This window comes from Mya arenaria, chromosome 17 (genome assembly GCF_026914265.1).
Source record: "Mya arenaria isolate MELC-2E11 chromosome 17, ASM2691426v1".
Taxonomy (NCBI): Eukaryota; Metazoa; Mollusca; class Bivalvia; order Myida; family Myidae; genus Mya; species Mya arenaria.
Window position 1 is genome coordinate 39,703,975 of NC_069138.1, and position 72,089 is coordinate 39,776,063.

Below are 72,089 nucleotides of genomic sequence, written 5' to 3' on the forward strand. Positions count from 1 at the left end.
TGAATAAGTTTAAACATCTTTTTATATAAAATTACAATGCTAATAAACAACGCCCCATGAGGTTTTGATGAAATGTTTAAAATATGCGTTTTCTATATCATTTTTTGCACAAATGGATCTTTAAGATATGCAAGAAAACGTATAAATCATGCTTAGTCCGTTCTGAATCCAAATTTCCGACCCTCGGGCCCACTGCTTGTCTGGCAATTCTGGAAGCCTCGCTACCGGCAAACGCGTGTGCCTTCAGGTCGGATTTTACCATCCGGACCGGAAACACATGATGGGTATCATTATTCTTGCACACCATATAGGCATTTTCGGTGTTGGGCGCGCTTAAAAAATCATCTGTCGTCCCAATACCAGATAAGACACGCGCATCAACGCGGCATTCTTACTTCTTTTACTGTAAAAATTACTGAAATTAAAGTATTTAAAAAAAACGATCACATATATATTTGTTTAAGACACTTTATCATAACACAAAACAACTATCTTTAAAACCGCAATTTTAAAGGAATTATTTGTCGTTAAAATTGAACTAAAGTAAGTATGCGTTATTACGTCAGTGGACATCGTCGCTCGCGTTATTTGGTAAAATGTACAAAAATGGAAATATAAAGAAAATAGAAATCTCCGACCCTCGAAACCGCTGCGTTGCCTGTAACCCGGCAAGCCACGTTACCGGCTTATACATGCGCACACGATTTTCCTATCTGGACCGGATATCATCAATCTTGAAAAAACGCTCCAAACTCACCTGACGGACAATTTTTCTCATCGGAGCCGTCTATACAGTCCCGCCTACCATCACACACTTGCGCTGCCTTCAGGCATGTAGGGTTAGGGTTATGGGTATCACACTTTAACCCCCCTAAAAGTATATATAAAATGAAAAGTTCAGTGTACGTACGTTATTTGAGGACCATTACAATGCAGTATGATTTAAAATTCGCCTATTTATTTTGCATACAATGCTTATTGAGGGTAATAATGACTGAGCTATCAGTGATAACACAACCCGCTGGTATGTTCTTCTGACCTCATTGGCCAGGAAAGGTGATATTACACAGAATTCATTTAATTCAAATTCGGTTTTCGCTTGTCCATAAATAATTACATCATCTAAACTTGATAGTATATATATATATGTAATGTTCATCAGAACAAAGAATGCATCTTTCAGACTGTGCCCTGACTTCGGGTTCTTCTTATGCTTGCTGAACGTTACAAATATACATTTATAAATGATTATTACATATATTATTATATATAGTAACACATTTGTTCAGGAATTTCGCGATTATTTGCATGACTCAGCGATTATCAGTTTTGCGGCCCGGGCCGATTATCGATTATCATTTTGCGGCCCGTAGAACGTTCGCACGTGAATTCAATGTTCGCCTTAAAATGAATTTTGGCGACTTTGAAAAAATGTCTTGACTAAATAATCAAAATTTATTGATCTGCTTGAACATATTTATTGTTAAAATCTTAAAGGGAGGCAAACGCGAACGCAGTTTAGGAAGATATGCTAGTGTTTGATAACCAATGTCGACCGTTAGGGCGGCGTTTTTCATTCTGCGTTGACATTTAAAAAACAAAACAAAGGAAGCGGCAAAATTGAATTTACTTGAAAAACAGCAACTGCTCATACATATTAACATCATTAATATGAGATATTGGTTAATTTAAGTACAAACAGTCGTTCTACTTGCTAAGTGTCCATGTTTATTGAATTGAATTCAGTTATTCAGACCATGAACAGAAAGATGTCAGTGATTCGTACAGAAAAAATCGGATAGACGTGTTGTGGAATTTTCAAAGTGATCAATTGAAATTGGAATGGGAACATAAAAGTGACAACAAAATGTTGTTTGCCTGTTTGGCTCACACTCAAAAAAAAAATAATAATAAGTAAATTTAATTTGAGAGTGAGTATTAAAGAGGTTAATACACGGCCTAGCCGTTCAACCGCGTATCCCGTGGCCATTATGAGTCACTCGAGCCAATTGTCACTCAACGGCCCGGCTACGCAGTGTATTAACCTCTAATTATTTAACTATGTTTATAATATTTCGTCTGTCATAATGTATGCAAACTTGAAGTTTTTTTCAACAAGATTTTGTACTTGTGGTTTCTGGCATTGATGTTATTAGTTCTGACATTGAGAATCTGAATTGCAAACAATGTACATTATAACGTAAGTTACTGAATCCCTTCAATTACATGTTTTTTGAAGATTTGAAGAATTACGTTTATGTTTAACTTCATCAACACTGATTATGCTAGTAATGGGCCTTTTAAGAGCAAATTAAACATTGTATTGTTTTTATCATGTTGACTCTGATAACCTTTACCGAGAACACATTTTCTGTATCTTTTTTATGCGCAATCGTCACAGCAGAGTCAATAACAACATTACAGTACAATACTGTATCGTGTAATCTCTCTCAAAAAAATAAAGAAATTAATTACCATGACGTTGGCGCTTCAGCCATTTTTGGGTCCGGTGCCTCGCACTGACTGTGGCGATCGCAACCAAGAGAAGCACTACGGCCTGAAAAGGACAACGAAAAATGCTCACCACTGATGTCTGGAGTTGAAGTCGTAAAATACCCCGTTCATATGACAAACATTTGCCGCTGGGGGTAAATATACCCACAACGGCAAATTTGCACATCGGGAATTTTTGAACGTGTTTATATGGCATCAAAATCTTAAGTATTAAACTTGAGTATTTCAATTAAATTTAATTACTAATTTCAATAGTTTATGTTAGAAAAAAAATCGACCTATTAAGATTTAATACTATTATTTTTCGCTCAAGTAAGTCATCCATCAAGGAGAAAAATAACATACACTATTATATCAGTCCTGTGTCTTCTCATGGAATTGTTGTAAGACTTTACGAAAACGTTCAATTTTAGCTGTTCACATTTTTTTAACTGTTAACCTTAAAAGTTTATTGTATATGCCGAATGAAGAGTGGTAGCGTTTAACTTATTGTATATTGAAAGGTTCAAGCACCTTTTTGGTACTTTTATATGAGCCTAAAATGTGACCAATTAAGTTTGCTCATGAGGGTGATTTTACCACAGTGGGTTTTTGCGTTTATATGCAGACATTTGTTTTTAAATAATTTGGCGCGTTTTTCGATTTCTCTATAAGCTATATGCCGACATCAGCTCAGAACCTAATCTGTTGTTTTCAAATGTTTTAGGCAACAGGGTTTCTCATGAATGTAGATGCACCACCATCCGAATCATTTTAAGTGTTACTTAACATTTCAAACTCCGTCCCAGACCGATTTTATTTTATCACTCCATCAAGTGTAGAAGCCGCGGTGTATAGTTTAAATGAAAACGCAGATAGCAATCTAATGAAAACTCGTGAAAGTCAAACTTGTAAACATAGTACAATGTATGATAAGAACAAATATGAACATGGGTCTAAAAAATGTGAAACAATTTGTTTGATTGCTGCTATGTTTTGTTGTGTATTTTCATATTTCCGCCCGACGTTTTGTCGTATTTTCAAATTTTGGTCCACATTTTGGCATCTTTTCTTATTGCCGTATTTTGTAGTTTCTCTCTACATTTGGCGTATTTACGCCCCGCCGTATGACGTAATTCCGAAGTATAGCATTTGAAAAAAAGCAAAAATTATATCAATCAATATCGGATATAAAGCTACTAGCAAACCATCAGCGCGTCAATTGATCAGGCCCCAATATCACGAAAATACTTAGGTCAAATCTCAAACTCAATATCAACTCATTTTACCATAAAACATCAAAATTTATTGAAAAATAATATGATTTTTCACATTTTAAAACCGCATTTTATTATTGAATATTTTGATTGAAATCGTTGGTCTAGATTTCAAGGGGAAAATATTTTACAGCCAAAAAAGTACTTAGTATATTTTTTGCTTTGGAATTAGTTTTCTTTGAAATATTGTCAAAATCTTTCAATAACATATTCTATGAGAGCATACATTTTCAAAAAGTATAAAAACACAAGATTTTGAATAATACTATGCTTTTATATGGTAAATTGAGTTGAGATTGAGATTGAGACTTAACTTCAGTATTTTCGTGATGTTGGGGCCAATTCTTTTGAACTCATAAACACAATTGATACAATGACATGAACCAAAAAGCGCCATACTACAACAGCGTTAATAAAACATTCTCCTACCTTGGGTTTAACATTCCTTGATTGCATGCATCCCATACAATAAATTCATGTTCTTGGTTTTCAACACTCTTTTACCTACGGGACTTTTCGTCTTGGAAAAGTTACACCAATACATAAGTTTGAATAAGCAGCTGTACGATATGTCTTGATAGAGTTTTGCACATTCCTACCTGAAGGCGAAAACCAAGTTAACTGGAGCGGAAATATGCCATGTGACGGAACAAAACTACGACGGAATATTATTTGATATATTCGCCCCGCCCTATTGCCTATTGTCGTATTTCTTTTACTATTTTCAACCTGCCATATGGTTTGCGGCGTAAGGTCGAATTGGCAGAAATCAGCCACCTAAAAAATAACTCCAACTCTAAAACATAAGATTTATGCTCTATTTTGAATCAATCGTTTGCAGAAATACCTTTGCTTTTAAATTTTTCTTGGCCTGAAAATATTTTATTAAAAATCGGTTTTTCGCATGTACAAACATTATTTTCTCGTATTTGCATCTTGTTTTAAATGTATTCCGCATCAATAGTATGCGACAATGTTTGAAAAGAAAACAAACTTTGAAAAATAAAACTCATAATAATAAAAAATTATCTCACAGTTTTTGTTAACAGCTCCATCAGCTAGTGTACGTGTGCTTGTCAATACTTTATATTGAATTTAACTATGATATATATTAAAACGGAAGTTTTGATGAAAATTTCATCCAGCCTCCGGCAACCCCCAAACATTATAAAATTAAGAAAACTGAGTTCAGAATAAGTTTTGCTAGTCTTTACTCAATAAATAGCAACTTACATTATCGATGATTATGAGCATATATAGGAACATGATTCCCGATTCAAAATAATATGGGGAATCATTTATTTATTTGTAAATCGGCGTCTAAAACAGTTTACTTTTTTCACAAAGCTCCCGGTTTCTCTCAGAGCTGAACGCATGTTATAGAGACCATATCGTCTCATTGACCTCCTTGCGTTTTATTTAGTTTAGTTTTGCTCAAAGACCTCCTAGTGTTAGATATAGCTCCAATGTTCCCACAGACATACTGGCGTCTCGTATAGCTCTATTCTTCTCATAGATCTCCTTGGGTCTTATATAGCTCCATTTCTCTAACAGATCTCCTTGGGTCTCATATAGCTCCATTTCTCTAATAGACCTCCTTGAGTCTCGTATAGCTCCATTTCTCTAATAGACCTCCTTGGGTCTCATATAGCTCCAATTAAATCATAGATCTCCTTTAGTAGGATATAGCGCCATTGTTCTCATAGATCTTCTTGGGTCTCATATAGCTCCATTTCTCTCATAGATCTCCTTGGGTCTCATATAGCTCCATTTCTCTCATAGATCTCCTTTGGTCTCATATAGCTCCATTTCTCTAACAGATCTCCTTGGGTCTCAAATAGCTCCATTTCTCTAATAGACCTCCTTGAGTCTCGTATAGCTCCATTTCTCTAATAGATCTCCTTGGGTCTCATATAGCTCCATTTCTCTCATAGATCTCCTTGGGTCTCATATAGCTCCATTTCTCTCATAGATCTCCTTGGGTCTCATATAGCTCCATTTCTCTAATAGATCTTCTTGGGTCTCATATAGCTCCATTTCTCTCATAGATCTCCTTTGGTGTCGTATAGCTCCATTTCTCTAATAGATCTCCTTGGGTCTCGTATAGCTCCATTTCTCTAATAGATCTCCTTGAGTCTCGTATAGCTCCATTTCTCTAATAGATCTCCTTGGGTCTCATATAGCTCCATTTCTCTCATAGATCTCCTTGGGTCTCATATAGCTCCATTTCTCTAATAGACCTCCTTGAGTCTCGTATAGCTCCATTTCTCTAATAGATCTCCTTGAGTCTCGTATAGCTCCATTTCTCTAATAGATCTCCTTGGGTCTCATATAGCTCCATTTCTCTCATAGATCTCCTTGGGTCTCATATAGCTCCATTTCTCTAATAGACCTCCTTGAGTCTCGTATAGCTCCATTTCTCTAATAGATCTCCTTGAGTCTCGTATAGCTCCATTTCTCTAATAGATCTCCTTGAGTCTCGTATAGCTCCATTTCTCTAATAGATCTTCTTGGGTCTCATATAGCTCCATTTCTCTCATAGATCTCCTTGGGTCTCATATAGCTCCATTTCTCTAACAGATCTCCTTGGGTCTCATATAGCTCCATTTCTCTAATAGACATCCTTGAGTCTCGTATAGCTCCATTTCTCTAATAGGTCTCCTTGGGTCTCATATAGATCCAATTAAATCATAGATCTCCTTTAGTATGATATAGCGCCATTGTTCTCATAGATCTTCTTGGGTCTCATATAGCTCCATTTCTCTCATAGATCTCCTTGGGTCTCATATAGCTCCATTTCTCTCATAGATCTCCTTGGGTCTCATATAGCTCCATTTCTCTAACAGATCTCCTTTGGTCTCATATAGCTCCATTTCTCTCATAGACTTCAATGGATCTCATATAGCTCCATTTCTCTCATAGACCTCATATAGCTCAATTTTTGCCATAGACCTCATTGGGTCTCATATAGCTCCATTTCTCTCATATACCTCATATAGCTCCATTGTTGCCATATACCTCATGGGTTCTCATATAGCTTCATTTCTCTGATATACCTCCTTGTGTCTCATATAGCTCCATTTCACTCATAGACCTCTTTGGGTCTCATATAGCTCCATTTCACTCATAGACCTCTTTGGGTCTCATATAGCTCCATTTCACTCATAGACCTCTTTGGGTCTCATATAGCTCCATTTCTCTCATAGATCTCCTTGGGTCTCATATAGCTCCATTTCTTTCATAGATCTTCTTGGGTCTCATATAGCTCCATTTATCTCATAGACCTCCTTGGGTCTCATATAGCTCCATTTATCTCATAGACCTCATATAGCTCCATTGTTGCCTTAGACCTCATTGGGTTCTCATATAGCTTCATTTCTCTGATATACCTCCTTGTGTCTCATATAGCTCCATTTCACTCATAGACCTCATTGGGTCTCATATAGCTCCATTTCTCTCATATACCTCATGTAGCTCCATTGTTGCCATATATCTCATGGGTTCTCATATAGCTTCATTTCTCTGATATACCTCCTTGTGCCTCATATAGCTCCATTTCACTCATAGACCTCTTTGGGTCTCATATAGCTCCATTTCTCTCATAGATCTCCTTGGGTCTCATATAGCTCCATTTCTCTCATAGATCTCCTTGGGTCTCATATAGCCCCATTTATCTCATAGACCTCATATAGCTCCATTGTTGCCTTAGACCTCATTGGGACTCATATAGCTCCATTTCTCTCAAAGACCTCCTTGGGTCTCATATAGCTCCATTTCTCTCATGGGTCTCATATAGCTTCATTGTTGCCTTAGACCTCCTTGGGTCTCATATAGCTCCATTTCTCTAATAGACCTCCTTGGGTCTCATATAGCTCCATTTCTCTCAAAGATCTCCTTGGGTCTCATATAGCTCCCTTTCTCTCATGGGTCTCATATAGCTCCATTGTTGCCTTAGACCTCCATGGGACTCATATAGCTCCATTTCTCTCAAAGACCTCCTTGGGTCTCATATAGCTCCATTTCTGTCATGGGTCTCATATAGCTCCATTGTTGCCTTAGACCTCCTTGGGTCTCATATAGCTCCATTGTTGCCATAGACCTCCTTGGGTCTCATATAGCTCCATTTCTCTGAATACCTCATTGGGTCTCATATAGCTCCATTTCTCTCATATACCTCATGCAGCTCCATTGTTGCCATAGACCTCATGGGGTCTCATATAGCTCCATTTCTCTCATAGATCTCCTTAGGTCTTATAAAGCTCCATTTCTCTAACAGATCTCCTTGCTCTCATATAGCTCCATTTCTCTCATGGACCTCATTGGGTCTCATATAGCTCCATTTTTCTCATAGATCTCCTTCGGTCTTATAAAGCTCCATTTCACTATATAGATCTCCTTGCGTCTAATATAGCTCCATTTCTCTAATAGACATGACATCCTTGAGTCGGATATAGCTCCAATTCTGTCATAGACCTCCTTGAATCCGATATAGCTCCATTGTTCTCATAGTCCTCCTCGGGTCTCATATAGCTCCATTGTTCTCATAGTCCTCCTCGGGTCTCATATAGCTCCATTGTTCTCATAGTCCTCCTCGGGTCTCATATAGCTCCATTGTTCTCATAGTCCTCCTCGGGTAACATATAGCTCCATTGTTCTCATAGTCCTCCTCGGGTCTCATATAGCTCCATTGTTCTCATAGTCCTCCTCGGGTCTCATATAGCTCCATTGTTCTCATAGTCCTCCTCGGGTCTCATATAGCTCCATTGTTCTCATAGTCCTCCTCGGGTCTCATATAGCTCCATTGTTCTCATAGTCCTCCTCGGGTAACATATAGCTCCATTGTTCTCATAGTCCTCCTCGGGTAACATATAGCTCCATTGTTCTCATAGTCCTCCTCGGGTCTCATATAGCTCCATTGTTCTCATAGTCCTCCTCGGGTCTCATATAGCTCCATTGTTTTCATAGTCCTCCTCGGGTCTCATATAGCTCCATTGTTCTTATAGTCCTCCTCGGGTAACATATAGCTCCATTGTTCTCATAGTCCTCCTCGGGTAACATATAGCTCCATTGTTCTCATAGTCCTCCTCGGGTCTCATATAGCTCCATTGTTCTCATAGTCCTCCTCGGGGCTCCATTGTTCTCATAGTCCTCCTCGGGTAACATATAGCTCCATTGTTCTCACAGTCCTCCTCGGGTAACATATAGCTCCATTGTTCTCATAGTCCTCCTCGGGTAACATATAGCTCCATTGTTCTCATAGTCCTCCTCGGGTCTCATATAGCTCCATTGTTCTCATAGTCCTCCTCGGGTAACATATAGCTCCATTTCTCTCATAGACCTCCTTTGGTCTTAAATTGCTCCATTTCTCTCATAAATATTATGTTGCTCGTATAGCTGCATTTCCTTCATACACGTTACGGCATATTATAAAGCTTTGTTGTTGCATAGCCAACCTATATCTTCATTTTTCTCATAAACCTCATGTTTCACATCGCTCCATTTATCTCATAGACCTCCTTGCTTCAAAAATAACGCTCCATGTTGCTCATTTACCTACTGGCGTCTCTTATAGCTCAATTGGTTTCATACACGACCTAGCGTCTTATAGAGCTCCATTGTCCTTGACTGCCTTCTGGTGTCATCTATACCTCCATTGTTCTCATAGACCTGTTTGCATCTCATATAACTTTATTGTCTCACTAACATCCTGGCATCTCATATGGCTTCATGTTTCTTATAAACCTCCTATCGGCTAATATAGCTCCATTTGTCGCATAAACCTCTCGGCATATCATACAGCTTCAGTTTTCTCATAAACGTCCTGACGTCTGATATTTCTCAATTTGTTTCATAGACCTCGTGGCTTCTCATTAATCCATACCTCTAATTAACAACCAAGTGTCTCTTATAGTTCCATTTGATAGCTCCATTTCTTTCATAGACCCCGTGGCTTCTCATTGACCCATGTTTCTCATTAACAACCAGTAGTCTCTTATAGCTCCATTTGTTCCATAGATTTCGTGGCTTCTCATTGATCCATATCTCTCATCAACAACCACGCGTCTCTTATAGCTCCATTTCTTTCATAGATTTCGTGGCTTCTCATTGATCCATATCTCTCATCAACAACCACGCGTCTCTTATAGCTCCATTTGTTCCATAGACCCCGTGGCTTCTCATTGACCCATATCTCTCATCAACAACCACGCGTCTCTTATAGCTCCATTTGTTCCATAGATTTCGTGGCTTCTCATTGATCCATATCTCTCATCAACAACCACGCGTCTCTTATAGCTCCATTTGTTCCATAGACCTCGTGGCTTCTCATTGACCCATGTCTCTCATCAACAACCACGCGTCTCTGAAAGCTCCATTTGTTCCATAGATTTCGTGGCTTCTCATTGACCCATGTCTCTCATTAACAACCACGCGTCTCTTATAGCTCCATTTGTTCCATAGATCCCGTGGCTTCTCATTGACCCATATCTCTCATCAACAACCACGCGTCTCTGATAGCTCCATTTGTTCCATAGATTTCGTGGCTTCTCATTGACCCATGTCTCTCATCAACAACCACGCGTCTCTTATAGCTCCATATGTTCCATAAATTTCGTGGCTTCTCATTGACCCATGTCTCGCATTAACAACCACGCGTCTCTTATAGCTCCATTTGTTTCATAGATTTCGTGGCTTCTCATTGACCCATGTCTCTCATCAACAACCACGCGTCTCTTATAGCTCCATTTGTTCCATAGACCCCCGTGGCTTCTCATTGACCCATGTCTCTCATCAACAACCACGCGTCTCTTATAGCTCCATTTGTTCCATAGATCTCGTGGCTTCTCATTAACCCATATCTCTCATCAACAACCACGCGTCTCTTATAGCTCCATTTGTTCCATAGACCCCGTGGCTTCTCATTGACCCATGTCTCTCATTAACAACCACGCGTCTCTTATAGCTCCATTTGTTCCATAGACCCCGTGGCTTCTCATTGACCCATGTCTCTCATCAACAACCACGCGTCTCTTATAGCTCCATTTGTTCCATAGACCCCGTGGCTTCTCATTGACCCATGTCTCTCATTAACAACCACGCGTCTCTTATAGCTCCATTTGTTCCATAGACCTCGTGGCTTCTCATTAACCCATATCTCTCATCAACAACCACGCGTCTCTTATAGCTCCATTTGTTCCATAGACCCCGTGGCTTCTCATTGACCCATGTCTCTCATCAACAACCACGCGTCTCTTATAGCTCCATTTGTTCCATAGACCTCGTGGCTTCTCATTAACCCATATCTCTCATCAACAACCACGCGTCTCTTATAGCTCCATTTGTTCCATAGACCCCGTGGCTTCTCATTGACCCATGTCTCTCATCAACAACCACGCGTCTCTTATAGCTCCATTTGTTCCATAGACCTCGTGGCTTCTCATTGACCCATGTCTCTCATCAACAACCACGCGTCTCTTATAGCTCCATTTGTTCCATAGATTTCGTGGCTTCTCATTGACCCATGTCTCTCATTAACAACCACGCGTCTCTTATAGCTCCATTTGTTCCATAGATTTCGTGGCTTCTCATTGACCCATGTCTCTCATCAACAACCACGCGTCTCTTATAGCTCCATTTGTTCCATAGATTTCGTGGCTTCTCATTGACCCATGTCTCTCATTAACAACCACGCGTCTCTTATAGCTCCATTTGTTCCATAGATTTCGTGGCTTCTCATTGACCCATGTCTCTCATCAACAACCACGCGTCTCTTATAGCTCCATTTGTTCCATAGATTTCGTGGCTTCTCATTGACCCATGTCTCTCATCAACAACCACGCGTCTCTTATAGCTCCATTTGTTCCATAGATTTCGTGGCTTCTCATTGACCCATGTCTCTCATCAACAACCACGCGTCTCTTATAGCTCCATTTGTTCCATAGATTTCGTGGCTTCTCATTGACCCATGTCTCTCATCAACAACCACGCGTCTCTTATAGCTCCATTTGTTCCATAGATTTCGTGGCTTCTCATTGACCCATGTCTCTCATCAACAACCACGCGTCTCTTATAGCTCCATTTGTTCCATAGATTTCGTGGCTTCTCATTGACCCATGTCTCTCATCAACAAGTACCATAGATCTCGTGGCTTCCCATTGACCCATATCTCTCATCAACAACCACGCGTCTCTAATAGCTCCATTTGTTCCATAGACCCCGTGGCTTCTCATTGACCCATGTCTCTCATCAACAACCACGCGTCTCTAATAGCTCCATTTGTACCATAGACCTCGTGGCTTCCCATTGACCCATATCTCTCATCAACAACCACGCGTCTCTTGTAGCTCCATTTGTACCATAGACCCCGTGGCTTCTCATTGACCCATGTCTCTCATCAACAACCACGCGTCTCTAATAGCTCCATTTGTACCATAGATCTCGTGGCTTCCCATTGACCCATATCTCTCATCAACAACCACGCGTCTCTAATAGCTCCATTTGTACCATAGATCTCGTGGCTTCCCATTGACCCATATCTCTCATCAACAACCACGCGTCTCTTGTAGCTCCATTTGTACCATAGACCTCGTGGCTTCTCATTGACCCATGTCTCTCATCAACAACCACGCGTCTCTAATAGCTCCATTTGTACCATAGACCTCGTGGCTTCTCATTGACCCATATCTCTCATCAACAACCACGCGTCTCTAATAGCTCCATTTGTACCATAGATCTCGTGGCTTCCCATTGACCCATATCTCTCATCAACAACCACGCGTCTCTAATAGCTCCATTTGTACCATAGACCTCGTGGCTTCTCATTGACCCATGTCTCTCATCAACAACCACGCGTCTCTGATAGCTCCATTTGTACCATAGATCTCGTGGCTTCTCATTGACCCATATCTCTCATCAACAACCACGCGTCTCTTATAGCTCCATTTGTTCCATAGACCTCGTGGCTTCTCATTAACCCATATCTCTCATCAACAACCACGCGTCTCTTATAGCTCCATTTGTTCCATAGATTTCGTGGCTTCTCATTGACCCATGTTTCTCATAAACAATCAAGCGTCTCTTACAGCTCCATTTGTTCCATAGACCTCGTGGCTTCTCATTTACCCATGTTTCTCATCAACAACCACGCGTCTCTTATAGCTCCATTTGTTCCAGAGATTTCGTGGCTTCTCATTGACCCATATCTCTCATCAACAACCACGCGTCTCTTATAGCTCCATTTGTTCCATAGACCTCGTGGCTTCTCATTGACCCATATCTCTCATCAACAACTACGCGTCTCTTATAGCTCCATTTGTTCCAGAGATTTCGTGGCTTCTCATTGACCCATGTTTCTCATCAACAACCACGCGTCTCTTATAGCTCCATTTGTTCCAGAGATTTCGTGGCTTCTCATTGACCCATATCTCTCATCAACAACCACGCGTCTCTTATAGCTCCATTTGTTCCATAGACCTCGTGGCTTCTCATTGACCCATATCTCTCATCAACAACCACGCGTCTCTTATAGCTCCATTTGTTCCAGAGATTTCGTGGCTTCTCATTAACCCATGTCTCTCATCAACAACCACGCGTCTCTTATAGCTCCATTTGTTCCATAGATCTCGTGGCTTCTCATTGACCCATGTTTCTCATTAACAACCAGTCGTCTCTTATAGCTCCATTTGTTCCAGAGATTTCGTGGCTTCTCATTGACCCATGTTTCTCATCAACAACTACGCGTCTCTTATAGCTCCATTTGTTCCAGAGATTTCGTGGCTTCTCATTGACCCATATCTCTCATCAACAACCACGCGTCTCTTATAGCTCCATTTGTTCCATAGACCTCGTGGCTTCTCATTGACCCATATCTCTCATCAACAACCACGCGTCTCTTATAGCTCCATTTGTTCCAGAGATTTCGTGGCTTCTCATTAACCCATGTCTCTCATCAACAACCACGCGTCTCTTATAGCTCCATTTGTTCCATAGATCTCGTGGCTTCTCATTGACCCATGTTTCTCATTAACAACCAGTCGTCTCTTATAGCTCCATTTGTTCCAGAGATTTCGTGGCTTCTCATTGACCCATGTTTCTCATTAACAACCAGTCGTCTCTTATAGCTCCATTTGTTCCATAGATCTCGTGGCTTCTCATTGACCCATGTTTCTCATTAACAACCAGTCGTCTCTAATAGCTCCATTTGTACCATAGATCTCGTGGCTTCCCATTGACCCATATCTCTCATCAACAACCACGCGTCTCTTGTAGCTCCATTTGTACCATAGACCTCGTGGCTTCTCATTGACCCATGTCTCTCATCAACAACCACGCGTCTCTAATAGCTCCATTTGTTCCATAGACCCCGTGGCTTCTCATTGACCCATGTCTCTCATCAACAACCACGCGTCTCTAATAGCTCCATTTGTACCATAGACCTCGTGGCTTCTCATTGACCCATGTCTCTCATCAACAACCACGCGTCTCTAATAGCTCCATTTGTACCATAGACCCCGTGGCTTCTCAGTGACCCATGTCTCTCATCAACAACCACGCGTCTCTAATAGCTCCATTTGTACCATAGACCCCGTGGCTTCTCAGTGACCCATGTCTCTCATTAACAACCACGCGTCTCTTATAGCTCCATTTGTTCCATAGATTTCGTGGCTTCTCATTGACCCATGTCTCTCATCAACAACCACGCGTCTCTAATAGCTCCATTTGTACCATAGACCTCGTGGCTTCCCATTGACCCATGTCTCTCATCAACAACCACGCGTCTCTTGTAGCTCCATTTGTACCATAGACCCCGTGGCTTCTCATTGACCCATGTCTCTCATCTACAACCACGCGTCTCTAATAGCTCCATTTGTACCATAGATCTCGTGGCTTCCCATTGACCCATATCTCTCATCAACAACCACGCGTCTCTAATAGCTCCATTTGTACCATAGATCTCGTGGCTTCCCATTGACCCATATCTCTCATCAACAACCACGCGTCTCTTATAGCTCCATTTGTACCATAGACCTCGTGGCTTCTCATTGACCCATGTCTCTCATCAACAACCACGCGTCTCTAATAGCTCCATTTGTACCATAGACCTCGTGGCTTCCCATTGACCCATATCTCTCATCAACAACCACGCGTCTCTTGTAGCTCCATTTGTACCATAGACCCCGTGGCTTCTCATTGACCCATGTCTCTCATCTACAACCACGCGTCTCTAATAGCTCCATTTGTACCATAGATCTCGTGGCTTCCCATTGACCCATATCTCTCATCAACAACCACGCGTCTCTAATAGCTCCATTTGTACCATAGATCTCGTGGCTTCCCATTGACCCATATCTCTCATCAACAACCACGCGTCTCTTGTAGCTCCATTTGTACCATAGACCTCGTGGCTTCTCATTGACCCATGTCTCTCATCAACAACCACGCGTCTCTAATAGCTCCATTTGTACCATAGACCTCGTGGCTTCTCATTGACCCATATCTCTCATCAACAACCACGCGTCTCTTATAGCTCCATTTGTACCATAGATCTCGTGGCTTCCCATTGACCCATATCTCTCATCAACAACCACGCGTCTCTTATAGCTCCATTTGTACCATAGACCTCGTGGCTTCTCATTGACCCATGTCTCTCATCAACAACCACGCGTCTCTTATAGCTCCATTTGTACCATAGATCTCGTGGCTTCCCATTGACCCATATCTCTCATCAACAACCACGCGTCTCTTATAGCTCCATTTGTACCATAGACCCCGTGGCTTCTCAGTGACCCATGTCTCTCATTAACAACCACGCGTCTCTAATAGCTCCATTTGTACCATAGATTTCGTGGCTTCTCATTGACCCATATCTCTCATCAACAACCACGCGTCTCTTGTAGCTCCATTTGTACCATAGACCTCGTGGCTTCTCATTAACCCATGTCTCTCATCAACAACCACGCGTCTCTGATAGCTCCATTTGTACCATAGATCTCGTGGCTTCTCATTGACCCATATCTCTCATCAACAACCACGCGTCTCTTATAGCTCCATTTGTTCCATAGACCTCGTGGCTTCTCATTAACCCATATCTCTCATCAACAACCACGCGTCTCTTATAGCTCCATTTGTTCCATAGATTTCGTGGCTTCTCATTGACCCATGTTTCTCATTAACAATCACGCGTCTCTTACAGCTCCATTTGTTCCATAGACCTCGTGGCTTCTCATTTACCCATGTTTCTCATCAACAACCACGCGTCTCTTATAGCTCCATTTGTTCCAGAGATTTCGTGGCTTCTCATTGACCCATATCTCTCATCAACAACCACGCGTCTCTTATAGCTCCATTTGTTCCATAGACCTCGTGGCTTCTCATTGACCCATATCTCTCATCAACAACCACGCGTCTCTTATAGCTCCATTTGTTCCATAGATTTCGTGGCTTCTCATTGACCCATGTCTCTCATCAACAACCACGCGTCTCTTATAGCTCCATTTGTTCCATAGATCTCGTGGCTTCTCATTGACCCATGTTTCTCATTAACAACCACGCGTCTCTTATAGCTCCATTTGTTCCAGAGATTTCGTGGCTTCTCATTGACCCATGTTTCTCATTAACAACCAGTCGTCTCTTATAGCTCCATTTGTTCCATAGATCTCGTGGCTTCTCATTGACCCATGTTTCTCATTAACAACCAGTCGTCTCTTATAGCTCCATTTGTTCCATAGATCTCGTGGCTTCTCATTGACCCATGTTTCTCATTAACAACCACGCGTCTCTTATAGCTCCATTTGTTCCATAGATCTCGTGGCTTCTCATTGACCCATGTTTCTCATTAACAACCAGTCGTCTCTTATAGCTCCATTTGTTCCAGAGATTTCGTGGCTTCTCATTGACCCATGTTTTTCATCAACAACCACGCGTCTCTTATAGCTCCATTTGTTCCATAGACCTCGTGGCTTCTCATTGATCCATATCTCCTATCAACAACCACGCGTCTCTTATAGCTCCATTTGTTCCATAGACCTCGTGGTTTCTCATTGACCACTGCCTCTCATTAACAACCACACGTCTCGTATAGCTCCATTTTATTCATAGACCTCGTGGCTTCTCAGTGACCAGTGTCTCCGAAGGTCCCGTTGTGCGTTTTATAGATCTCACAGCGCCTCATAAAGCTACTGGCATTCCAGTCGTCTCATAGAATTCTCGGCTTCTCATAAAAATTATGTCGTCTTATAGAACTTATTAGTTATTTCTTATCACCGCTTATCACCAAACTTGTCCTTAAAAGAGAACGGGGGAACGGCAGTTAACGCTTTTGTTTATTTTGTAATTATTGATTAATGTTGGTACAAGTGTGAAAAAAGCCATACAAACTAGTTATAGCCCACGTTAAAACCTTCATTTTCAGCTTATGAAATGGCAGATAGGCAATAATTAAAAAATGGGCTTAATAATTAAGAATTTCAACTTTCGTGGGTGTTTAAAGGTCCGCCTACTGCCACTTATACTGATACACACTACCTGTATACGATTTTGCGCTGACAATGTGTCAGCCAATGAGCTTGTATTCTAAGTCGGTTAAATTACCTGAACAAGAATGTTAATGAATATGAAAGGCTTGTTCGCTTCACTCACACCGCCAAATCGTAATCAAGATTTTACTTCATGTCATCTAACTATTAGGTAGACTCATTTTCCAGTAAGCTCGGTTTCACTGACCATTCCGGTGCAGAAATCCCATCATTTATCGTTATGCACCAGTCAATTGTAACCACGGCCCCCACAGGTCCGGGGAATAGCGGAACTTTGACTTTCGGTTCAGCCAACCCCGGCTAAAATCCCCGCCCTGCGGGGATGAACTGATGGTTAAATCCCCGCCAAATGCCCATGCACCCAATGGACCTTAGGTTAGGCCCATTCCGCGCTATATTATGCGCGAAGACAAAACCACCGCATTGACCCGGCACTGCGGGGCCACCTGAAAGGTAAAAACACGGCCAATTTCCCCGGCTATCCCCGGTTTACCCCCGGACGGGGGTGGGGCGTGGTTACGATTGACTGGTGCATTATAGCTATTTCGATGCATGTGTGCCATATTTGTGATGGTTGTATTTGTGTATGGGATGTATATACTGGGTTGTTGTTGTTGTTGTTGTTTTACTACTGACTACTTTTTGTGATATTTGAAATTGGACTTGTTATGACTTTTTTGCATTTATTTGAAGCCAAAATACTTCATTGTAAAATTATGTTCAGTATAATGTTTATATATTATCCATCTGAATATAAAACCTTTAAAATTTAAAGTTTAAATTGAGTCCCAGGCACCCAATTGCCACATAATTGTTCATCGGATAATGTGATATTTTAGTGTAATTCAATTTGTGTAAATGTGTTCAGTTCGAACTGGTCGTTATCCTTTAGATATTCTAAATTAGTTTTAATGTAATAAATTAATCGCTTATCAACGTCAAAAACGTTTAAGGCGACGTAACACGCGCAACAAGCGTGTCACTTCAAAGTTTGATGGCTGATTTTGTTTTGAACATATAAAATAAATTTAGTGCAGTTTACCACTCAATATCGGAATGTCTCCACACATATAGCCATGGTTATAGAAGGAGTTTCTTCTTCTTCGTTAATGGCTAACAGTCAAATATGACTAATATGGTCAGCGTGTGTGTGTCGGGGGGGGGGGGGGAAATAGAGTATGAATGTCAAGTCACCCAAGCTACTCAATCCACCCAGGTGAGCTTGACATGTGATAAAAAAAAAAGTGAAAAACCTAAATTAGCCTAAAATGCAACGGATTCATATGCAGACCCAGTATATACATAGTGAAAAGAACAAGAATGATAGTGCTGTTAAAATGATAAAACCTCAGTGCTGTCTAAGGGATGTGTGATCATGTGACCAGTGCTGCAATGGCAGTGCCAACACTGTCTACAAGTACTGGCAGTGAATTTCACTCGACAATAGTGCGAGGAAAGAATAAATGTTTGATGTAGTCTGTTGATGAGTGTGGAATCTCGCCTCGTTTGAATATCGGTCACTTAAAGCTGCACTCTCACAGATTTAACGTTTTTCCAGCTTTTTTTTATTTTTTGTTTTGGAATTTGTCAGCAGTCTTTTATCACTGGTTTGTAGACAATAATTTGCTCGTTCCAAGGCAAAAAATAAAAAAGTTGTCAAAACGTTCAAATTGTGAGTGTGCAGCTTTAATGGGATAAACACATATTGAGAGAGTATTTGAAAATAAGCTCGGTATTCATTAAGTTGTCATTTGTGCGAGAATTATCAACTAGTTAACGAGTTTTCTCAGGATGGTCTCCCATACCACACCCATTAGGTGGCACTATATCGCCTTAATCACTCAAGCGAGTATCAGAGCCAGCCGGTATGTTTGGGCCTAAAAAGTTAAAAAAAAGTTTCACACGGCGATGACCTATATGTGTTTAGAGATGGGAGCCTCCCTTACTTCATATGGTAGGTTGTTCCACCAACACGATCTCATCGATGTATTGAAACCATCAATATCCTGAATTTGGGTTTCTTGAAATATTTGTGTGGATGTTTGCATTCGATCAAACGAGTTATCGAAGGGACTTCAAGATTACGGAATAAGCGTTGCCATGTACGAACTACTGTAGTCAGTCGATTTAATAAATAAATAAATTAGAAACCTTATTGATTGCATTAAATTGCTGGAAATATTCTTATGTCCGGCTGTATGATGCATGCTCCGGTCGGAAGATTTGTCCGGGTGTCCGGCAGTCTGGCAAATTCCAAGCACCTGTATGTATTACATTATAATACATTGTTATTTTCTCTGTGACGTGTGTACCACAATAGGTGTATCTACCTATAGCCTTACGTGTATGTGTGATTATGTGCAAAATGTGTCCTTTACTGTTACACTTTACACAAAATGCTTTTCCTGCTCTTCATATGGGGCGTGTAGTCTGTGGTGAGTTTATGCACGAATTGAACTCCTTGGAGTAATTTTCACGCTATTTGAAATTAAAATAATGTGAACTAAGCAAAACTTAATCTATAGTTGTATGATGGTAAAAAATAAAGTACGTAACATTTGAATAAGCTACATATATAAGCTTCAAACTGCGTCCACACAAATAATGATACGCCTTATGAAACAGTATCTAATTTAAGTATCATAAATCACATAACGAAAATGGTTGCATAAGTAATACAAAGTAAGGTGAATGAGCGAACTTGTTTTCACAAATTAATTGGTGGTATCAAATTTGTTTTTCTCCTTTTAAGGTGAGCGACCGAACGTTCAAACACTCCTTTCAAAATTACTCAATACTTAAATACGTATTTCAACGGTGTTATTTGACTTAAGGCATAAACTTGATCAGTTCGATCACATTCACTCTCCTAGGTCAAAGCAAATTTCAAATACAAAAAAAATTACTACATGTGCGTCTTTGGGCGCTTCGTTCTTCTTGTTCTTCTGTGTCCGAACCTAGATACAATCGCCCTAACGACACGAACAAGGTCCAAGAACATTGTTCTCGGGTCAAAATTCCACACTACCTACAAACCGGGAGGACCGAGAACTACAGGAGAACAAAATGGCGGAAAGTAAAGTTAAGAACGATGCGTGCATGATTTACAGCGAACAACTCTACTACTGGTTCCCGGTGTTAGGGCGTTTTACGCGAGTTACACGTTCCGAATCGACTCGATTCGATCCTGGAAACAAGCGCCCAAAGACGCCCCATGGCATGTCTAGAAAATGTTACAAAATATTGACATGTCTGATGTAACGTGGCCTTCAAATAACCAAGATTAAGAGGATTGAGAAATGAAAAATAGCAGTGGGTTTCAAACATTGAAATGATCAAAATATTGTTTTTGTTTATAACGTGGCCATTATGCAACAGAAATTCCGAAGATGGCTGACTTGTTACGATTGCTAGTTCCACTAAGAAAAAGGAGACTTAATAACACAGTGTTGTGAAGATAATTCGATCACTATATTTCAAGTATATCAGCATATGGGATGATGCGCTAACTTTAATGATGTATATGTATAGTTTGACCTCATAAGGTAAAAGGATGAGAGGCTACTGAGATATGATTTATAATAGCAATAAATATTAGTGAACACTTAACGTTTTTACGTTTACTTGGTAAATAAATATTATCCCGTAGATATTTTATAAGAATTCAAAGTAGGTCAAAGAACATAAAAAAACGCTATGGAAAATAAAATAAAATAGCACGGGTCCTTTCTTTGACGTTTGTTTACGTACAGGCGGGCGAATGATCTCCTGCGAATACTTGTTTTCTGAATGGAACTAACTTATATCTACATTAACATGCCCATTCCACTCCTTATTCCGCGTAAACAAATATATATTAGCTAAATAAATAGACAAATACGTTTTTAAGTGTTGTCCCTGGGACGTAAGTAACAAAATGTTATTACCCTTATTAACATTTTTAACGGCCACAATACCTGCATGCGACTGGTCTTTAAAAGTCCTACAATAAAATAAAACTTTCAATACTTAGATTTAAAAACTAAACCATAACAGATGATAATAACTACAAATTAATGTGTCCTAGATATGTTTACTTTGTAAATGATTTCCATTTGATGAAATACGCAAAACAATTTACATAATCCAAGTGACCCTCATCGGACGCCTAATATGGATTTTTTTCGTGTGTGCACTGTGTTTCCTCTCATTGCCGTCTATCTATTTACCAAGTTAAATTTCAAGCCCGTCAGTAATAACTCATTCTCCAGACAATGGTGTTACGGACAGACGGAAGAACGGACAGACAGGCAAAGCGGCGGCTATATACTCTCCCTTCAGTGCGCATAAAACTATATACCATACAGCAACTATTATTTTAATTCAGTCAGTTTTGTAAATGCGAATTGCTTTTTTAGTGTTCCAATTTCGGAAGTACCAACTAAAGAAAAATGAAAAACGCGGGAAATAGCTGACGAATATCCTAAAAAAAAAAAATACAACTGCATTGTCAGTGTTGAAAAAACACGCCTGTTGCTTGATGTAACAAGAACATCGATACAGTCTTCAGTTTTAATTGTATCTGCATAAAACTGGTACAGTATTTAGATATCCACCAGAGCTTGGTTCCAAAAACATGAAAATAATGATTATGAAAATCATAATGACAAGATATGTTTATTATCGAACATTTTACTCCCCTGAGCATCATGGTGTCATGAATATTTGAGTTATACATTTTTGGACCGAATTGCAAGCTGATTTGTCATGTCACATTGGATGCCCAATTAGGCATTTTGAAGCTTATGACCAATGTTCATTTCAAAGCTTGAGGATAGTAGGTACAGTACCCCAAGAGTTTCTATGTGGTTAGTTTAAGCATTTATCTTTACTGGCACCGCCAAAAACCATTTCTGAAAAAGCAGACAAGCTTCTTGTTTTTGTTTTGTGGCTGAAGCCAAAAAAGGTATGTATATCGGCTTAATTTTCATATATTGAAGTTTCTGTGAAAACAATGTTTGACATTCTGCATATTGGGTCTGACCTGATGACCTCAAAATCAATAAGGGTCATTCAATAGCCATGCCCTACCTGCATTTTAGGTTTGAGGACCATCGGTTCCGGCATTGTCAAGTTTTTACTTGGACAAGTTTCTCAAACTCAAGGTCGCTGTAACCTCGACCTTTGAATGATTACCTTCAAACAAATAGAAATAATCAAATGGTCAAGCCTAGTCTCAATGTAAAGTTTGAATAGACAAAGTCTAGTTATCATGCAGAAGTTTTTTGCATTCAAGACATTATAACCTTTGCCCTGATGACCTCATTACCAATAGGGTGATCTACAGGTCACACACAACCTTCATGTCAAGTTTGAAGGTCATGGATGCATGCAAATAAAGGGACCACCTAATGGTCATTCCAAAGACATTGTCTAGGTATCATTTGGACAAGTTCTTCGCATTCAAAGTCACTGTTACCTTTGCCTGATGATCTCAGAATCAATAGGGGCCATCGACTGGTCACACCCACAAGTGTACTGAACATGGGAGCCGGGGTAATCTAGTTAACATTTAGACAATCTTTTCGAGTTGAAGGTCACTGTGACCTTGAAATTTAAACTGATGCCCTTAAAATGAAGGAGTCATCTACTTGTCACACCCAATTTGCATGTCAAGTTTAAAGACCATCATTGCAGGCATTGTCAAATTATTACTTGAATGGGCTTTTAAGTTTAAGGTCACGGTAACTTTGACCTGATGACCTTAAAAACAAGAGGGGTCATCTACTTGTCACAACAACCCTACTTGTTTTAGAGTCATGAGTGCAGCTTTTCACATGCATCGTCATTGTGACCTTGACCTTTGACCTTATATCCTTAAATTGGGTTCATCTCCTATTTAGATCAAGCTTATATGTCAAGTTTATGGACCATTGTTCATAAAACACTCAGACAAGCTGTTGTCTATCCATGGATAAAGGACCAACCAACCTACCTACCTTCCCACCAAATAACTAACGTACCCACACGCACAAAGCAATAATCCCCCTTTTCTTTCTCTAGATGTGGCAATCGTTATACCAAAAGAAAATTTCATTAACTGTAACTTTTATGTTTATTTCAAGGTCAGATGCTTCTTGCATGAACAAATGTAATTATTTTACATAAAATCAAGAACTTGTCAAAAAATAAAACACGTAAAAAAAAGTCCAATATATCGTAACATGTAACCAAAGGAACTTCCAACGCCCCATAAATTATCTTTTTGCATTGATTTGGGTTTTGTAGATATCCTAAGAATTAAAATCATTTTTATTAAAAATAAAATTTAAATTGATCAGAACCCAGGTCGAAATAAATGAAGCTGCTCATTTAAAAGGAACTTTGTTAGTATAAAAAAGTTGAGACCAGGATAACACAGCAAAAATTGACCACCTAAAAATGGAGGCAAAATAAGGCCATTAGAAAATGGAGACATTGAAATTTCCTTTGAAAATCTTGATTCAAAAGGAGCCAACACTTTAAATGTATTAACCATTGTTTAAAATTACAAACATGGAATAAACTATCTAGAATTACAAACATGGTATAAATTATCTAGAATTACAAACACGGTATAAATTATCTAGAAAAACAAACTCTGTATAAATTATTATCAATGGGACAAATACTAAATGCTTTGTCATAAATAACAGTCCCAATTGTTCAAATTAAGACATTTAGAACATTCATAATTCTGATCAAGTGGGCCATGATGGCCCTAAAACGCTCACCTTAGCAAAGGGCCACAAAAAGGCAAAGGGCCACAACTCTGTGGTAAAGCATTAATAAAAATGTTGTAATTTAAATATATCTTTACTGATGACAATGTCTTGTTATATATATATATATATATATATATATATAAAGGGTCATGCAATGAAGCTACCTGTAAAGTTTAACTGAATTTGGCCTGGTAGTTTCAGAGATTTTTTTAAAGCAAAACAGTAAGTTGGCCATTATGTTGTTGTTGTTGTTGATCAATCTCAATGCCTAGTTGCATTTTTGTAGAGGGTCATGCAAGCTTCTTGAAAAGTTTCATTGAATTTAACCTGGTAGAGCATCAGAGAAGATGTTTTTAAAGTAAAACTGGAAGTTGGCTAGATTGTTGTTATTGATCAATCTCGACCCTTTGTTGTTATTTGTTGGGTTTTTTGTAGCTTCCTGTAAAGTTTCATTGAAATTGGACTGGAAGTTTTAGAGGAGATGTTTTTTTTAAAAGTAAAACAGGAAGTTGGCCATTTTTTGTTGTATTTTCGTAGAGGGTCACCCAAGGAGGAGGCTTCCTGTAAAGTTTTATTGAATTGAGACTGTAAGTTTTAGAGGAGATGTTGTTTTTTTAAAGTAAAACAGGAAGTTGGCCATTTTTTGTTGTTGTTGTTCTTGTTATTCAATCGTGACCCTTGATGAATTTTTGAAGAGGGTCACCCAAGGAAGTCTCCTTTGAAGTATCATTAAATTTGGCCAGGTATAAGTTTCAGAGGAGATGTTTTTTATAAGCAATTGTTGACGGACAGACGGAAGGTCGGACAGACGACGGAGAAAGACCAATCACAAAAGCTCACTTCGTGCTCTGGTGAGCTAAAAACTCACATCAAACATATATGTAAATGATTAGCAAATTGTCCATATACATTTAAAGCTATAATATGCAATCTTTTAAAATCATTCATACGTATGATCTATTTATGGGACTAGCAGAGGAACTTTGGTTTTGTACTTTCTCACAAGAGATAAGCCCAAAAGAGGCAGTGATCCTTACAATGTCAGACAAAAAGAGACATCAACGTTTGATTATTAAAGGGGCTCTCCCACGTTTTATAAGATCAGACATAGAACATTTAAATTGTGTCCGTAAAAAGAACAAATTGTGTGGCCCAATAGAATAACGTCAGTAGAAGTTTAAAATGAATATAAGTGAGGTTCTGTTCTGAAATGTTTTCAAATATGACAGGAAAGACTTGAGTTTGCTGGAAAAAGTGAATTATTCTATTAAATTGGATGGTTTCGGCTTGGATTTCCAATTTTCTGTTCAAGTAAGCATCTGTCAGTTTCTTTTTGGTGCCTGTCTTTTATAATAAATAAAACAACTCAATTTGAACACATTTTGAAAAGAATTGAATTTGTGGCCAACATGAACTCTGTGAGAGAGTCCCTTATAGATCCTATGATGACCGAAACATAAAAAACCTGCACAAACCTCAATGAGGATATAATTCAAAACAACAATATGTAAACATGCACTCATCATTTTTTAAACATGGACATGAAAGAAACAATAAATGATATAAACACAAAAAACGGTTCAAGCATTCAAATAATTTCAATTAAAATATCTAAGTAACTGACAGTAAAAGTGCCAAAGAAATAAAGACATCATTTAACATTATAACGCAATGTATTGTGCTTTTAAAACCAAACATGAAACAGTATGTGTTTGTAACTGAACATAATGAACTCAGTATGGTTTAAATTGTAGCCAAAATCAAGTGAACATAATGTGATACCTTTCACAGTTAAATTAGATATAACTATACATGTCAATTAAAAAAATGTAAACTCAAAACCATGCAAAAACTAACTCACAATTCTCTTGACAACACACACACACACATAGTACCAAAACTGTGCATTTTTTTGTTCCTCAAGTATTTCGATCTCCATGCATCACATACTTCAGAATGCCCATAATGAAAGCGTATAACAGAGATACAATTATGACGGCATGTTTGGTAAACTGGTAAATATTTTCTCCACGCTGAATCTCATGTTGGATGTTTAAACCGTCCTTTTCGGCCTGTACTTCACACATGATGAGACTCTTCAAATAGACTTATGGTCAATTTAGCATTAAACTTTGAAGTCTTTGTTTGACCCCACAATTATTGCTTTTTCATAGTCATTTTTTCATCAGTTAATACGTCATTTTTACTTTCACTATAGTAATTAGTCAAGTTTATATTTATGCAGATATAACATTTTGATTTTGTTCCCGTCTACAAAAACCGTTCAAGTGACCTTACACTGAACGCCCATATATAAGAGTAATGGATGCATTTTCTCACACTCACGATTCCAACATATGAGCACTTTGTAGCTTTACACTAGATGGCTGGATGATGTTTCTACAGAACTTTATAGAAACTAACAGTGTATGATAATAGCAATGAGCTGATAAGGCTGATGGAGTATAATTCTGACGAGGCACTAGTAGGGCACGGATCCTCACCTCCTTTCACACTTGATCCAGGGGGCAACGTTTCATCACCTGGAAAACATATGTCATAGATAACCTCAAGATACATGAAACATACTGTATTGAAATTCTTGTAAAGAAGTATTTTCTTGAACTGCAGGATGGTATTTTAAATGATCTATCAAAATATTCATTCTATTCCAATGCACATGCCAAAAAAACAGTCCCAACATAATGACAAAAGGTTTCAATTGCATTTAGTGATGGTGCTTTAGAAAATTAAACAACAGGCCCCAAGATCACCAAAATACTTAAGTCAAATCTTAATGTCAACTCAATTTAACCATACAACATAAACATTATTTAAATCATAGATTTTTCAACTGTTTAAAAAGGCACATTCTCTCATAGAAAATGTTGATTAAATACTTTGGACAAGATTCACAAGAGAAAAACTGTTCTTCAGCAAAAACGCTTTCCAAGCAATTTCTCTAGTACATTTTTTGCTCTAGAATAAGTTTTCTTTGACGTAAGTTTGTGATATTGGTGCCAGACTCTGAAAGTCTTGAAGTCATTATATAGCATATATAATAAATTTCGAACATTGCAATGGAATGATGGTATACCAATATTTTAAGCCAGTTGGATCAATACATGTATAGATAAAGTAGGTATTTCAGGATCATACACAGGAAAAGCATGTGATTAGTAATGCGGAACTTCCAGATCTGCTGAGATTTGTATTGTATGACTTCTCCGTAATGTGTTAAACTAGATAATGATACCCCCCAAAATAAAAAAAAACAAGAGTGGTCACAGATAGCTATATCCCCCGCCTCATGGGGGCATTTTTTGTAACGAATGCCAATCAATGGTAAGGGTAGTTTCTCAGGAACATAAGAAATGCGTAAAATTGAGAAAGGGCAATAACTCTTCCTAAAATGGTTGAATCGCCAAAGCCCGACAACATGCGCTGCTTCACCATATAGTCATCAATCTGTGAAAGTTTGGTAAAAATTGCATGAAAAACGTAGGAGGAGTTGCGAAGAAACCAATTTTAAATGTAAAAAAAGGGCAATAACTCTTTCAAAAATGGTCAAATCGCAAAAGCCTGACAATATGCGCTGTGTCACTATACAGTCATCAGTCCGAGAAAGTTTGTTAGAAATTGCATGAAAAACATAAGAGGATTTGCGAAGAAACCAATTGTAAATGTAAAATAAAGGAAGGACAATAACTCTTTCAAAAATGGCCGAGTCGCGAAAGCCCGACAATACGCGCTGCGTCACTATACAGTCATCAATCTGTGAAAGTTTGGTAGAAATCACATGAAAAACGTTAGGAGTTGCGAAGAAACCAATTTTAAATGTAAAATAAAGGAAGGGCAATAACTCTTTCAAAAATGGCCGAATCGAGAAAGCCTGACAATATGCGCTGCGTCACTATATGGTCATCAATCTGTGAAAGTTTGGTAGAAATTGCATGAAAAACGTAAGGAGTTGCAAAGAAACCAATTTTAAATGTAAAATTAAAAAAGGTCAATAACTCTTTCAAAAATGGACAAATCGCAAAAGCCCGACAATATGCGCTGCTTCACTTTATGATCATCAATCTGTGATAGTTTGGTAGAAATCGCATGAAAAACATATGAGGAGTTGCGAAGAAACCAATTTTAAATGTAAAATAGACAAAGGGCAATAACTCTTTCAAAAATGGTCAAATCAGGAAAGCCCGACAATATGCACTGCTTCACTTTATGATCATCAATCTGTGAAAGTTTGGTAGAAATCGCATGAAAAACTTAAGAGAAGTTGCGAAGAAACCAACTTTAAATGTAAAATAAGCAAAGGGCAATAACTCTTTCAAAAATGGTTGAATCAGGAAAGCCCGACATCATGCACTACTTCACTATATGTTCATCAATCTGTGAAAGTTTGGTAGAAATGGCATGGGAAATGTAAGAGGAGATGCAAAGAAATGAATGTGGGACGGACGCACGAACGTACGGAATCGCGCCTACCATTACTATATCCCCTCGTCTTTTCAAGGCAGGGGATAAAAACATAGTTTGTAATAGAATTTATTTACAAGAAAACAACAATAAAGGTATTTCTTGCATTTAAAACTTATTCAAAGCATGATACAAATGAACTTTAGACATCTCTTCAAGTATATGACTAAGTTTTGCATTAAGCTGACAATCACTGATAATATGTATTTAGGGTTTAATTCTAAAAGGGAGGTAATTTATATTACTTGACGCTTTTTGTTAAAACTGCTCAGATGGCTCGCTAAATTGAAATGCTTTTTATATAGAAAAATACTTTTAGTATAAGGATTTTTCCCCATATTTAAAGACAAATAAAAAATAAAACAAGAGCACCGCGAAACGGAGCATTATACGCCCGAAGAAGATTCGGCTTGAGGTCCTTTTAATGTAGTGATGATTTGTATAAAGTTATTTGAAAATCGCTTTCTTAGTTACCAAGTTATGGCCCGGACACGGAATTTCTAACGGACGAGTAACAAAGATGTGGCCTGGACACAGAATTGCTTAAGCCCCCCATGTTGATTCTAGTCTTTGAGGTATGGACCTGGAAATTGTGCGCGACACAACCTTTTAATGTAGTGATGATTTGTATAATGTTATTTGAAAATCGCTTTATTAGTTACCAAGTTATGGCCCGGACACGGAATTGCTAACAGATGAGTTACAAAGATGTGGCCCGGACACAGAATTGCTAACGTCCCCCCATGGTGATTCTAGTCTTTGAGTTATGGCCTGGACATGGAATTGCTAACGTTCCCCCCCCCCCCTGGGTGATTCTAGACTTTAAGGTATGGACCTGGAAATTCCATGTGAAACATCCTTTTAATGTAGTGATGATTTGTATAAAGTTATTTGAAAATCACTTTATTAGTAACAAAGATGTGGCCCGGACACAGAATTGCTAACGCCCCCCATTGTGATTCTAGTCTTTGAGGTATGGACCTGGAAATTGCGCGCGACGCATCCTTTTAATGTAATGATGCTTTGTATAAAGTTATTTGAAAATGACTTTATTAGTGACCAAGTTGTGGCCCGGACACGGATTTGCTAACGCACCCCCATGGTGATTCTAGTCTTTGAGGTATGGACCTGGAAATTGCGCGCAACACTTCATTTTAATGTAGTGATGATTTGTATAAAGTTATTTGAAAATCGCTTTATTAGTTACCAAGTTATAGCCCGGACACGGAATTGCTAACGGACGAGTAACAAAGATGTGGCCCGGAAACAGAATTGCTAACGCCCCCCCATGGTGATTCTAGTCTTTGAGGTATGGACCTGGAAATTGCGCGCGACACATCCTTTTAATGTAGTGATGATTTGTAAAAAGTTATTTGAAAATCGCTTTATTAGTTACCAAGTTATGGCCCGGACACAGAATTGCTAACGGACGAGTAACAAAGATGTGGCCCGGACACAGAATTGCTAACGCCCCCCATTGGTGATTCTAGTCTTTGAGTTATGGCCTGGACATGGAATTGCTAATGTCCCCCCCCATGGTGATTCTAGACTTTGAGGTATGGACCTGGAAATTGCGCGCGACACTTCCTTTTAATGTAGTGATGATTTGTATAAAGTTATTTGAAAATCACTTTATTAGTAACAAAGATGTGGCCCGGACACAGAATTGCTAACGCCCCCCCATGGTGATTCTAGTGTTTGAGGTATGGACCTGGAAATTGCGCGCGACGCATCCTTTTAATGTAATGATGCTTTGTATAAAGTTATTTGAAAATGACTTTATTAGTGACCAAGTTGTGGCCTGGACACGGATTTGCTAATGCACCCCCATGGTGATTCTAGTCTTTGAGGTATGAACCTGGAAATTGCGCGCGACACATTCTTTTAATGTAGTGATGATTTGTATAAAGTTATTTGAAAATCGCTTTATTAGTTACCAAGTTATGGCCCGGAAACAGAATTGCTAACGCCCCCCCATGGTGATTCTAGTCCTTGAGGTATGGACCTGGAAATTGCGCGCGACACATCCTTTTAATGTAATGATGCTTTGTATAAAGTTATTTGAAAATGACTTTATTAGTGACAAAGTTGTGGCCCGGACACGGAATTGCTAACGCACCCCCATGGTGATTCTAGTCTTTGAGGTATGGACCTGGAAATTGCGCACGACACATCCTTTTAATGTAGTGATGATTTGTATAAAGTTATTTGAAAATCGCTTCATTAGTTACCAAGTTATGGCCCGGACACGGAATTGCTAACGGACGGACAGACGGACGGACAGACGGACGAACAGACGATGGAGGCCATAACATAATACGACCCTTCGGGCGTATAAATTTGGTGGAAACATGCTAAAAAAATCATTCGGTTTGCTACATAAGCTGTATGCCAGTATTGTTATCATGTTTCAAGGGGATTTTTTTTTTAAATAATTTTCAAATATATTTGAATATGAAGAGTGACCAATAAAAAAAAATGTTAAGTGCATAATTATATCAGATTCAAAAAGCAATACTGCCCTACTCAGTATAATTTTGAAGTGAAAAATAAGAAAGGCAGGCATGAACTCCAAATGATTAAAATTACTTTTAAATCAATCATTTTATCAATTATTTTTATCGCAAAGTAAACAATCATTCACATATATGACACACATATCATATATGCAACAGTCCAAAGCAAATGTGCTACAAGTATAAAAGATAAAATATATATACCCGAACATTTAACAGCAAATGCTTCTAAAGGTCTCACTTGGCCTTTTATAAATTAAATGGATGAAATTTGTTGATTTGTTACAGTCAAATAATAAAGGTCAGCTAAGACTGGTAAATATATATTTGAAGCATTTAATATACTTAAAAATATTGGCAATCAAATTGTTTAGCATTCTATTTATAATTAACTAATATTTATATATATATATATATTGTACTTTATAAAGTCCACCCTCTCGATACTATTTATTACTTTACATTTCATGATTTAACAAATAACTGTGTGTAGTAATTAAATAACCATCTTGTTGTGTTAGATTTTCTTAATAACTATATTACTATATCTTGATGATTTATGTTATATTATTATTTATTTTTTTCTTCTTTCATTTTCCTGTTTTATTCTTTTTCACATTGATCATATGTTTGTTTAACTCATAATATCACGTAACGAGAAGCATGAATATGTTTACTTTTGTTGCTTTAACAAATATTTTGAATTTTGAATCATATTAACAGAAGCATGAAGGGTGGGGCCTGAAGCAGGGTGAAGGTCATTACCTGACTGGTTTGGCCTGTTTGGCTGTTGTGGCCCGATGCCTGTTGTCACATCAATAGCAAATACCTCCCCGTCAGTCCTATCATCGTTTCCTTGGCCAAGTATTTCAATAGCGTCGGGCTTATGTGTATTCAGAGTTGTTGAGGGTTTGTTCGGTCTGTTTGCGCCTTGTGTCACAGCATTCAGGAATAACTCTTTGTCAGTCCCAACACCGCTTCCTTCTCTGGGTATTTCAATATCATCAGGCTTCTGTGTTGTTGGAGTTTTTGAGGGGGCTTTCGCAAATGGTTCTATAACACTCGTTTCAGGCATGATGGTTGGCGGTGAATCATGTACTGAATAATCTGAAGAAAAGAAATCCAACATGATTCATAAAAGAAACTAAGCAAAGTGACAAAAAAATATCATTAGATTTGGCAGCAATGCAATACAATAATATCACATCAGATTTAACCTAAACCAGATGAGTATTTTTTTTAATATTTGAATGATGTAATGGCTTCATGATAAGACATCATTCTTATCTAGCATTTTACAGTTGTAAAGGGAAGGTATGAAGAAAGGTGAACTTGCAAGACTAGTACAGTCATCAAAATTAGGAGATCATCAACATTGGTGGATATCATTAACATTGGTGGATATCATCAACAATGGTGGATATCATTTACATTTGGGGATATCATTAATATTGGTTGACATCATTAACATTGTTGGATATCGTCAACAATGGTGGATATCATTAACTTTGGTCGACACCATAAACATTGGTAGATATCATCAACAATGGTGGATATCATTAACATTGGTGGACACCATAAACATTGGTGGATATCATTAACACTGGCTGACATCATAAACATTGGTGGATATCATCTACAATGGTGGATATCATTAACATTGGTGGACACCATAAACATTGGTGGATATCATTAACATTGGTCGATATCATTAATATTAGTGGACATCATTAACCTCCGAGTCGATGGATATACAAGATAGTCAACTTCACAGTATAATATATTTTTGTAGAACTTTGTTATAGATTATACATACCATACAATATCATGGACTCTTTGTTTTGACCAATGCTGTTCCGTGCAAAGCAGACATATTTCCCAAAGTCCTCCACTTGGATATTATGTATCTGCAGAATGAGCGTTTTCTTGAAGGTACCTATGTTACCATTATAATAGTCCACCTGAAGATAGCAATTTGCTTGTTATACAACATAGACTAAGTAGTTAACCATTCTTTTTAAGACAAACGAACATTGGATACAAAAAACTATTGTCTTGCTTGCTTTCTGCTAATTAGAGATCATTACTTATTGACCAAAGTCTGCAGCAAAGGTTGGATCTTATTTTTGTTGGATCAAAGCATGAATATGATTTTGTGGTTTGTTCAAATTGAACCACTATTATTTGAAACAGGGCATTTTACTACCATTTTAACACATAAATTGTTTTTTTATACATTACTACAGAGCTCAAAAGGCATCACTTTTTACATGTATATTATGATAGTTTGTGCCACATGTTTCATCTTCAAGCACAAGTTGTGTATCTGTAACATACATATACAAAGAATGGTATTGAATACATCAATTTATGAAAACAGCAGATAATTATGGTAGGACAGTTCTGTGTATGTAAGAATAAATTGATATCAGACCAGTACGGACATATTTCAATTGTATTTTAAACTGTATTTAAGATCAAGAGCAAGATAATTACCCCTAAACCAATCTCATCAGACGTTATGCAATTTCAATATAAACAACAACTAATTCAACTCTTTTAATGCAAATCTTTGAAATATGTGCAAAATAATCCAGAAAATGATAGAACTTGACATATATCCAGGGTACATGAAAATTATGGTCACTGGCACCACAATAATATTTCTCTTCAATGTTGTTTTTTTAATGTTCATGTAATCAATTTGAGTTCTCAATGGAAATATATAATGAAACAATTGAATTTCACATAACTCTTTCTGCTGCTTTTGTCACCATTTAGGGAATTGGGCTAGGGTCTTTCTGATAGAGAAAAACACCGGTCTTTCTGATAGAGAAAAACACATCATTTTGACTGAATTAGAATACCATTTCTGCCTAGGAATGAATAAGGCTGCTTTAAACAATAAACAGAACAGATAAAGGAATGTGTGAAAGTTTCTTGCAGAGTACACCAATGCTCTCATTTGTTGAGGCACGCAATATTTTGATGAAATAAACTGAAAAAATTATGAGGCAGAAATAAGTCGACGTATTTTCACCAAACGGAAAAAATGTTCAGTAAAACTGCAGTCGTTCGAACAGGCAGACGTTCAAGAACCGGCGATCCCTCGAGGTCGAAGCTTGGTCCCGAACATTTACTCTTCTATTTACATGTAAAATATACTGACGCTGCCTTGAAACCGAAATAAGTCGGGGAGTCAAGCACAATATCCAGTTGAAAGGAAATTTCATAAGGTGTGAAAAACTGTTTATCACTGTTTTATGCATGACCGCAAATGGTTGATAAGGGCATTTGAAAAGATAATTATGAGTTTGAACAGTTTCGCGAGACAGACAAGATGCGCCAATCATCAATCCTTGATATTGCAAAACTTCAATCTGACTAAGCCCATAATATGTACTGTCATATATAAATGTTGCTTGTTTAGAAAAGGTCCTTTTGTAAAAATAAACATAACTATTTATTCAATTATAAAAAAAAAATCATTTAGTATACGACAGCCTTTGAAAATATGAGTGATTTCCACAACACAACATATAATCGTTGTCATAGTAATCAGTCCGTTTAACGACTTTAAACTTAAAATACACTAAAAGATATTTCATAACAGACTGGAAAATTGAAACTCGGGTCGTTCGAAACAACGGTTCCCTTGACGTATCAGCTTGGACCCCGGCGTCCTCAAACAATCACAGTTTTACTGTATATGTTTAGATATTGCAGTGGAATTTTTCTGCCACAAACTGATCAGAAATAAAAACTGCATACCGTATACTTTTCCTTGTTCATCAAGTCAATATCTCGTCGATCTTTTTTCCAGACCATGACGCCGTGTGGGTTGGCAACGACCTCACAGTACAGAACTGTATCCCGCCCGACATACTGCCCGATATGCTTCGTCAGCATATTCACCTCTGGGCGAACTTTAACATCAAAGATATATATTACATATTATTTGCATATGTTACATATTCTCCATCATTCTCTTATGTCATCTCTCCCAGTCTCAGCTTTATATTTTAGAAATGCTTTTAATGGCTTACCTTTGGTTCATTTATATCATCCAATGTTGATGTGCCTGGTCTCTGATAGTGCCTATTTCCCATGATGCCATGTTTGTTTTTAGTTAAATCAACATACCACAAAACAAGCAATGTTAATTTATTGGTGAAAATCAAACCCTTTTCAATATCATTTTTTGAAATCAAAAACTGACACTGGACAAATATTTCATAGAAGTTGGTAATTTTAATGGTTTTGTTTGGTCATAAAGCCAAACAGTTCTGACAAATATCTTACCAGTATCTGACCAGGATTCCAATAAAAACTTGTTTTGATAAGATGTAAAAATCCTTTAACCATTTCAACGCTAAATTAATGGCAAAAATATTATATAGAATCATGCAAGAAAAAAACAGAGGTGATTCTGAAATGGCAAAAACTGTTTTTTTATTATTTGGGATAATTAGTTTAAATTTGAAGCCTTAAGTTATTTAAATCATTGGAGCATAAAATAACTTTACTTAATAATCTTTTATTACATGTTATGATTTTACAAAATACGGCCTTAACTTTTTACCTGATTATTATAACAATAGTTTATTTGAAATGTAATTATGAAAGATTTATTTGGAGAAAAGTTTATCATTATTCATATGAACTGATTTGCAGTTAAAAAAAAATAAATGATAAAACACATTTTATCTTAAGCAATTTATTATCCATGAAACATTTGTCAAGTTTTTCACTGCTCAATTCTTACTACTCCGCCCAACTCTTGGCGGTAGTTCTTCTTAATGGTAATCATTTTATAACATAGCAAGTAACACATTAGCAAGTGATACTGTTTAGATTTCAAATTTGTCAGTGTTTTCTCTCTTCCATTGTATATTATTTCTGGTACAGTAAAAAACAATGTAGATTTTATAATTTGGATTGTCAAACTGTCATAAGAAGTGGTGCTGCGTAAGTCTGTCTGGTTTGTCTACCCCTACAAGATGTTCTCCATTCATAGCTATCAGGTACAAAAAAACTTCTTTTTCCGCCATGACCCACAAACACCAGTCAAGCCCTTCCTCACCCTAGTCCCACAAACACCAGTCCTGCCCTTCCTCGGCCTTGACCCAAAAACACCAGTCCTGCACTCCTCCGCCCTTGTCCCACAAACACCAGTCCTGTCCTTCCTCGTCCTTGTCCCACAAACACTAGTCCTGCCCTCCCCGTCCTTGACCCCAAAACACCAGTCGTGCCCTCCTCCGTCCTTGACCCACAAACACCAGTCCTGCCCTCTCCCGTCCTTGACCCACAAACACCAGTCCTGCCCTCCCCCGTCCTTGACCCACAAACACCAGTCCTGCCCTCCCCCACCCTTATCAAACAACACCAGTCCCGCCCTCCCCGCCCTTGTCCAACAAACACCAGTCATGTTCTCCGCTGCCCTTGTTCCACAAACATCAGTCCTGCCCTCCCTCGCCCTTGTCCCACAAACACCAGTCCTGCCCTCCCTCGCCCTTGTTCCACAAACATCAGTCGTGCCCTCCGCCGCCCTTGTTCCACAAACACCAGTCCTGCCCTCTGCCACCCTTGTTCCACAAACACCAGTCCTGTCCTCCGCCGCCCTTGTTCCACAAACACCAGTCCTGCCCTCTGCCACCCTTGTTCCACAAACACCAGTCCTGTCCTCTGCCGCCCTTGTTCCACAAACATCAGTCCTGCCCTCTGCCACCCTTGTTCCACAAACACCAGTCATGCCCTCCGCCGCCCTTGTTCCACAAACATCAGTCCTGCCCTCCCATGCCCTTGTTCCACAAACACTAGTCCTGCCCTCCCCTGCCCTTGTCCCACCAACACCAGTCCTGCCCTCCCACGCCCTGGACCCACAAACACCAGTCCTGCCCTCCCAGACCCTTGTCCCACAAACATCGGTCCTGTCCAACCATGCCCTTGACCAACAAACACCAGTCCTGCCCTCCCACACCCTTGTCCCACAAACATCAGTCCTGACCTCCCCCACCCTTGTCCCACAAACATCAGTCCTGCCCTCCCCCGCCCTTGTCCCACAAACATCAGTCCTGCCCTCTCCCACCCTTGTCCCACAAACATCAGTCCTGCCCTCCCATGCCCTTGTTCCACAAACACCATTCCTGCCCTCCCCCGGCCAAAAACACCAGTCCTGCTCCTCCAACCCTTGACCAACAAACACCAGTCCTGCCCTCTCTCGCCCATGACCCACAAACATCAGTCCTGCCCTCCCTCGCCCATGACCCACAAACACCAGTCCTGCTCTCCCATGCCCTTGTCCCACAAACACAAGTCCTGCCCTCCCTCGCCCATGACCCACAAACACCAGTCTTGCCCTTCCACACCATTGTCCCACAAACACCAGTCCTGCCCCCCCCCCCGTCCCACAAACACCAGTCCTGCCCTCCCCCACCCTTGACCCACAAACATCAGTCCTGCCCTCCCACAACCTTGTCCAACAAAGACCAGTCCTGCCCTCCCATGCCCTTGTCCAACAAACACAAGTCCTGCCCTCCCCCGCCCATGACCCACAAACACCAGTCCTGCCCTCCCACACCCTTGTCCCACAAACACAAGTCCTGCCCTCCCCCACCCTTGTCCCACAAACACCAGTCCTGCCCTCCCACACCCTTTTCCCACAAACTACAAACACCAGTCCAGCCCTCCCTCGTCCTTGACCCACAAACACCAGTCCAGCCTTTCCTCGGCCTTGACCCACAAACACCAGTCCTGCCCTTTCTTGCCCTTGACCACAAACATGAATATGTCTCTATTCATGCCCGGGTCCAACAAACAACGCTTTCCTATGACATGTCTGTATCAAAACCTTCATTCTTTTCTTGGCCACGACTTAACTTTCTCATTTCCACCAATGGTCATCTTATTCCAATAATCTGTTATCTTGCAGCCATGACATAGATATATCATGGTCTTCATCTACCATTTCATTCTAACTTTTTAAGGCTGCATTCTAACAGAAATACCACTTTTACAACTTTTTTCTATTTTTTATCTTGGAAAGAGCAACCTTTTAGTAAATATCTGCAAGCCATTGATTTAAGACTATAACTCTGTGAGTCGGATGTTTCGCCTGACTAAATTATTTACTGTTGACATTATAGCTGTTAGATTGGCATTTTATTCAATTGTAGACAATGCTATTGCCATCTAACTTCCAAGTGTAGGTGGCATTTGATCCGATTGTAACAATGTTATGCCAGACAAAAATTAACAATGAAAATTAACAAAGGGCAAGAGTAACAGTTCTCTTGCACTGCACTTGCCCTCAATGAGATCTATCTACATACATGAAACACGGATTTTTTAACGTAAGTATAAAAATCTGCGATCTAATTTTTTGTCAGCAGTCTTATATATCACTGGCTTCCATGGATTTTCGCAAAAAATGGCTTGTTTCAAGACAAAAACTAAAAAGGTTGGCAAACGTTCAATCTGTGAGTGCAGTTTTAATCATTGGAACAAATTTCATGGCCAAAAGAATAGAAAAAATCAGCTCTATGCAACTGTTCATATGCTTTTAAAGCTTCACTCTCACAGATTGAATGTTTGACAACTTCTTTAATTTTTGTCTTGGAAGGATGAATTTTTGGCACAGATATCAACAAACCACTGAAAAAAGACTGCTGACAAAAGATCAGATTGCAGATTTTCGTATTTCCATTCCAAAATTGATCACTGGTTTGCAGATATTTACGCAAAAACTTGCTCATTCCAAAACAAACTAGAAATGTGTCCATAGGACACGGATGCCCCCACTTCGATTTTTTGTCACAGAAAATAAGCCATAATGATTATTCAGGATAATCTGAGGGCCCTAACTCCTAAATGATTAAAGCGATTTCCATGGCTATCGAACTTGATCAAGATATTATGGTCACAAACATGTGTTAAAAGTTTGGTGAGGATTGGACAAACAGTTTTCAAGAATTAGATCGGAAACAATCTTCGGGACGTATTTTTCAAGTCTTTTTTTGCAAATAAAGGGCCGTAACTCCTAAATGACAAAAGCGATTTCCATGGCTATCGAACTTGATCAAGATATTATGGTCACAATCATGTATGTAAAGTTTGGTGAGGATTGGACACATACTTTTCAAGAATTAGATTGGAAACATATATTTTTGAAGTATTTTTGGCAAAAAAGGGCCGTAACTCCTAAATGACTAAAGCGATTTCCATGACTATCGAACTTGATCAAGATATTATGGTCACAAACATGTGTTTAAAGTTTGGTGAGGATTGGACAAACGGTTTTCAAGAATTAGATCGGAAACAATCTTCGGGAATTTTTGGCAAAAAAGGGCCGTAACTCCTAAATGACTAAAGCGATTTCCATGGCTATCGAACTTGATCAAGATATTATGGTCACAAACATGTGTTTAAAGTTTGGTGAGGATTGGACAAACGGTTTTCAAGAATTAGATCGGAAACAATCTTCGGGACGTACATACGTACGTACGTACGTACGTACGGACAAGGGCAACCCTATATGCCGCCACTTTGTGGGGGCATAAAAATTAAAAAGTAGGAAAAATGGTAAATCTGTGAAAGTGCAGCTGTAAGATCATGAATTTAAGGCTAAAACTTCATTTAATAAGTTCTCACTGAGAATCCAAGACATTTCAGATTTCACTTTGATACTTTTTGTCAGACATCATTTAAGGAAAATCTTTCGGTGATGTTTTTTTCTAACGAAACTTTTTTAAATACATTAAAACATCATTTATAACTTATAAGAAATAGTCGCAACCAAGATATAAATTTGTGATAAATTTTGAGTTGATTGAGTTCAAGATATTGATTTTTTCGGAATAGCCATTTCTGATTATTGATTGAAAATCTAGTTAAACAAAGAACGAATAATATAATTTCGATATAGTGACAATTTCTGATCAATGGTGTTCGGAAGAGCAAGATTTAAATGTATGTAGTTCACTTATAATTTCGATGGAATTATGCCAAAACTGATACTTAAAAATTATTTATCTGAATTAACTGAACTGCAAAATGCCATAATATTCATTATTTAATCCCTACACCCTTCAAATTATAACTGAATATAATCTGTTTAACTAATTTATTACAATTCCATGTCAGAAAAGTCTTGAAATAAAATTTAACACAGACAATTGGACAAACCCTCACATAATTGTTTTCTACTTCGCTAGTGTAATTAATATGTTCATCAGATATTTATGTTTTTGTTCTGCTGATATTGCTAATAAAAGTTGAAACTTACATTCAACGAAGACCTTCATCCTGCGGGTGACTGCCGGGTCAACGCCATTATAAGCGACACATTCGTATGTTCCATCACAGAAGCGGGAAATGTTGTGAATAAAGAGCAGCTCTCCAGCTTTCCCAATCACTGTGTACATGCGGTTAACGGATTAGTAGTTGTGTGGATTAGTAGAACTTCTAAGTAGTAAAACGGCAAAACTTACATTATATGCAAGATAGAGTTAGCAAACATAATTGTGTCAAGTTTTAATCCAATACATGTAGAAGTTGCTGTTATTAGTTATTGACTTACATGTGCTTGCAAAAATTAATAAGAACATTTAATTCCAATAATGAAGGGGAAAAATAATAATTCCAATAATGAAGGGGCAAAAATAATAAATAAAGGGGCAAAAATAATAAATAAAGGGGCAAAAATAATGTATAAAGGTGCAAAAATAATAAATAATAGATAAAGGGGCAAAAAAAATAAAGGGGCAAAAATAATAATGGGGCAAAATAATAAATAAAGGGGCAAAAAAATAGATAAAGGGGCAAAAATAATAAAGGGGCAAAAATAATAATGGGGCAAAAATAATAGATAAAGGGGCAAAAATAATAGATAAAGGGGCAAAAATAATAAATAAAGGGGCAAAAATAATATATAATACAAGATGAAAATATCTAACTTCATTAATTAAGAAGGTTGGGTGGTTTGGAGCTAGAAGTTGCTGAGATATTATCCTATATGTGTTTAAATGCAAAACCTTGAATCAGAATTTCTACGATAAATAAAGAAGGGCAATTAATTGCATTTTATGTGTGAAAGTCATGTTATCCAACAGGATAAATTAAGAAGGTTGCATGGTTGAAAGCCCTAGAATAAAGTTTCAATGCATTACATGATGTATTGACTTAGATGTGGTAGCATGCAAATCCATAACCAGATTTTTTAAGTTTAAAAATAAAGGGCCAAAATAGACTTAATTTGCTTGGTTATTTATGTAGGTAAAATAGTTGAGTAAGTTTCAATTCAATACATCCAGGAGTTGCTGAGAAATGCGACACATGATGTATTGCTAAAATGTTGACTTAAAATGTGGTTACATGCAAAACCTTAACCATAATTTCTTAATTAAATATAAAAGGGCCATAATTAACAAAACATGCAAATTAGAGTTACCTTACTTGGTTATTCAGTAGGTTGGAAGGTAAATATCAATGTACAAAGTCTTAATTTGCTGACTGAATGGAATACGATGTAAAATAATATAATGTTACATTTCGAATATTGCATGCTGCCAGACAAAGCATTGACAAGTCTTGGGAAAGAAAACATATGTATAGTTATGTATGATATGCACGAGTATTGAAACTTCTGGGCAAAAATATCTAAAGACTAGTAAAGGATTCAACTTTAGACAGGTGTATAATTAGAGGCATAACCTTTAGACTTGTGACCATTCCTCAGAACCGAAATCTATTTTGTTAAAAGTCTTGGCAGTGGGGTTAGGGGGTACTCCCAAAGACTTTATCAACAATTTCTAGTCTGAATTGGTTTTTCATTTCAGGTGTCTCTTTATTACTTTTTTCTCCTATATTGAAACAAAAAGTAGCCCCCCCCCCCCCAAGATCCACTAGTGTAACAGTTTATGTATGAGTGATATTCAGGTCAGCAACAGCCAGCTGGATGATAATTTTGGAACACCATGATTTATTCAGCTACGCAACAACACTTAGCCAAATTAATTTTAACAAGAGTATCGTTGGATGCTCCCTAAACTTTCATATTTAATATAAAGCAGAAATTGTCATACAATGCTGGTAGTAGCTTAATGATAAAATCATTAATGTTCAGGAGTTGGAAACTTTCATAACATGCAACAAGAGGGCCAAATGGCCCTTAATCGCTCACCTGTCATATATTGCACATTCTTCCATTATATACAGATATTGAAAACCTAAGCCTATGAACATGGGGCATGGCCAATTTTGACCCCAGGGCTAAAGTTTGAACAATCTTAATAGTGGTCCGATAAACTATGCTTCATACCAAATATCTAAGGCCTTCGCCTTTTGGTTTCGGAGAAGAAGATTTTATAAGTTTTCATCATATACATATATAAGGAAACCCATGACCGCCCGGGTGGGGCCATTTTTTGACCCCAGGGCCAAAGATTGAACAATATTGGTACAAGTCAACTAGATGATATATCATGCCAAATATCTAAGCTCTTGTCACTACTTGATTTTACGTGTGTATCTATATATGTATATTTGTTATTAATTGTTGTATGTGGCCCATATTGAAAATTGGTATATTGAAAATTGGTATGTGTACTAAATATGTTATCCAGTTTAAATTAAGACGTTACTTGTCTTTGTGAGTTCGGAGAAGATTTTTTAAGTTTTCACTATAACACATATAGAGAAAACCCATCAGCCCCGGGGTGTGGCCAATTTTGACCCCATGGCCATAATTTGAACAATCTTTGTAGAGGTCCACTAGACGATGAATCATGCCAAATATCTAAGCCACGTAAGTTCAGGAGAAGATTTTTGAAGTTTTCACTATAAACATATAGAGAAAACCCATGACCCCCCAAGGGGGCGGGGCCAATTTTGACCCCAAGGCCAAAATTTTAACAATCTTTGTAGAGGTCCACTAGACGATGAATCATGCCAAATATCTAAGCTCTAGTCCCAGTAAGTTCAGAGGAGAAGATTTTTGAAGTTTTAACTATAAACATATATAGAGAATACCCTAACCCCCCGGGGCGGGGCCAATTTTGACCCCAAGGCCATAATTTGAACAATCTTAGTAGAGGTCCACTAGACAATGAATCAAGCCAAATATCTAAGCTCTAAGCAACGTAAGTTCAGAGGAGATTTGTGATTTTTTTTAATATAAACATATAGAGAAAACCCATGACCACACAGGGGCAGGGCCAATTTTGACCCCATGGCCATAATTTGAACAATCTTTGTAGAGGTCCACTAGACGATGAATCATGCCAAATATCTAAGCTCTAGTCCAAGTAAGTTCAAAGGAGAAGATTTTTGAAGTTTTAACTATAAACATATAGAGAATACCCTAACCCCCCGGGGCCGGGCCAATTTTGACCCCAAGGCCATAATTTGAACAATCTTTGTAGAGGTCCACTTGACGATGAACCATGCCAAATATCTAAGCTCTAGTCCAAGTAAGTTCAAAGGAGAAGATTTTTGAAGTTTTCACTATAAACATATAGAGAATACCCTAACCCCCTGGGGCGGGGCCAATTTTGACCCCAAGGCCATAATTTGAACAATCTTTGTAGAGGTCCACTAGACGATGAATCAAGCCAAATATCTAAGCTCTAAGCAACGTAAGTTCAGATGAGATTTTTGATTTTTTAAACATATAGAGAAAACCCATGACCACCCAGGGGCGGGGCCAATTTTGACCCCAAGGCGATAATTTGAACAATCTTTGTAGAGGTCCAATAGACGATAAATCATGCCAAATATCTAAGCTCTAGTCCAAGTAAGTTCAAAGGAGAAGATTTTTGAAGTTTTCACTATAAACATATAGAGAATACCCATGACCACCCAGGGGCGGGGCCAATTTTGACCCCAAGGCCATAATTTGAACAATCTTTGTTGAGGTCCACTAGACGATGAATCATGCCAAATATCTAAGCTCTAGTCCAAGTAAGTTCAGAGGAGAAGATTTTTGAAGTTTTAACTATAAACATATAGAGCATACCCATGACCCCCCGGGGCGGGGCCAATTTTGACCCCAGGGCCATAATTTGAACAATCTTTGTAGAGGTCCACTAGACGATGATTCATGACAAATATCTAAGCTCTCTGGCCAAGTAAGTTCAGAGGAGAAGATTTTTTAAGTTTTCACTATAAACATATAGAGAAAACCCATGACCCCCCGGGGCGGGGCCAATTTTGACCCAAGGGCCATAATTTGAACAATCTTGGTAGAGGACCATTTGGTGATCCTACCTACCATATATCAACGGCCTAAGCCTTGTGGTTTGGGAGAAGATTTTTAAAGTTTTTCCTTTCTGTTGCCATGGCAACCAGAGTTCTGCATGGAATTCAATTTTTTGAACAATTTTCAAAGGGGACCACCCAAGGAACATTCCTGTGAAGTTTGGATGAAATTGGCTAAGCGGTTTATGAGGAGATGTCGTTTAAAGTAAAAGTTTACGGATGGACGCCGGACAAATTGTGATCACAAAAGCTCACCTTGTCACTATGTGACAGGTGAGCTAAAAACATGTAAATGAGTAACTTGGGCAGGGTGTGTATGGATATTTAAATAGTTCATGCACTACACATCATGTCATTGCCATCTATATGTATTTCAAATTGAAATTGAATCCCTTAACTATGTTGGAAATGTAGCCTGGACAAGAACCTTTTTAAAAAGACATATGGTTATGAGGAGACAAGATGCACTCTTATGCACCAGCCAGTTTGTTTTTTTGTTTATTTTGGCAATAAGAACTAATAGCCAATTCCTTTCTTGTCCGAAAAATAAACCTCCTTTCTGAAAATATTACCTTTTTGGGGTGTTTTGTTTAATAGTAGAAGCATGACAATAGAGATTGCTTCAAAAAGCTAAGTATAGCTTTGAATTTGATGAGACTGGATTTCAGCTTTACTTTCAAAACAGCACTTAGAGATGATGTAAGTGTGATGTAAGGAATATGCTGAAAGCTCAAGAAGGAATTTGAGGAAACAAATTCAATCCCAAAGTTTCATCTCAATGCTTTAATCCTAACTTAAGTTATAAGGCAGGAAATTTTATCTTATTTTCCTAGCAGTAGACTTGACCTTGGCCCCCTGATACCCACACACCAAGTTTCATCAAATTTCATCAATGCTAACTTTCGAAAAATTTATTTCTTCATGTTATGAATTTGTAAAGATGTTCCTACTGTGACACTCAAGTGCAACACATATCAATACCATCATATTCTAAATAACCATATTTTAACCAGTTATATATGAGCATCACTATTATTGGGTAATATATAATCGGTAAGTTGGCAAAAGGTTTTTTAAATAAGTATATATTTTTATTCAAGTACATGTAACAACAAAGGAATTTAAAGTAGTTCTGAAAGTTTATATTTTCACTCCTTATTTTGCAGTGAAAATATCAAATTGATATTTTCACTGTTGTTATTTCACTGGTAAAACCCCATATTTCAGCGAAAAGCATGAATGTTTTTATTCAATATAACATTTTCAATATAGTTTATAATTCTTATTTGGAATAAAATCAAATGAGACTTTACCTTTAATACACCTCATTGTAACCAACATTTTAGAGAATGTACTCAATTATGTAATATATAAAACTACTAACATTCAATAGACTTAATACTTCACACAGTTGTTCAGGACCATCACACAATGAGGTTACATAACTCCATACAATAAGGTCACATAACTCCATTTTAAACCTAAATACAAATTATGGCCTTTGATTGATTTAAAAAAGAAAGAAAAATTGATAAAGGGAAAACAAGTTATTAGATAAAACTTCATGGAATATGTAATGTAGTTTTGTATCCAGCTGCTACAGAACAATTTGATTTATGCATCTTGTTATCTGGATTAAAAAACAAACAGTGTTTATAATAGTATTGTGGACAATGCCAAAGTTCAATAAGACTTTTAACAATATATATAGCCCGGAATTAACTTAACTGGGTTTTCCCATGCTGGTACAAATAAAAGGTGAATATCGAGCTATTGAAATTCATGTAACAGTCCAATGACTCTATTGTCTCCGAAGTAACGTGTGTATATAACAACGGTTTAATTTTGTTTGTACCGGAGGATAAGGCTGGGAAAACCCGAATAACTATAATTCCGGGCTTAAACTATTTCATTTTGATTGAGTGTTGATTGTAATGTAACAGTCTTGTCTTGGGCACATGGACCATTCAAATTAGTTATACATTTAGTAAGATATATTGCAGTAGGTCGCTAGGTAAATACAAATAACATATCAGATAAGGATTAGTTATTCTAGGTTGTTAATTTACGAAAAGTTATTGTTAAAATAAATTGTTAATCAGGCAGGAAATCTCAATTTTAAGCCATTACATAGTTGATTGTATATTTAGAATCTGAGTAGTCCAATACTGTGTCACATGGAAATTGCCCATAAATTTTGCAATTAGTATTAAATGACCATATGGCAAGATATTTCCAGCCATAGAAGCAAATCTTAACTAACACAGAACAGAATATACCTGTTTGCCGAACTGTGTAAGCACAGGTATAGATGCCCCTATAGAGACCGGGTTTCAAATCTAACCCTGGTGGACAAACAAAAAAAGAGTAAATCAATTAGAACACAACAAAATTGTCCTCATTATACATGCAGGTTTTAACTCGCCCTAAGGACAATGCAAGGTTAGGGAAGAAAGAATTGGTGATTTGAATGGCATGGCAAAAATAAAAAACAGAAGCTCTAACACATGTAGGTCTGTTGAAATAATATCTTTAGCAAGATAACACATGGTTAGTTATTTGCATGAGTTTTTAAATTAAATCTAGAACTTTTAATAAGTGCACTTGCAAAATGTATGTGGATGATATATTTATATTTTCATGTAAGCAAAATAATTAAACTCTCATAAAAATGGTAAGAGACCTATTTTTTTGCATTAACAACTTTACCAACATTGAGTGTTATTAACCAGACATCTACTATTCAACAAAGACAATATTCCCCTTACTTTCTCTGGCGCTGGATTGTCCCTCATATGGCAGTTTGTACCAGGAGACCTCTGGAGTCGGGACCCCAGTGACAGTACACACAAGGATGGCAGTGCTCCCTTCCAGTACCGTCCGGTCCCGGCTTGACAGGATGTCCACAATCTCCGATGGTACTGAATAGTTGACAAGGGGGATAACCAATATTAATACCTTTATTCACATTTGATAGTATTGTGGTGTATTTACAGTCAAACCTGCATTAAGTGGCCACCTTTGGGGAAAGGTCAAAGTGGCTGCTTACGACAGGTGGCTACTTAATCCAGGTTTGAGTTTTCTGACACTTTGGCTTTGTTCAAACAGAGGTCTATTATGTATCATCAGTGCCATTATTATTAAAGAAGGCTGAATACAAATGTTGAAAAAAAAAACTTAATTGCAAAACTATGAATAGAATGCAGTAGATAAAACATACTAGTAAGTACCTGTTATCTTGACAAAGCATCACTATTTCATTATACATCGTGTTTCAATCAATTCAAGATTGAAACAAACATAGTCATTGCATTTCAAAATATAAAACAACAAAACAAAGGTGTACTTCAATGGCATTCTAATTGAAAATAAAAATACAGCATTTGCAAATGTCCATCTGGTTTGATGCCATTAAACAGGATATAAAAGTAATTAACATGAGCGCTTCGCAGTGTGTGCCAAGTGTCCCCTACCGGTTTAAAGCCTTGTGAAAAGGATGAGCGTGTCTCAAGAGAATCTCCATGAAAACTTGATGATAACAAAACCTACCAATAAATCAAAGTTGTTTAAGTCACCCCAGCCCATGTGATAGTGAACTAACGGCATTTACAGTAAACTTTATCCATCAAAATGCAACAGTTTTAGCTATAAAACCTACCATATCACCAATGTCTACTTTTGATGTATTGCCCTCTAGCCACATACTGAGTTTCATGAGCCTAGCTTTGATGCTTTTTGTGTTATCACAGGACCAAATAGGCTATATTTTTAAAAAGTCAAGGGCCATTACTCTGCATAATCTCCACATTGCCTTCTTTCCACATACTAAGTTTCATTAACCTAGCCAAGTTATTTCAGGACTGAGATTTTTTTTCAGTCAACAGCTATGTTTTTAATAAGTCAAGGGCCATAACTCTGCGTAACTTTGTCTGCCAAAAAAAACCGACTAATGAGCATAATCTCCATTTCACCCTCGTACTCTGGTGAAACCGGTAGGGGACTAAAAAGATAATTGTATTTTAATGAAATTAAAATAATTAATATAACACGTAATTTCAGTGTTTTGATGGAATTAATAAGAATAATCATTTAATGATTTCTTGTGTTTCTGTGGCTTACAATTGGAAACAAGAACAGTCCTAGCAATTGCCTTTGCGTTGCGATTGGCATTAAACAGAAACACATAGTCCATTGTATGATTTCCAATAGTTTGAAACATTATATAGTAGTTAATTGCAAATATCTACATCCCAACTACCATTTCTTAAATGAACTGCCTTTCGGCCTTGTAGTTATCATCCGATGAACGCAGCATCTTTGGATATGTTCGGATCGCAATTTTCACAAACAATATTCATGTTATTGTTTGAATTGTGTCAACAGGTCTCGTAAAAAATAAATCACTATTTTAGAGAAAATGCAAATTTATGGCATGTTAAAATATATCATTGCCATTAGTGTTTCAATTTTATGTTATTGTGACTTCATTTGATAAACTGTAACCGGTTATGGTCGGGTCATTCAGGACACACATTTATTGAGGACATGCACCATCACACACTTACTGAGGACATCCACCATCACACACTTACTGAGGACATGCACCATCACACTCTTACTGAGGACATCCACCATCACACTCTTACTGAGGATATGAAGCATCACACAATTACTGACCACATGCACCATCACACTCTTACTGAGGACATGCACCATCACACTCTTACTGAGGACATGCACCATCACACACTTACTGAGGACATGCACCATCACACTCTTACTGAGGACATGCACCATCACACTCTTACTGAGGACATGCACCATCACACTCTTACTGAGGACATGCACCATCACACTCTTACTGAGGACATGCACCATCACACTCTTACTGAGGACATGCACCATCACACTCTTACTGAGGACATGCACAATCACACACTTACTGAGAACATGCACCATCACACACTTACTGAGGACATGCACCATCACACTCTTACTGAGGACATGCACAATCACACACTTACTGAGAACATGCACCATCACACACTTACTGAGGACATGCACCATCACACTCTTACTGAGGACATGCACAATCACACACTTACTGAGAACATGCACCATCACACTCTTACTGAGGACATGCACCATCACACTCTTACTGACCACATGCACCATCACACACTTACTGAGAACATGCACCATCACACTCTTACTGAGGACATGCACCATCACACACTTACTGAGGACATGCACCATCACACACTTACTGAGAATATGCACCATCACACACTTACTGAGGACATACACCATCAATCACTTACTGAGGACATGCACCATCACACATTTACTGAGGATATGCACTATCACACATTGAGAACATGCACAATCACACACTTACTGAGGGCATCCACAATCACACACTGAGGACATCCACTATCAAACACTTACAGAGAACATGCACCATTACACATTTACTGAGGACATGCACCATCACACACTTTACTTAGGAAATGCACCATCACACGCTTACTGAGGATATGAAGCATCACAAACTGAGGACATGCACCATCACACACTTACTGAGAACATGCACCATCACACACTTACTGAGGGCATCCACCATCACACACTTACTGAGGACATGCACCATCACACACTGAGGACATGCACCATCACAAGTTTAAGCTTATAAGGAAATTAAATATAAAACACACCTACCAAGGACATTTAGCATGACCCTCTTGGACTGTATAGGGTCACTGTTGACCTGGCAATCATACGGGCCCTGGTCTTCGTACGTCACATTCCAGATGTGCAGGTTCCAGTCGCGCTTATAAGGCCGCACTATACTGACACGTGGATCATCAATTATCCGCCGGTCATCCAGGGTCAACAATGTAGACCACTGGTCAGTCCAAACCACCTGATAATTATGGGGTGAAAAGATTGTTCATCAAATTATTAACAACAAGAAATAATAATTTCATGGAGTAGTCGAAATGAACTATGACGATTCATCAACTTTACTAGAGAATGACAGCAAACTATTTCTGAATATCCTCATCAATTTCTGACCGGTATATTTTGAACATTTGTTCTCTCTGTGTCCATTACAGTATTGTGCACATGCATTGTAGAGTTATTTGAATAAAGGTTCATCAATGATCATGTTATTAACTTTCCTATGAACTTTGGTTGAATTATGTCAATTAATTTAAAGAAGTTCTTGTTTCTGGTACAAGTTCTACTTATATAACAAATTCTTTTATAAGCTAAGATATTTAAATTATTAAAAAAAACTTCAGCAACGTATGGCTATCTTTATAAAATAGGTCCCCCGAATGCAATGTATTGCAGGATAATAATAGAAAGCCATAAACAATTTTATGACTCAAAATGGTGTTGATACTTACCTTGTGGCCTATCATGAAGATGATGGAGCACAGTAGTATGGGGTTAATAATTACCTTGTGGCCTCCCATTAAGTCGATGGCGCAGGGCAGTAAAGCATTGATACTTACCTTGTGGCCTCCCATGAAGTATGGGAAGTTGATGGCGCACAGCAGTATGGCGTCGATACATACCTTGTGGCCTTCCATTAAGTTGATGGCACACGGCAGTATGGCGTTGATACTAAATACCTTGTGGCCTCCCATAAAATCGATGGCGCATGGCAGTATGGCATTGATACTAAATACCCTGTGACATCCCATAAAGTTGATGGCGCAAGGCAGTATGGCGTTGATACATACCTAATGTGGCCTCCAATAAAATTGATGGTGCAAGGCAGTATGGCCTTGATACATACCTTGTGGCCTCCAATAAAATCAATGGTGCACGACAGTATGGCCTTGATACTAAATACCTTGTGGCCTCCGATGAAGTCGATGGCGCACGGCAGTATGGCGTTGATACATACCTTGTGGCCTCCCATGAAGTCGATGGCGCACGGCAGTATGGCGTTGATACATACCTTGTGGCCTCCCATAAGTTGATGGCGCACGGCAGTATGGCCTTGATACATACATTGTGGCCTCCGATGAAGTAGATGGCGCACGGCAGTTTGGCGTTGATACATACCTTGTGGCCTCCCATGAAGTCGATGGCGCACGGCAGTATGGCCTTGATACATACATTGTGGCCTCCGATGAAGTCGATGGCGCACGGCAGTATGGCGTTGATACATACCTTGTGGCCTCTCATGAAGTTGATGGCGCACGGCTGTATGGCGTTGATACATACCTTGTGGCCTCCCATGAAGTCGATGACGCACGGCAGTACGGCCTTGATACATACCTTGTGGCCTCCAATAAAATCGCTGGTGCACGGCAGTATGGCCTTGATACATACCTTGTGGCCTCCCATGAAGTCGATGGTGCACGGCAGTATGGCGTTGATACATACCTTGTGGCCTCCCATGAAGTCAATGGCGCACGGCAGTATGGCGGTGTCTGTCACCTTTACTGTCACATTATCCACATCCATGTCAATTATTGGCTCCAAACCGAACACTGCAATAGATGAATAAGGGAAACAACACACATATTAAGAAAAAATAAATTTACTTTTTATGAGGTGAAATATAAAGAGTATATTTGTTTGTTTTAGTAAGATCTTGATTTAATAAGTCATGTTTTCACAAGTGGCGAAGCAAAATAGTAGATTTACATTTGGTGTTCATGATGATAATTGTTTGTTTCACGAGATATCAATTTCATTTCATAAAGTAAACAGGGTATATTTTGTTAATCTGACAAGATGAAATTTTTAGTATCCCATTTAATAAACACACAATTTACATTTAATAACATAGAATACTCAGACCTTCATACAACAGTGTATTTGCGATTGCTCACAACTTAGCTTTAAAAAACAATTTGATTGCATATTAATACATAAATCAATACTTCATTCAGTTAGTTACATATGAACTTGCAACATGTGTTCATACTTATTAACATATATATAATATTTATATACCTTAAGTGACCTGCCCATGTTAAATTCTCATCAACACGAGATCAGCCAATCCGTACTGTTACACTGATATAAGGCTTTCACAAGATGATATTAGTATATTACCCGCGTGTGGGTCTAAAAATAGACACTAGGAATTTCGAGTCAACTTCTATAAGAAAATGAACTTTTGGACGACAACTTAGATGTGAAAAAACAAGAGTTACGGTTCTTTTACAATGCAATTGCCCTCAATAAGATCTATCAGGGCTTTTTCTGGCCATTATGGGAAAAAGACCCTAGACATTTTGGGAAATTTCGCTTCATGAAAATGCTGAAAGTGGGAAATTTTACAGTGAAAAGAAAAAGCTGTCTAGACTAATTAATATTAATAACTGATTACAAGATTGTAACCGTTTATTTAATAGCTGAATACGCTAAAATATTAAATTATTGGTGAATGCTAAAAGATTTATGGTGATCAACTATCATCTCTTAAGGTAGAAATATCGTGTTTTCTGCACTTTTCTTTCGAAACAGTATCCTTCATAAGAACCATTGTGTTCGATATCTATTCATCAATATTCATAAAAAATGTATTACTTGTGGTAAATCTTATTTGGGAGTAAGAATGCATGCCCTTATATAAACACTATTTTTATAGACATACACATTATTACAGTACTTAGTAATTACAGTAGTATGTGATGACTTACCTCCAGTTAATAACATAACCAGGGTCAAATGGTACTGGACTTTATTCCCCATGATCTGCACTGTTCCTGTTTTATCACTGACTAGTTTTTTTATTTCTCTACCAAAACAGCATGTATCAGCGTTGGTGTTTTCTTATTCAAATTACTTTTAAAGATGTTTCCAAGAAATGAACATGAAAATACAGTCGCCTTAGTGACAAATATTCCTTTTGTTGGTCTGGACTTTTAGCCTGGAAATAACAAAAAACAGCCCAATAAATCATAGATTAGCTAATTACACATGCAAGTCCAAAGTTGAGACAATTGGTTTTAGAGATATCTTGGGTTAGATAATAAGTTTTGCCTGTCACCCTAAGTGTATAAAGTTTGACCCTACGCTACCAACTGCCTTGGTAGAGGACTGTTACAAGCCGGCACAATACCCAGGTGCTCGAGCCAGGGTACCTTAACCAGGGTTTTATTCTGCTTGTTCACTATGCCATAAAGCCTAAGAAGATTTAATCTCTCTAAAAAAGTATGAATAATGGATTTTGAAAACTAGACAAAACTAGACACCAAATGGTGACATGTCGACACATTGAAAGAGTCTTTGAAACAAACATAATGCTCCTCCATGTAATTGCAACATGGAATAACATGGTGTTGAACAATATGTGTACCTAAGAAACGTTGTACCTCTCAGCATTGTGGACCCCAATGATTTTTTTTTGAAAACCTTATAATGCATGGTCAAGATACAGCCCGGACAAATACAGTCTCGCTGGATGCATGCATGCACATACACAGAACTGCCATTGTGACAACTTTGTTTCGCTAATTGCATACAAGCTTAACGACCATCTGTTAGTCAACACTGTGTTTTGCATACCATTTGCACAATAACCTGGCCGCCTTCAATCAAACCAACCATGCCAAAGTTTATGTTACCATGTATGCAAAACTGTTTTATGTCAGCAGGGCTGCCATGGTCTTCTTTACTTTGACATCAGCACGAAATATGATGATGATCATGAAGTTACTTATACTGATGCTGATCACAACATTGTTGATAATTGTGATAATGCTTATCATGATGCTGTAGGTCATTTCACCAACAATGATTATGACAAAGAGAACAATAATGATGATGATTATGGTGATGCTGATGATTGATTATGATATGCTGCTGCTGCTGCTACTACTACTGCTGCTGCTGCTGCTACTGCTGCTGCTGCTGATGATGATGATGATGATGATGATGATGATTGTGGTGGTGTTTGTGGTGATGCTGCAGGTGGGGATGATGATGATGATGATGATGATGATGATGATGATGATGATGGTTATGATGATGATGATGATGATGATGTAAGTGGTGTGGTGCTTGTGATGGTGCAGTTGGTGATGATGATGATGATGGTTATGATGATGATGATGTAAGTGGTGTGGTGCTAGTGATGGTGCAGTTGGTGGTGATGATGATGATGATGATGATGATGATGATGATGATGATGATGGAAGTGGTGTGGTGCTAGTGATGGTGCAGATGGGGATGATGATGATGATGATGATGATGATGATGATGATGATGATGGTGATAATGATGATGATGTAAGTGGGGTGGTATTGGTGATGCTGAAGGTGGGGATGATGATGATGATGATGATGATGATGATAATGATGAATAGGAGTTTGTATTTATTTCCATTGGTAGCATGTGGAACAACTTGTATGTGAATGTAAAATCTTAAATTGATATACGAGTTTAATATGCATCATGCTAAAGTTAGGAATAATTGTTTTCACTTTTAAGTAAATCAAGGGGCATAACTGAATAATTCAAGTTTCAAGATTTATCTGAATCTAGGCATATATTATGCATGTGATATAACGACTGGTATTTAAAACAACAAAGAAACAGTTCAAACAAAAATAAAACAACAGTGCAATGGACACAAACATTTGGCATCATGGCACACTAAAGAAAAAAATCAGAAATGTATTATGCAAAATTATAAAAAGCCAGAATAAATGCCCTGCATGCATATTTACCAAGTTCCATTTTTTATTTTTTCGGAGCACATGGTCGTTTTCAGTGCTGTCACGTCATGCACAACACTTTCCTATATACATGTAATCTTATAACCCGAGTGAATAAAACAACACCTATTTTGGTAAATATTACTTATAGATATATCATTTAGGTTGCACAAATGTCTTTTCCTGTAATTCGCAGAACTCAGAATTATCAACATGTCAAAAAAAATGAGTTTATAACTTACAATTCATCTATTTAATTGTTGTTCGTCGCAAACCCGGATTCCTCTGTTGAGCGCCATTCAACACGTGTACACCTGCCTTCGTCCTTCTTAGTTCTAGGACACCCCGCGGAATGTGACCCGGAGTAAAAAAAAACATGCGTTTGACAAATTGTACATCAAATATGCAGTTAACATCTGCAAAAGCATATTTGCAAATGGACTTCACTTTAACGTTTTCGACATTGTTTTCTTCAATATTTCTTCAAATTTAATAATAATTATTAATAATATATTATTTCTAATTTCTACAGAATTAAGCAGCAACTGACAGCCCCTATAAAACAGCTACTAATATGTTCTGTAAGCTAATGATATTTTTTTAAGAACTGCTACAAGATATTTTAAAATTACTTTGAAATTATCTAATGAAACATTGTCTTATAATATCTAAAAGTAAAATTCAAAATGTTCCATTCATGTGCATATTGTTAGAAAAAAAAACTGTTTATGTAAATGTTTGTTTTGTCTCGATAAAGTCAAAGTCATATCGACATATATGTAAAAAATGTAAAGGATCTGGGGCCGTATTACAGAAGCTTCTTATCTTTAACTTTATACTTGTTTTTCCTTACCAACAGAAATTATTTAAGGATAAAATATTATTTATGATAAATATTGAGATGCTTATGTAGTACGGCCCCTGGTATGATAAACGTCGAAAATGGTCCGCAAAATTGAAAATACTATTTCATTATCCTACACACACTGCCTGTGTCCATTTATTTTGAAACTCATAATTTTAAGTGTCGAAGTTAAATATTTTTAATAGGTTACAAAAAAATATGTACCTTTTTGTTGCGAATAATACCGCGCGAGGGACGTAAGCAACGCGTAAAACGTTCAACAGCTCAATCTCAGACTCGATCAAAATCATAGTGAACAAAGACCACCCCCAAATATAACGCATATGTAAGATCGTAAGCTCATTGAATATAATAAATTCAGAAAAAGATTTTTGCATTATAAAGTTACAGAAAAATCAACCAATATGTTCACATTTCGTACAAATTATAAATTTGTCTATGTTTTCCCATACAACACCAATATTGATGAATCCAATATTGCCCTTAAGTTTAAGGTGTTTTTTCGATTTTGATCTTTTCAATGTACAAACTACATTTTTAGAACACAATTTTAAATTGTATTCTGAAATTGATTTTTTCCCCAAAAATAAGGCCAGTAATTTGAATTTTTTGTGGAGTTCTTTTTCAGTGCGTTTGCATTAAATGAAAACTTAAAACAAAGATACATTTCTTTTACTACATCATTTTAAGTGAAACAAAGGACAGTCTATGCCACTTAAAGAGCCCCGCTTACGTTTTTATTACAGAAGTTCAATAAGGGGGTCTATTTCATCAAATACTTCGACAAATCTGTTTTACCAAAATAATTGTTTGACAGTGCTCCGCCAGACGGTCGTTTTGTGATAAGGTTTGTCGAAGTGCTTAATGAAACTAAACTCTCAATCAGTCTCTGGTAAAAGACCGAGGACGGGGCTCCGTAAGCGGCATAAAATGCGATATGTTTCATTTAAAATGGTGGAGAACAAGTGAATTTATCAATGATCAAAGGTTTTATTCGAAGCCAAATGTTGCCTCCCGACGTTAAAGCAATTATTTCTAGCATTGTTAAATTTTTAGATCTACTTATATGAGGATGGAGAAAATATTTTCTCCCACCTCAGATAAGTAGATCCAATAATTTAACCATGCTAGAAATTATTATCTTGCCCACGGGCGACGATAAAATGCCCGTATGGAACTCCTTTTTAATGGTCATCACATTGTAATTACATCCCTTGTTGAAAACTGTCGTCTGTAGCATCATGGAAATCTTGTCTTGTGGCAATATTTAGAACGCTAATTAATTATTTCTCGCTTCAAATGTCACCATAAAAAAGTTTTCACGCAACTTTCAAAAATAATGCTTTACCCCCTTAGAACTATTTAATGACCGATTTGACTATTAACATGACAACCACGAATTATCGCATATCCATACGCAAATATTTTCACTAAGCACAAAAGAGTTCCATCAAAAAAACACATTTTTACTTAGTTTTGTTTAGTTTAAACATATTTATTTTACAACGATTGTGAAACGAGGTTTACCGAGTTTCCGCAAAACACCCTGCGCGAGGGTCGGTTTGAACCTATCTTACACTCTCGACCATGAAAGATACTAATAGTCTTCAGCTTTCCTTTAATAAATTCAACGTTACATGTGTTTTCCAAGACAAAAAATAAAAAAAAGTAAAAGTATTGCAATGATCACAATATAGGTTAATGCAAAAGAAATGTTTTGATTTTAATGCATTGTTTTCTTCTCTCTGTTTTACTTAAATGCTGTAAACAAAGCATATGATTCATATGCAGAAACAAAATATTACTCTTTTTAAATGTTATTCTCAGCATTCTTCAGCAATTTATAAATTAGTCCCAAACTTAAGCTATATTTATCACCATATGATAAAAAGTAGGCGGTTACTAACTTATGACTTTCTACATAACAATTTGGCGTTCTACTGAACACATTTATAAGCATGTTTTACATAACTTAGGTGATCGATTTAAGGTGTAACGATCAGGATTGACGAGGGGCGACAACTCATCAACAACTCGCTAAGAACAGATATACCAACAAAGATTATAATAGCAATTTATTTACAAAAATAATACAAACAAATGGATGAATATATTTACAAATGAATGAATTACTTAATAACACATTACTTAATCACAGCTTTTTTAATGTAAGTGCACTAAAGTGAACGTAGACTATACGTAGACCAATGTCTTTGATGTAAAATCAAACTGAATATCTAGTGTCGTAGAGTCCAGCCGTCCATAAATGAAACAGTCCAGGAGCGATGCCTGGTCACGAAGTCGATCCCACGTAGCATGTCGCGATCCGAGCTGTCAAAAGCCTGAAAGTGAAGTATCGATCCGAGCTGAACCGAATATCAACACGTAGTGCCGAGCTGTACCCGGTAGTATAGAAATGTATGCCGTACATCGAGCAGTCATAGTCCGGAAGTAACTAAGTCGGCATATGTCACGTGACCGGCCATATACCGGTGCTACGGTGATCCCTAGTCGAGCCCTTGTTCAACTAACAGTTGACGAGGTGACGAAGGCTATGTCAACGAGTATGACGCCGTGTAGACATGATGTTGCTCTAGTACCCCTGGTGTAACGCTTTCGGTGCGTCCCTGACCTGATGTCCACTTTGCCAAACGTACCACCAAGTTGGAACGGCTAAAACATATGACACTATACATACTCTGTCACAAATGACTGACGCATACAGTCATACTATGTATAAGGTACAATAAAGTACAATGCCACTTGAGGCTAATAAATCTACTTGCTTTAAGTGATGCACTAGTTTTCTACTACATTCTTGCTATTTGCATGGATCGCTATAATAAATGCTCAGTACATATTAATTGTGCTTTAACTACACCAAATAAACATCAATAAAATGTATTAAAAGCAATACACCACAATAACAATGTAATATTTTAATTGAATTAAATCAATTCAACCTTTTTATATAGATAGCTCTATGTGTAACAGTTGAATTTTCCCCAATATACGATACACATACATAACGTAGCATGTACATGGACATAAATATATCATACGAAACAACATGAGTTTATGTACACGCTCTCGACGACAATGCAATATTCCACCAATATTTTTTTTATTGTTGATCTAAATCTAACCAATAATTCAATTAATCAATCTCGACACAAATGTTTCTTACAAAAATTAAACAATTTAATTTTACCTCTAACAAGAGCAACTAAAACTTATATTGTGGACACTTATACTTATTCCAGATAGTCCTGTCAATGAAACTGTCGGTCTATTCGGTCCCTGGGCGCCGTATATGTGATATATGCTACTTTCGCGCCACGGCGTGGAACACGAAGTCCTTGCGCACATTAATAAATTGACCAATAAACAACTGCCATGTATGAATCACATGATAGAATATCAGTGTAAAAGTCGGGGTCCGTCATCCACAAATGTCTAAAATTTACAATAACTCGCAATAAAATAATTCTAACCTTATTATTACTGAACGGAAAAAATTGAAACAAGTTTTAACACTAATCATTTAACGTACCTAGTTTTATGTCTAACACTGGTTTACTAAATGTAAAGGTTTAAACCAGTAACACTGTAAATTACCCAAATGTAACTTAGATACCCATACAAAAAAACATGAGCAAATGAGGCCCTGCATTAACAATTGTACATAACAAGAGCTGACGTAAGACAGCGCGCTCGACTACGTCGCTTTGACTTAGAAGTGAATAGAATAATGATGTATTATGTGCCTTTCAAAAGCAATTAAACAATCAAATTAAAAAAAGTGAACAAGAATCGCGATTTGACAAAACCAGGTTTTTAATGATTGGCAGAAGAGTTCCGGTTTCAACTGCTTTCTTCTATTTTTTGTAACATGCAGTGACCTTGATTCTAAGGGCCCCAAACACAATCCCATGGAAGTCCTTCATAAACTCTTCCTACATATCAAGTTTGGTCACAGTATGTCAAAAATAATTGAAACAGTAATCTATTTTTAGTAACAGTGACCATGACCCAAGGGGGCCAAAGGGCAATCCGTGAAAGCTCTGCATAAACTTGTCCTATATACCAAGTTTGGTCACACTATGTCAACCCTAACTTGAGTTATTCAGTAATTACCATTTTTCTATTTATAGCAACAGTGACCTTGACCTAGACCATAACTCTCAGGACCCAAAACACAATCTCAGGAAAGGTCTCTATAAACTCTTCCTATATACCAAGTCTGGTCACTATATGTAGACCCTTACTTAAGTTATTCGATACCAACCCTTTTTCTAATAAAAGTAACCTTGACCCTGACTCTTCAAATATACCAAGTTTGGTCTCTTTATGCCAAACCTAGCTAAAATTATTTAAAACATAAGGTGACTTTGACGCTGCCTTCCAACCAGCCTGCCCGAACAATGACGCAAGTCATTCAAATAACTTCTTTTCCCTGTATGAAAATGTGATTACGAATATAACAAGAGCCGTCGTAAGACAGCGCGCTCGACTACGCCGCTTTGACTTAGAATACAATAACGATGTAATAATACCAAGTTTGGTCTCTCTATGTCAAACCTAACTAAAATTATTCGATACATAAGGTGACTTTGATGCTGCCCTTCCACCAGCCCGCCCAAACAGTGACGCAAGTCATTCACATAACTTGATTTCCCATTATGAGAGTGTGGTTAAGAATATACAAGTATGCCTTTTAAAGGAAATTAAAAAAATTAAAAAAAATTAAAGGGCCATAATTGGTATTTAGTCTTTAAACAGAATTATGTTTCTTGTTGTAAGATGGTCGTAAATAATTTTGAATTTTGTTAATTGCATTTAATAAACGATATAGAAGGTTTTTTTTTATTAAAATCCCAACTTGCCCTTAACTTTTACTTGCCTAAAACTTTAACCTAAGTCAATCAGGGGCCATAACTTGTATTTAGGATTATATGGAGTTATGTAACCTCATTGTGTGATGATCCTGAACAACTGTGTGAAGTATTAAGTCTATTGAACAAAGGATATATATCGTCTATATAAGGATATGGAGTTATTTAAACTCATTGGGTGATGGTCCTGAACAATTGTGTGAAGTATTAAGTCAATTGAATGAAGGGTATAGAAGTTATTAATAAATATCCCAACCTGCCCTAAAACGTTAACCTAAGTTCCATAGTCAATCAGGGGCCATAGTTTGTATAAAAGATAATATGGAGTTATCTAACCTCATTATGTGATGGCTCTGAACATCTGTGTGAAGTATTAAGCCAATTGAATGAATGGTATTGGCGTTTAAAGTGAAAATCCCAACTTGACCTAAAACTTTAACCTGCCCTGAAACTTTAACCTAAGTCAATCAGGGGCCATGACTTGTATTTAGGATAATATGGAGTTATGTAACCTCATTGTGTGATGATCCTGAACAACTGTGTGAAGTATTAAGTCTATTGAACAAAGGATATAGAAGTTATTAATAAATATTTCAACTTGCCCTAAAACTTTAACCTAAGTTCCATAGTCAATCAGGGGCCATAATTTGTGTAAAGAATAATATGGAGTTATCTAACCTCATCATGGGATGGCCCTGAACAACTGCATGAGGTATTAAGTCAATTGACTGTAGGGTATTGGACTTATAAGTGAAAATCCCAACTTGCCCTAAAACTTTAACCCGACGCCGACGCCGACGCTGGGGCGAGTAGTGTAGCCCACCTATTCTTCGAATAGTCGAGCTAAAAATTTGACTTTCAAAAGAAATTAAAAGAAAATTTAAAAAAAAAATCATTCAAGGGCCATAATTTTTATTTAGGGTTAAAATGGAGTTATGTTCCTTGGTGTTATTAAGATGGTCGTAAATAATTCTGCGAAGTATTAAGTTCATTGAATGAAGGGTATAGAAGATTTTTTTTATTAAAATCCCAACTTGCCCTTAAAACTTTAACCTGCCCTGAAACTTTTACCTAAGTCAATCAGGGGCCATAACTTGTATTAAGGGTAATATGGAGTTATGTAACCTCATTGTGTGATGGTCCTGAACAATTGTGTGAAGTATTAAGTCAATTGAATGAAGGGTATAAAAGTTATTAATAAATATCCCGACCTGCCCTAAAACTTTAACCTAAGTTCCATAGCCAATCATTGGCCATAATTTGTATAAAAGATAATATGGAGTTATCTAACCTCATTATGTAATGGCCCTGAATAACTGTGTGAAGTATTAAATCAATTAAATGAAGGGTATTGGACTTATAAGTGAAAATTCCAATTTGCCCTAAAACTTCAACCGGACGCCGACGCCGACGCTGTGGCGAGTTGTATAGCCCTCCATATTCTTCGAATAGTCGAGCTAAAATGGGTTCTGTGGTGACCTAGGGTCATCAGTGCCCTCTGGTAAAATCTATTCACCGTTAGCCCCTGCACAATACCCTCGGGGTGAAATTTACTCTTCCGCCAGACTAGGGACAAATTTACCCCCCCCCCCCCCCCCCGTGGGTATTTGCGTTTATATGCACTCTCTTCCCACCCCACCGAGAATGAAAGTCGTCATATGAGTCGGCATTTTAGTATTTTTTGCCATAATCCACTTTGTGATATTTTCGTGAAGCATTTTTCCTGAAAAGGTATGGTGTCCGTATAGTGTGTTGTCATAATTATAACGCTTCCACAACTTTGTGTTATTTCAAATGTGATATCTTAATATGGACATTCAAATGTCCAAGATGCGCCGATTGGCTAAGATAGTTTGTTTATATACGAGGATTTCTCGTTCTTTCACACGATTGAAAATTACTATAAACCTTTTTTATATTCCATTGTCAATTGCGGAATGTACTGCCTTGTTATTTAGAAATGCCACCCAAACTGCAAATACAAAGCATGTTTGTGACATGAGCATACAATTGGGGTACGCGCTATATTCTATACGAACTTTAATGAGTGACGTAATTATATATACGTATGTTAATTGTCAACCATTAACCGACGGGATGAGTGCAACAATAAAACTTAACAAAGGACCAATAGCCTACTAGTTGGCAATTTTGCATATAAATACATGTAAAAATATTCAACGTCCCTAGACATGCAGACATTGGGCGTTATGGTGTTAAATAGTACATACTTAGAGCGAAGATTGTTACTATTGTCTATTTAGCGTGATGGTTGTTAATATTGCATATTGAGAGCGAGGTTTATACTACCGTCTATTGACCGTCAGTGTTGTTACTATTGTCTATTTAGCGTGATGGTTGTTAATATTGCATATTGAGAGCGAGGTTTATACTACCGTCCATTGGACTTCAGTGTTGTTACTATTGTCTATTGAGGGTGATGGTTGTTAATATTTCATATTGAGAGCGAAGGTTTATACTACCGTCCATTGGACGTCAGTGTTGTTACTATTGTCTTTTAAGCCTGATGGTTGTTAATATTGTATATTGAGAGCGAGGTTTATACTACCGTCCATTGGGCGTCAGTGTTGTTACTTTTGTCTATTGAGGGTGATGGTTGTTAATATTTCATATTGAGAGCGAAGGTTTATACTACCGTCCATTGGACGTCAGTGTTGTTACTATTGTCTTTTAAGCCTGATGGTTGTTAATATTGTATATTGAGAGCGAGGTTTATACTACCGTCCATTGGACGTCAGTGTTGTTACTATTGTCTTTTAAGCCTGATGGTTGTTAATATTGTATATTGAGAGCGAGGTTTATACTACCGTCCATTGGACTTCAGTGTTGTTACTATTGTCTATTGAGGGTGATGGTTGTTAATATTTCATATTGATAGCGAAGGTTTATACTACCGTCCATTGGACGTCAGTGTTGTTACTATTGTCTTTTAAGCCTGATGGTTGTTAATATTGTATATAGAGAGCGAGGCTTATACTACCGTCTATTGGACGTCAGTGTTGTTACTATTGTCTATTGAGCGTGGTGGTTGTTAATATTACAAATTGAGAGCGAAGGTTTATACTACCGCCTATTGGGCGTCAGTGTTGTTACTATTGTCTATTGAGCGTGGTGGTTGTTAATATTGCATATTGAGAGCGAAGGTTTATACTACCGCCTATTGACCGCCAGTGTTGTTACTATTGTCTATTAGGCGTGGTGGTTGTTGATATTACATATTGAGAGCGAAGGTTTATACTACCATCTATTGGGCGTCAGTGTTGTTACTATTGGTGTGGTGGTTGTTAATATTGCATATTGAGAGCGAAGGTTTATACTACCGCCTATTGGGCGTAAGTGTTGTTACTATTGTCTATTGAGGGTGATGGTTGTTAATATTACATATTGAGAGCGAAGGTTTATACTACCGCCTATTGGGCGTCAGTGTTGTTACTATTGTCTATTGAGCGTGGTGGTTGTTAATATTACATATTGAGAGCGAAGGTTTATACTACCGTCTATTGGACGTCAGTGTTGTTACTATTGTCTATTGAGCGTGGTGGTTGTTAATATTGCATATTGAGAGCGAAGGTTAATACTACCGCCTATTGGGCGTCAGTGTTGTTACTATTGTCTATTGAGCGTGGTGGTTGTTAATATTACATATTGAGAGCGAAGGTTTATACTACCGTCCATTGGGCGTCAGTGTTGTTACTATTATCTATTGAGCGTGATGGTTGTTAATATTGCATATTGAGAGCGAAGGTTTATACTACCGTCTATTGACCGTCAGTGTTGTTACTATTGTCTATTGAGCGTGGTGGTTGTTAATATTGCATATTGAGAGCGAAGGTTTATACTACCGCCTATTGGCCGTCAGTGTTGTTACTATTGTCTATTGAGCGTGGTGGTTGTTAATATTGCATATTGAGAGCGAAGGTTTATACTACCGTCTATTGACCGTCAGTGTTGTTACTATTGTCTATTGAGCGTGGTGGTTGTTAATATAACATATTGAGAGCAAAGGTTTCTACTACCGTCTATTGACCGTCAGTGTTGTTACTATTGTCTATTGAGCGTGGTATTTGTTAGTATTGCATATTGAGAGCGAAGGTTTATACTACCGTCTATTGGACGTCAGTGTTGTTACTATTGTCTATTGAGCGTGGTGGTTGTTAATATTGCATATTGAGAGCGAAGGTTTATACTACCGCCTATTGACCGTCAGTGTTGTTACTATTGTCTATTGAGCGTGATGGTTGTTAATATTTCATATTGAGAGCGAAGGTTTATACTACCGTCTATTGACCGTCAGTGTTGTTACTATTGTCTATTGAGCGTGATGGTTGTTAATATTACATATTGAGAGCGAAGGTTTATACTACCGTCCATTGGGCGTCAGTGTTGTTACTATTGTCTATTGAGCGTGGTGGTTGTTAATATTACATATTGAGAGCGAAGGTTTATACCACTGCCTATTGGGCGTCAGTGTTGTTACTATTGTCTATTTAGCGTGATGGTTGTTAATATTGCATATTGAGAGCGAAGGTGTATACTACCGTCTATTGACCGTCAGTGTTGTTACTATTGTATATTGAGCGTGATGGTTGTTAATATTACATATTGAGAGCGAAGGTTTATACTACCGCCTATTGGGCGTCAGTGTTGTTACTATTGTCTATTGAGCGTGATGGTTGTTAATATTACATATTGAGAGCAAAGGTTTATACTACCGTCTATTGACCGTCAGTTTTGTTACTATTGTCTATTGAGCGTGGTGGTTGTTAATATTGCATATTGAGAGCGAAGGTTTATACTACCGTCTATTGACCGTCAGTGTTGTTACTATTGTCTATTGAGCGTGGTGGTTGTTAATATTACATATTGAGAGCGAAGGTTTATACTACCGTCTATTGGACGTCAGTGTTGTTACTATTGTCTATTGAGCGTGATGGTTGTTAATATTACATATTGAGAGCGAAGGTTTATACTACCGCCTATTGGGCGTCAGTGTTGTTACTATTGTCTATTGAGCGTGATGGTTGTTAATATTACATATTGAGAGCAAAGGTTTATACTACCGTCTATTGACCGTCAGTTTTGTTACTATCGTCTATTGAGCGTGGTGGTTGTTAATATTGCATATTGAGAGCGAAGGTTTATACTACCGTCTATTGACCGTCAGTGTTGTTACTATTGTCTATTGAGCGTGGTGGTTGTTAATATTACATATTGAGAGCGAAGGTTTATACTACCGTCTATTGACCGTCAGTGTTGTTACTATTGTTTATTGAGCATGATGGTTGTTAATATTACATATTGAGAGCGAAGGTTTATACTACCGCCTATTGGGCGTCAGTGTTGTTACTATTGATTATTGAGCGTGGTGGTTGTTAATATTGCATATTGAGAGCAAAGGTTTATACTACCGTCTATTGACCGTCAGTGTTGTTACTATTGTCTATTGAGCGTGGTGGTTGTTAATATTGCATATTGAGAGCGAAGGTTTATACTACCGTCTATTGACCGTCAGTGTTGTTACTATTGTCTATTGAGCGTGGTGGTTGTTAATATTGCATATTGAGAGCGAAGGTTTATACTACCGTCTATTGACCGTCAGTGTTGTTACTATTGTCTATTTAGCGTGGTGGTTCTTAATATTGCATATTGAGAGCGAAGGTTTATACTACCGTCTATTGGGCGTCAGTGTTGTTACTATTGTCTATTGAGCGTGGTGGTTGTTAATATTACATATTGAGAGCGAAGGTTTATACTACCGTCTATTGGACGTCAGTGTTGTTACTATTGTCTATTGAGCGTGATGGTTGTTAATATTACATATTGAGAGCGAAGGTTTATACCACTGCCTATTGGGCGTCAGTGTTGTTACTATTGTCTATTTAGCGTGATGGTTGTTAATATTGCATATTGAGAGCGAAGGTGTATACTACCGTCTATTGACCGTCAGTGTTGTTACTATTGTCTATTGAGCGTGGTGGTTGTTAATATTGCATATTGAGAGAGAAGGTTTATACTACCGTCTATTGACCGTCAGTGTTGTTATTATTTTCTATTGAGAGTGATTGTTGTTAATATTGCATATTGAGAGCGAGGTTTATACTACCGTCCATTGACCGTCAGTGTTGTTACTATTGTCTATTGAGCGTGGTGGTTGTTAATATTACATATTGAGAGCAAAGGTTTATACTACCGTCTATTGACCGTCAGTGTTGTTACTATTGTCTATTGAGCGTGGTGGTTGTTAATATTACATATTGAGAGCGAAGGTTTATACTACCGTCTATTGACCGTCAGTGTTGTTACTATTGTCTATAGAGCGTGATGGTTGTTAATATTACATATTGAGAGCGAAGGTTTATACTACCGTCTATTGACCGTCAGTGTTGTTACTATTGTCTACTGAGCGTGGTGGTTGTTAATATTACATATTGAGAGCGAAGGTTTATACTACCGTCTATTGACCGTCAGTGTCGTTACTATTGTCTATAGAGCGTGATGGTTGTTAATATTACATATTGAGAGCGAAGGTTTATACTACCGTCTATTGACCGTCAGTGTTGTTACTATTGTCTACTGAGCGTGGTGGTTGTTAATATTACATATTGAGAGCGAAGGTTTATACTACCGTCTATTGACCGTCAGTGTTGTTACTATTGTGTATTGAGCGTGGTGGTTGCTAATATTACATATTGAGAGCGAAGGTTTATACTACCGTATATTGACCGTCAGTGTTGTTACTATTGTCTATTTAGCGTGATGCTTGTTAATATTACATATTGAGAGCGAAGGTTTATACTACCGCCTATTGGGCGTCAGTGTTGTTACTATTGTCTATTGAGCGTGGTGGTTGTTAATATTGCATATTGAGAGCGAAGGTTTATACTACCGTCTATTGGACGTCAGTGTTGTTACTATTGTCTATTGAGCGTGGTGGTTGTTAATATTGCATATTGAGAGCGAAGGTTTATACTACCGTCTATTGGACGTCAGTGTTGTTACTATTGTCTATAGAGCGTGATGGTTGTTAATATTACATATTGAGAGCGAAGGTTTATACTACCGTCTATTGACCGTCAGTGTTGTTACTATTGTCTACTGAGCGTGGTGGTTGTTAATATTACATATTGAGAGCGAAGGTTTATACTACCGTCTATTGACCGTCAGTGTTGTTACTATTGTCTATTGAGCGTGGTGGTTGTTAATATTGCATATTGAGAGCGAAGGTTTATACTACCGTCTATTGACCGTCAGTGTTGTTACTATTGTCTATTGAGCGTGGTGGTTGTTAATATTACATATTGAGAGCGAAGGTTTATACTACCGTCTATTGACCGTCAGTGTTGTTACTATTGTCTATTGAGCGTGGTGGTTGTTAATATTACATATTGAGAGCGAAGGTTTATACTACCGTCTATTGACCGTCAGTGTTGTTACTATTGTCTATTGAGCGTGGTGGTTGTTAATATTACATATTGAGAGCGAAGGTTTATACTACCGTCTATTGACCGTCAGTGTTGTTACTATTGTCTATTGAGCGTGGTGGTTGTTAATATTGTATATTGAGAGCGAGGTTTATACTACCGTCTATTGACCGTCAGTGTTGTTACTATTGTCTATAGAGCGTGATGGTTGTTAATATTACATATTGAGAGCGAAGGTTTATACTACCGTCTATTGACCGTCAGTGTTGTTACTATTGTCTATAGAGCGTGATGGTTGTTAATATTACATATTGAGAGCAAAGGTTTATACTACCGTCTATTGACCGTCAGTGTTGTTACTATTGTCTATTGAGCGTGGTGGTTGTTAATATTGCATATTGAGAGCAAAGGTTTATACTACCGTCTATTGACCGTCAGTGTTGTTACTATTGTCTATTGAGCGTGATGGTTGTTAATATTACATATTGAGAGCGAAGGTTTATACTACCGCCTATTGGGCGTCAGTGTTGTTACTACTGCCTATTTAGCGTGATTGTTGTTAATATTGCATATTGAGAGCGAAGGTTTATGCTACCGCCTATTGGGCGTCAGTGTTGTTACTATTATCTATTGAGCGTGGTGGTTGTTAATATTGCATATTGAGAGCGAAGGTTTATATTACCGTCTATTGACCGTCAGTGTTGTTACTATTGTCTATTGAGCGTGGTGGTTGTTAATATTTCATATTGAGAGCAAAGGTTTATACTACCGTCTATTGACCGTCAGTGTTGTTACTATTGTCTATTGAGCGTGGTGGTTGTTTATATTGCATATTGAGAGCAAAGGTTTATACTACCGTCTATTGACCGTCAGTGTTGTTACTATTGTCTATTGAGCGTGGTGGTTGTTAATATTGCATATTGAGAGCGAAGGTTTATGCTACCGCCTATTGGGCGTCAGTGTTGTTACTATTATCTATTGAGCGTGGTGGTTGTTAATATTGCATATTGAGAGCGAAGGTTTATACTACCGTCTATTGACCGTCAGTGTTGTTACTATTGTCTATTGAGCGTGGTGGTTGTTAATATTACATATTGAGAGCGAAGGTTTATACTACCGTCTATTGGGCGTCAGTGTTGTTACTATTATCTATTGAGCGTGGTGGTTGTTAATATTGCATATTGAGAGCGAAGGTTTATACTACCGCCTATTGGGCGTCAGTGTTGTTACTATTGTCTATTGAGCGTGGTGGTTGTTAATATTGCATATTGAGAGCGAAGGTTTATACTACCGCCTATTGGGCGTCAGTGTTGTTACTATTATCTATTGAGCGTGGTGGTTGTTAATATTACATATTGAGAGCGAAGGTTTATACTACCGTCTATTGGACGTCAGTGTTGTAACTATTGTCTATAGAGCGTGATGGTTGTTAATATTACATATTGAGAGCGAAGGTTTATACTACCGCCTATTGGGCGTCAGTGTTGTTACTACTGTCTATTTAGCGTGATTATTGTTAATATTACATATTGAAAGCGAAGGTTTATACTACCGTCTATTGACCGTCAGTGTTGTTACTATTGTCTATTGAGCGTGGTGGTTGTTAATATTGCATATTGAGAGCGAAGGTTTATACTACCGTCTATTGACCGTCAGTGTTGTTACTATTGTCTATTGAGCGTGATTTTTGTTAATATTGCATATTGAAAGCGAAGGTTTATACTACCGTCTATTGACCGTCAGTGTTGTTACTATTGTCTATTTAGCGTGATGGTTGCTAATATTACATATTGAGAGCGAAGGTTTATACTACCGTCTATTGGACGTCAGTGTTGTTACTATTGTCTTTTTAGCGTGATGCTTGTTAATATTACATATTGAGAGCGAAGGTTTATACTACCGTCTATTGACCGTCAGTGTTGTTACTATTGTCTATTGAGCGTGGTGGTTGTTAATATTGCATTTTGAGAGCGAAGGTTTATACTACCGTTTTTTGACCGTCAGTGTTGTAACTATTGTCTATTTATCGTGATGGTTGTTAATATTACATATTGAGAGCGAAGGTTTATACTACCGCCTGTTGACCGTCAGTGTTGTTACTATTGTCTATTTAGCGTGATGGTTGTTAATATTGCATATTGAGAGCGAAGGTTTATACTACCGTCTATTGGACGTCAGTGTTGTTGCTATTGTCTATTGAGCGTGGTGGTTGTTAATATTGCATATTGAGAGCGAAGGTTTATACTACCGTCTATTGGACGTCAGTGTTGTTACTATTGTCTATTGAGCGTGGTGGTTGTTAATATTGCATATTGAGAGCGAAGGTTTATACTACCGTCTATTGACCGTCATTGTTGTTACTATTGTCTATTGAGCGTGGTGGTTGTTAATATTGCATATTGAGAGCAAAGGTTTATACTACCGCCTATTGACCGTCAGTCTTGTTACTATTGTCTATTGAGCGTGGTGGTTGTTAATATTGCATATTGAGAGCGAAGGTTTATACTACCGTCTATTGACCGTCAGTGTTGTTACTATTGTCTATTGAGCGTGATGGTTGTTAATATTGCATATTGAGAGCGAAGGTTTATACTACCGTCCATTGGACGTCAGTGTTGTTTCTATTTTCTATTGAGCGTGGTGGTTGTTAATATTGCATATTGAGAGCGAAGGTTTATACTACCGTCCATTGGACGTCTGGTTGCTACAATTGTCTATTGAGCGTGGTGGTTGTTTATATTACATATTGAGAGCGAAGGTTTATACTAACGTCTATTGACCGTCAGTGTTGTTACTATTATCTATTTAGCGTGTTATTGTTAATATTGCATATTGAGAGCGAAGGTTTATACTACCGTCTATTGACCGTCAGTGTTGTTACTATTGTCTATTGAGCGTGGTGGTTGTTAATATTGCATATTGAGAGCGAAGGTTTATACTACCGTCCATTGACCGTCAGTGTTGTTACTATTGTCTATTGAGTGGTGGTTGTTAATATTACATATTGAGAGCGAAGGTTTATACTAACGTCTATTGACCGTCAGTGTTGTTACTATTGTCTATTGGGCGTGATTGTTATTAATATTGCATATTGAGAGCGAAGGTTAATACTACCGCCTATTGGGCGTCAGTGTTGTTACTATTATCTATTTAGCGTGATGGTTGTTAATATTGCATATTGAGAGCGAAGGTTTATACTAACGTCTATTGAGCGTCAATGTTGTTACTATTGTCTATTGAGCGTGATTGTTATTAATATTGCATATTGAGAGCGAAGGTTAATACTACCGCCTATTGGGCGTCAATGTTGTTACTATTGTCTATTGAGCGTGATTGTTATTAATATTGCATATTGAGAGCGAAGGTTTATACTAACGCCTATTGGGCGTCAGTGTTGTTACTATTGTCTATTGAGCGTGGTGGTTGTTAATATTGCATATTGAGAGCGAAGGTTTATACTACCGCCTATTGGGCGTCAGTGTTGTTACTATTGTCGATTGAGCGTGATTGTTGTTAATATTGCATATTGAGAGCGAAGGTTTATACTAACGTCTATTGACCGTCAGTGTTGTTACTATTGTCTATTGAGCAAGATTGTTGTTAATATTGCATATTGAGAGCGAGGTTTATACTACCGTCCATTGGACGTCAGTGTTGTTACTATTGTCTATTGAGCGTGGTGGTTGTTAATATTGCATATTGAGAGCGAAGGTTTATACTACCGCCTATTGGGCGTCAGTGTTGTTACTATTGTCTATTGAGCGTGGTGGTTGTTAATATTGCATATTGAGAGCGAAGGTTTATACTACCGCCTATTGGGCGTCAGTGTTGTTACTATTGTCTATTGAGCGTGATTGTTGTTAATATTGCATATTGAGAGCGAGGTTTATACTACCGTC

The 72,089-nt window shown here is 37.8% G+C and overlaps 1 protein-coding gene across 1 annotated transcript; it reads right to left on the bottom strand.

The window, feature by feature from the left end:
- Positions 1-26,445: 26,445 nt before the first annotated feature.
- On the bottom strand, positions 26,446-53,089 carry LOC128223476 (opioid-binding protein/cell adhesion molecule homolog). Its single transcript, XM_052932756.1, has 10 exons — positions 52,970-53,089; positions 51,702-51,808; positions 50,016-50,220; positions 47,066-47,218; positions 46,577-46,642; positions 40,327-40,455; positions 34,815-34,969; positions 32,860-33,004; positions 31,809-32,150; positions 26,446-26,588 (listed from the first exon to the last, which is right to left on the bottom strand). The coding sequence occupies exons 1-10, from the start codon at positions 53,019-53,021 to the stop codon at positions 26,446-26,448; spliced, it is 1,497 nt and encodes a 498-aa protein (XP_052788716.1). The 5' UTR covers positions 53,022-53,089.
- Positions 53,090-72,089: the final 19,000 nt, after the last annotated feature.

Excerpts from the sequence above, each read along its gene's own strand:
- LOC128223476 (XM_052932756.1), bottom strand. The coding sequence starts at position 53,021 with ATGGGGAATAAAGTCCAGTACCATTTGACCCTGGTTATGTTATTAACT. Across the intron at positions 50,221-51,701 it reads ACTTCATGGGAGGCCACAAG|GTGGTTTGGACTGACCAGTG; the intron begins GTATGTATCAAC and ends CATAATTATCAG. Across the intron at positions 26,589-31,808 it reads AAACAGGCCAAACCAGTCAG|GTGATGAAACGTTGCCCCCT; the intron begins GTAATGACCTTC and ends TATGTTTTCCAG.